The sequence below is a fragment of the Danio rerio genome, chromosome 17 (assembly GCF_052040795.2).
Source record: "Danio rerio strain M-AB ecotype USA chromosome 17, GRCz13ab, whole genome shotgun sequence".
Taxonomy (NCBI): Eukaryota; Metazoa; Chordata; class Actinopteri; order Cypriniformes; family Danionidae; genus Danio; species Danio rerio.
Window position 1 is genome coordinate 49196451 of NC_141037.1, and position 72089 is coordinate 49268539.

The 72089-nt window shown below is 35.8% G+C and overlaps 4 protein-coding genes across 11 annotated transcripts in view; 2 read left to right on the forward strand and 2 right to left on the reverse strand.

Annotated features, from left to right (window-relative positions):
* Positions 1-842: 842 nt before the first annotated feature.
* Positions 843-27809, reverse strand: exoc5 (exocyst complex component 5). The gene is given in 18 exon segments (NM_001113796.1): positions 843-1258; positions 5115-5330; positions 7256-7364; positions 7447-7533; positions 7625-7745; positions 9502-9610; positions 9691-9838; positions 9924-10133; positions 10272-10354; positions 12742-12882; positions 12995-13039; positions 13144-13253; positions 13348-13376; positions 15333-15397; positions 17562-17756; positions 20063-20210; positions 27280-27374; positions 27749-27809. Coding segments are annotated over 18 exon segments (2127 nt in total). The 5' UTR covers positions 27776-27809; the 3' UTR covers positions 843-1069.
* Positions 27810-28104: 295 nt separating this feature from the next.
* ap5m1 (adaptor related protein complex 5 subunit mu 1) lies at positions 28105-45873 on the forward strand. 3 transcript variants are annotated; one of them, XM_087289116.1, is made up of 9 exons: positions 28105-28391; positions 30815-31478; positions 33415-33642; positions 35732-35871; positions 37556-37641; positions 38097-38209; positions 38299-38395; positions 40790-40915; positions 45580-45873. In XM_087289116.1, exons 1-8 carry the CDS (start codon positions 28324-28326, stop codon positions 40870-40872), a joined length of 1479 nt encoding a protein of 492 aa, XP_087145242.1. In that variant the 5' UTR covers positions 28105-28323; the 3' UTR covers positions 40873-40915; positions 45580-45873. The 3 variants fall into 3 exon arrangements, with proteins under 3 accessions (XP_087145242.1, XP_087145243.1, NP_001018490.2); XM_087289117.1 differs by lacking the exon at positions 45580-45873 and adding an exon at positions 43353-45312; NM_001020654.2 differs by lacking the exon at positions 45580-45873 and having other exon boundaries at positions 40790-41086.
* A 4382-nt stretch (positions 45874-50255) lies between these two features.
* naa30 (N-alpha-acetyltransferase 30, NatC catalytic subunit) lies at positions 50256-63776 on the forward strand. 3 transcript variants are annotated; one of them, NM_001136249.2, is given in 4 exon segments: positions 50256-51222; positions 55803-55926; positions 56187-56242; positions 60867-63767. In NM_001136249.2, coding segments are annotated over 4 exon segments (1092 nt in total). In that variant the 5' UTR covers positions 50256-50448; the 3' UTR covers positions 61005-63767.
* A 5570-nt stretch (positions 63777-69346) lies between these two features.
* LOC147833179 (uncharacterized) overlaps positions 69347-72089 on the reverse strand; it is a 15834-nt gene continuing 13091 nt past the window's right edge. Inside the window, exons 3-5 of one of the 4 annotated variants that reach the window (XR_015513791.1) lie at positions 71561-71687; positions 70284-71462; positions 69347-70105 (exon numbers count right to left, since the gene is read on the reverse strand). Coding sequence is in view for 2 of the 4 variants with exons in the window: in XM_087291069.1 (XP_087147195.1) it covers positions 71266-71462; positions 71561-71687 (324 nt within the window). In the remaining 2 variants the exon portion in view is untranslated. Of the gene's footprint in view, positions 71466-71560; positions 71688-72089 lie in introns of all 4 variants that reach the window. The other 3 variants (XR_015513790.1, XM_087291069.1, XM_087291068.1) reach the window with 3 other exon arrangements.

Sequence of the window (72089 nt, forward strand, 5' to 3'; positions counted from 1 at the left end):
TTTAAGTTGAGTCAAATAAAAAAAAGCTCTGCAGCAAGTGGTCTTAAAATTTTGAGTTGAGTCAACTTTTTTTAAGAGTGTAGAACCTTTAAGCATGAAAATGGAAAAGTGGGTGTAGTTTCTTTTCTTCAGTTGAACACAAATGGAACAATGGTTTGACAAATGTTGGAAAGCAGTAGCCACAAACATTCATAGTGGGAAAAAATGTACCTTGGAAGTCAATGTCTACCAGTTTCCAACAATCTTCTAAATATCTTCTTTTGTGTTCAACTAAAGAAACAAACTCAATCTCGCACTGTCTAAAATGCAATAAATAAATAAATAAATGGAAAAAAAAAACACTTGAAGATACCAGGCTTTTCTGAGTGAAAGACATCTTTTAAAATTATACCAACTGGAACCAAAGCTTAGTACTATGACAACCCGAAACAAGTGTAGGGTGAGTGAATGATGAAAGAATTGTCATTTTTGAGTGAACTATCCCTTTGTATGAAATGAATAAAGGACAAAAGTTTCTTCTACAGCATGGCAACATTTGTTAAACACCTGCACTGTTCAGCTGCAAACAGTAACTGTCCTCTCTGTAAAGCCCTGTGTGCACAAGAGCCTGAGTAAGACGAGCTGGACAAACCCATTTTTATCCCAGAAGAGCCACACAGGATGAATTTGGCACCAACAAAATCAAAGTATATAAGTCTCTTGACCACCCAACCCCTTTCAAGTGGTCTACCTCAGTTCATCTAATATCATCCTCTCTATATTAGAAGACAAAAACATAGGGGAAATGTACAAAACACCTCTCAATCCTACGCTGTATCTTCTTTCCAGAAAAAAGGAGTAAATTGAGATAGAACACAATGCTTGTATTAAAATGTGCACGTTGAACAAAATGAGTAATTTAAAATGGAGCAATTTGAGAAGTGTTGCTCTTTTGTTCTTTAAACACAAAGTGTAATTTCCACACTGAATCATAGACAAAGACAGTTCAAACGCCACTCCAGATTGGCCTCTTGTGATTCTTGCAGCTCTGAATGGACGGCAGTGCGGCAGGCGGGGAATTGGGCGGTCATTAGCTGAAATGCCGGCCGAGTCGGGCTGAGCGATAGTCTACTCTGAGCTGAACGAAAGCGTGGAGGAGGTTCCGGTCCAGGTTGGTGAGCTGCTCTCCAGAGCACACCTGTTTGAGGTTGTCTGGTGCAACGACCAGAAGGTTACAGAGAGCGTGAAGTGTGTCGAAGAGTTGGAGTACCAGTGGAACCTGTGGAGGATTTTAATGCAGCTGTTAGTATAACAATTTAGTGCATTGATGTGGGAAAAAAACTGTTGAATTTATTTAAAGCAACACTATGCAAGTTTCTCTCACGGTTCCCCTTGTGGTTGTTCAATGCAATTGCCTGTTTTCAGTGTTGTAAAAATTGTTCCTGTGCATTTGTTGGCTATCCTGAGAGAACTGACATAAGCCGACTCAATCTCGTTTGGAAATCATCTCCACCAACCAGGTACTGTAAAACAGTCTGGCTGTGTCTGAAACTGCCTACTAATAGGGAGCTTTCACACTAGCACTTTTGGTCCACACTCAGGTTCGTTTAACATCAGAGTATACATTTAGCTAGTGTGAATGTGTCTTCTGAACTTGGGTGCGCACCCGTGATTCGTACCCAAGTCTGCCTGAAAGAGGTGGTCTGGGGTACCGTTTACGCAAACTCTGGTCCGGTTCACTTCTAGTATGAATGCAATCATACCAAGTAACGGAAGTGAACTGCCAACAGTACAACAAACTATCGTTTTCACAACGTTCATATTTGTGTGTGTGTGTGTCTCTGTATCACGTACTGTACCAGGGGAAGCACAGTGATAATGTCTGCTTGCCTCCTCCAAAAAAAGCTTCTGCAGACATTGCGTGATGTTCTGAACATTTATAATATTTTTGTGGCAGACGGATACAAGTCGCTTTCTAGATGTCCAAAACCAAACGATTCAGTAAAAGCAGAATGACCAGGATGTGCTTATGTTTTTCCATTTTGGCGCTTTGCTTTCAGGACCGTCACCTAGCAGCAGCCATAAACAAAACAGCAGCTCAATGACGCAAGCATACCGGGATATAGAAGGAAAAAAGAGTGTGAACACAAACCAACCGAGAAGGTGGCAAGGAGGGACAATCGAATGTGGGTATGGTCTAGACAATTAAACCAAGTGTAAAAGCACCCTTAGTGTAGGCACTACCTTTGACTTTGAATTTACCACAAAACCTTTAGAAAAGTATGTTCTATACCAGGTATGTCCAAATTTTAGCTCCAACTTGCCCCAAAAAACCCTCAAGAATGTTTCTAGAAAGCCTGGTAAGAGCTTGATTAGCCAGCACAGGTGTGTCTAATTGGGGTTGGAACTAAACTTTGCAGGACACTGGCCTTCCAGGACCAAGTTTGGGCACCCATGTTCTATAAAGTGTGAATAGAAATTTGGATGAACTACATCCACCATTTGTCATTATCACATGACCTATCCGCGTCATTTGCCTCACTTCATGAGATGGTGTAACATCGATTGAATTATCACTTTAGAATCTTCCTGGAAGTATTTGGTCATTCTTGTATACTTTTTTTAGGCATACTACTCGGCTTGTATAAGGTGCATGCCAAATCTCATACTCATGTCGTACTTTTATCCATTTTGTAGTATGAATAGTATGAGCAGTGCATTCACATTGAACAAGACAAAAATGGAATGCATCTATACTGCTTTTTACATAAATAGTAGGGAAGTATGCCATTTCGGACACAGCTTCTATGTTACACAAATGGCAGCCAGTTGCCTCTACGTTCAAGCCATCAAATGTAAGCCTGTGGGTGTTCAGCTCAGCCCAATCAGTCTCTCTATAAATGGCTGTGTGTACCGGGTCGCTCATCCAAAGTTGAATGCATGATTTCAGGTGTCAGGCAGATTTTTTTATTTAATTAATCTAGTCACTTTAGGGCCAAAAACTTGCACAGTGCTGCTTTAAAGGAGCTTTGTGAACAGAAAATGTTTCAGAAAATGTTCAGAAAACATTGTTATCATGATTGACACTGATGGTTGTTAAGTGAACTGCAGCCAGCAACGTCTGCTACCACAGGTATGCATATTACTTATGAGATACCATATTTACCACATTTAACGTACACTTTTCGAATTCACCAGCACCATGTTGAAAGATGAGGCAAAAAGTCCATCACAGAAATCAGTAATGTAATTATAATTATGTACGTTTCATCACAAGCAAGGGCAATAAAAAAAGATATTACATTTTTACATACAGACCCTTTAAAGACATTGATAACCATGAAAATAATTTAATTTACAATATAGCTGTTTACAATCGTCACACATTTCTGTGCTTGGAAGTTTAATTTAGCTCTGTTTGCTAATGAAGTAGTGAATAGGGGAGAACCATTTTAAACTTTAAATTCTTAGCCTATTTATATCTTCTTAAAAAAACTAATTTCCAGCTTGTTTCGATCACACTTAGCAGATATAAAAGACTGTAATTATTACAACTTACAGTAAATTAGTAATATTATTCAATTGTATTACGACAAAAAGAAAATACTATTTTAAATGCAATTTATTTTGAGGAGCCAGAAAATCAGCAAATTGGAATGATTTGTGAAGGACCATGTGTCACTGAAGACTGGAGTGATGATGATGATAAAAACTCTATTACAAGAATAAGCAACAATTTTAAATATACTAAACCAGAAAGCTCCTAAAAGTGAGAAATCTGGTGAGACATCTTTTTCAAGTAAAACCTTCCCAGAAATGACTTGGTTGTACCCTGATCTCACGAGGAAACTGAACTATTTTATGTTTTGTCAGTTTAGTGACTAATTTGTTCGAATTCAGTTGTACAAAAATGTAAGATTTTAAAAAGAAGGTGTGGCACCCAAACCCCACCTCTTAACCCAACCGTCATTGGGGATGTGAAAATCATACTAAATAGTACTAATAAGATTGTATGAATTCATAAGAATCAGCCACTACATCAAAATGTTATGAATTGTCGTGAGATTGTCTTACAGGTTCTGATTCAATCTCTTCTCTCAAGTTAAAACATATACAGTTGAAGTCAGAATTATAACCCCCCCTGAACTATTACTCCCCTGTTTATTTTTTTCCCCAATTTCTATTTAACAGAGATAAAAATAAAATAAAAATCCAACACATTTCTAAACATAATAGTTTTATATAATAACTCCTTTCTAATTGATTTACTTTAACTTTGCCATGATGACAGTAAATTATATTTTACTCAATATTTTTCAAGACACTTCTATACAGCTTAAAGTGACATTTAAAGGCTTAACTAGGTTAATTAGGTTAACTAGGGAGGTTAGGGTAATTAAGCAAGTTATTGTATAACAATGGTTTGTTCTGTAGACTATCGAAAACAAATTGAGCTTAAAGGGGCCAATTATTTTGACCTTAAATTGTTTTTTTAAAAATTAAAAACTGCTTTTATTGAAGCCGAAATAAAACAAACAAGACTTTCTCCAGAAGAAAAAATATTATCAGACATAATGTGAAAATTTCCTTGCTCTGTTAAACATCATTTGGCAAATATTTAAAAAATTGTAAATTATTTTTATTAAATTTTGGGTAATAATTCTGACTTCAACTTTACGTAGCTCTACAAAATATAGTCTTTACAGTATGGATCATTTTTGAATGTTTATTAGATCTTACTTTTAGTGAATAAATCTTCTTTATTGGCATTAATGGTCCAGAACACGCTCTACAATTCAAAGGACTCCACAAAATTTATTTAAAAAATTCTATATTCTATATGTTCTTAACACTAAAAAAATGATAATTTCAAAAAATGTTCTGAAATGTTCTGTGGGGCCACAAATGTGGTTCTTCTAAGAGTCTATTTAAAGAGTCAAAGTTTAGAAGGAACTTCTTTCAATTCAAATAATTAAAAATGTAATCATTCTTGTTTTAAAGATTAGCAAAAGTCTTATAAACCAACATAAGATTAAGTTAATAATGACTGAATTAATATTTTGGGGTAAACTCATTATTTAAAATCATAAAAGGGTCAAATTTACACAATGGCATGACCTTTGACCGGTCCTTACCCGGAAATCTTTGGCAGAGCGGCGGTATTCTGCCACATCACAGATGGCCAGCATGCCACCCATGGAGCTGTAGCTGAACTGCTGCAGGTGCTCATGGATGAGCCTGTGGAAGCGCACTCCCAGCTCCGTCAAAACAGTGTCTACATTCTTACCATCCATGGACCTCCGCACACGCTCCACCTGCTTCCCCACATAGGCGCACACCTTTGAGCATGCCTTGAAAAAGAGCACAGAAAAGATGGTGTATTAAACACAGGATAATCAGGCATGACCTTCATCCCTAGGTCTGAACAATTTTCTCAGCCCTGATTTCATATTTTTAAAATGGTTTTGTACAGAAATATTAATCAAACATTATAATTAGACATGTTGTTGACAATACACCAAAATGAGGTTATGTGACACCAGTTTAACCTTTTTTTAACATGTAGTTTTAGTTATTTTGACACACAGGATTTGCAATTTATAGTTATGCGTTTGAGTAAAATCTAATTTTTGCATTTATTTGCAATTCAAAAGAAATCGATGAAAAACATTTACACATGTTTGTATTTATTTTTAGACCAATTCTTTAACTGCACAAGTGTTAGGAAAGTACTATTTGATGGAACAGATCCTTTGGTGGAAAAAAAATAATAAAAACATGTAGTTTTTCAAGCTCTAAAATGGCCATTATGATTTATTTTAATTTTAAATTTGTGACCTGACCTTTACAGAATAAAATATTGGCATTTTAATACATGTCAGATTGTCTCTTCTTTTTATTTATTTTTTTTAAATAAATTCAATAAAGGTTTATTGACCTTCTTTTAAGTGTGCTCGTTTTTGCTATTGTTTTAGAACTTCTGATTTAGTTTCATTTGGGAGAGATGACTACGAATAATAAACGGCTGAAAACAGTCAAACTAATTACTCTACAAACAAGTGTTTGCATGACTATACCGACAGAATAATATGATAGGAAATTATCAGTTTGCAACATCAAGTAGTATAACGAGCAGTTTTCAACAAATAAAATGAATGGAAGTGATTGAGACCGGAAGTCTCAAGAAAAAAAAGATTCAAATGGCTGCACTCACTCATATGCAAAGAATAAGGTGAATAGCTTGTCCCTCAAATACTCTACCATGTTATATCAAAATGTCCACCCTGTTAAGTAAGAAAATTATATAATAATAATAATATTAATAATAATAATAATAATAAAAGTTATTTGCAATCATTCATAATACAATAGAAAATTTATAAGGAGTCTAACAGTATTCAGATACAGAAATAATTAGTTTTTACAGCAAAAATGTTATAATTCCCAAATGCTTTCAAACAAATGCTCACGCCTTCCCAGGTCTTAAAAACACACACAATTGATAGACTTTCACTTTTTATGGGTTAACTGAAATGACTCCACATTTTACGTTGTGCAATGTGACTATTGTGGATTCACACATTGAGATATTGATGCTAAAATGATCAACTGTACAGCCCTGGGACAGAATAATTGAATTTGGTTCAGAAACGCTTCAATTTAAGGACCCAAGTTTTATTTAACTTTGTGTTAATAAATACACACAAAGTGCATTCCTTCCTAAGGAAATTCAAAAATGTTGCTTGATTAAGTCAACAAACATTATGCAGATACTATATAAATAATCCAATTCCATATCGCTCAGCTCTGAACAATAATCTGAAAGGGTTAGTTCACCCAACTATGAAAAATGACTCTGTTTGAAACAAAGCACAGACGCTGACATGAACGTGCACAATAAACCGACACCAAAGAGAAAAAAAACATCTACTACAGTAATTATTTTTTTTGTTTTATGTGCACAAAAAAGTATTCTTGTAGCTTGATAATATTCTGATTGAAACACCAAAGTCATATGATCTGTCTTTAGGATGTTTTTGATATTTTTCTGGAGTCTGAATGAGTCCTGCCATCTATGGAAGATTAGAGAGCTCAGATTTCACCTAAAATATCTTCATTTGTGTTCTGAAGATAAATAAAGGTCTCAGGGGTTTGGAAAGACATGAAGGTAAGCAATAATAACATGATTTTTGGTTGAACCGTCCCTTTAAGTCTTAATTTCCCTGCCTGTTCTTCAGAGTAAATTACTATACAGAACAAGATTTTAAGATCTTACTGTAGTGTACTGTATCATGACATTGTTCTCATCTTCTGGCTTGAAGTCGGTTTTCTTCTGTTCAGTGGTCAGGATGTACTTCATTTGGCCAATCATGCAATTCAGTGTCCTGAAAGCAAAGAAACTTGAGTAAAATTCACTAAAATTTCATTCAGTGCCACCAATGAAGTCAAGGATTACTCTGAACCAACCGATCAATCCCAGTGTCCAGCTTGACTTCCATTTGTTCGATCACCTCTTTCTTCTTATGCAAGCACTCCGTCAACTTAGGAGAGGAGCTATAGGAGTCAAAGTTCAGACAAATGTCAAAAAGAAAGTCACAGGGAAAAAAATGATAGAAGCTAGTGAAACAAAGAGGGACAAACTGACCTAATAAGAGGCATAAGATGATCGTTAAACTGCTTATCGAAGAGGTGAAAGATTGTGTTGGCCTGCTGAACCACATCCAGAAAGTAGAGGTTGGCATTTTTGGCATCTGCAGATGGGATGGCTGTGCAAGTCAGAACACAAATCACACAGAATAATAAGTCCACTTTAAATATGTTCTTCTGATTTGTTGGTTAAGAAAAAAGAAAATAGGTCAGGTAAAGTAAACTGGTGAAGTACTATTGAAGTACTTTTAGCGAAAATTATTATGAGGCTGAAGAAGTTTGCAAATATGTATAAAATAAACAGGTTGTGGATACATTTGGAGGGTGACGTAGTGGCACAGTAGGTAGTGCTGTCGCCTCACAGCAAGAAGGTCGCTGGTTCGAGCTTCAGCTGGGTCAGTTGGCATTTCTGTGTGGAGTTTGCATGTTCTCCTCCGGGTGCTCCGGTTTCCCCCACAAGTCCAAAGACATGTGGTATAGATGAATTGGGTAAGCTGGGTTGTCTATAGTTTATGTGTGTGAGTGTTTCCCAGTAATGGGTTGCAGCTGGACAGGCATTCACTGTGTAAAACATATGCTGGATAAGTTGGTGGTTCATTCTGCTGTGGCGACCCCAGATTAATACAGAGACTAAGCCGAAAAGAAAATGAATGAATGAATACATTTGCAAGACACTCATGGATATGTTTGCATTTAGAAGAAGTAAAGTTCTTTTTAAAAATGCATTGCACACTGCCCGACGAAATGAATTCATATTTGGTGCAAGTCTTATTTGGTTGAACTTGTGGATACATCAAGTTTAAAATCAAGCTTGGTGGCATAAAAGGTTAATTAGGTTGGCGTATCCATTTCACTCCAATGGTTATAATTTGACATTTTTGATTGAAATTTTTATTAAAGCATCATTTTTACAATAACCCTTGGTTTTTAGCTTTGTTCATTATATTTGCGAGAATAGAATTACTTTAGTTTTTAGGATTTTAGACATTTTAATTGAGGTTGATATTAATGATCAAATGGATTACGATGCCAAATGTATTGTCTACTGTATACAGTATTTAATTAAGTTTCAGAGTTATGCCATGAAAATCACTAAAAGTCTTGACCCAAAAAAATAAAAATATATAAATAATAATAATAATAATAAAATACCAGATGTAATATGCGCAAAAAAACATTTTTTTTTCTACAGAAAGAAAACAAAAAATAAGGAAGTCAGACAACACAATACTTGTTAGTATGGAAGTATGGAGACATGACTGCATTGTAATTTAAAAGAAGCAGGACTGACTGCTATTTCAAGTACATGCGATTATGACCGTTTCCCTGGTCATTGTTTGTATGCATCACTTCAAACAAACTACACTTTCAAGCCACATCTTATCACAATCAAACCACTCCAGAGTTTGTTTTAAAGAGTATCGAGACCACCTCTTCTAGCAGGTCTCAGTACACTTGTTTGGTCTGCTTTTAGCGCACACTTGAATGCGATTGCTGCATTCCCGCCTGTATCCTTATCCTGAAATGTTCGTTAAAATGTATATTATGCTGAAATGTTTGGCTTAGTAAACAGGTACAGTCTGCTCACTGCATTTAATCTAAGTGGATATATGTTGATTAACATAAAATTAATAAAATGGAGCTGAAAAATAGCTTTAACAACCATAATCAACCATAACAATAGGTCTGAAATAACAAAAAAAAAAAACCACAATTATTAATAAATGTAAACTAAAATTTGACACAAAAATCCCATATTTCATGACTTAGACAAAAAATCCTGATTTTAAATCCCTGCAATAGATCTTTTAAAATTCCATGATAATCCAGAAAATCCATGGTTGTGTGAACCCTGCAATAAACATTATACTGTACCTGACAGCCCAATCTCAAGGGCGTAGTCTATATGGTCCACACACAGGTACTCCACCAAAATCAGGAAAATGGAGAAGGCATTCTTTGGCAGATCTGCTGGGTCTGACAACTGCAACAAAGACAGTCCAATGTTTAAGGCCCACAACTTCTAAATTCAGGTATCATAAGCAGTGATGAAAATTCCTATACCTTGTTGCATCTCTCAAAGGCATGCCTTGTTTCTTGCAAAAGGTTGACCACAACTTCTTGTGAGAGCAAAGTCTCTCCATGTGTGTCAATACTGGGTCCCAGAGGCAAGTTCGTGCGTTGTCTGATTCTCTCTTTTAGCTCCTGGATACTGTTGACATGAGAAGAGAAGATGGAAAATAAAGGTAAGAGAAATATAAGAAAAAAAGAAACCAAAGAAACCAACAATTCCTCACCTTCCAGTGCCTACAGGTCGTTTTTGGTGGTTCTTGGAATCATAATAGCGCTGAAGAATCATGCCGCTGCGGTTCTGCAGATATTGCCGCTCCATGTCTATATAGCTCTCCAGATAACAGGAGAAGATATTCTTTATCAGCTTAGATAGAAATGTGTGCTTGTCTGAGCCCAAGTTATAGTCTGTGAGTTTAGCAGCCAGTGCTGTCGTCCTAAAAAAAAAAAAAAACGGTTCAAAACGGGTTAAGCAAATAAATGACACATTAAAGCTTTCTAGGCAGAGGAAGCTGATGATAGCAGACTGAACAATTGCAGTAATTGTGAAATTAAAAAGAAATATACATTGATACCTTGTGTAGAGGTCATAGAGGTTCTTGAGGTATTGCTCCACATCAGAGTTGCGCGTCTCATCTAGTCTTTCTTTCACATGAGCCTGAAGTTATGAAATATGTTAATAGGGTTATTTAAATAACAGATAAATAACAGTTCAAGCATGGGTAATCTATTTCTTCATAATGGAATTTCAGCTGTCAGAAAGGCAGCCAGCCCTCAGCAGTAGTTGGTTTTTGCTCTGTGAGCGTTAACTAGAGCAGGGGTCACCAATCTTAGTCCTGGAGGGCCGGTGTCCCTGTAGGGTTTAGCTCCAACTTGCCTCAACTCACCTGCCTGGGTGTTTCAAGTATACCTAGTAGGACCTTGATTAGCTTGTTCAGGTGTGTTTGATTAGGGTTGGAGCGAAAAACTGCAGGACACCGGTCCTACAGGAACAAGTTTGGTGACCACTGAACTAGAGCATCTGAAAGCTGCGTCAATTAGTGGATTATTCATATATGCACGGTCCAGCTGATAAGACATTGCTTTTAAAGATTGCATCTGTGTCACTCAACAGAGAGCATGAATCAATGATCATTTTAGTCAATCACAGACATTTCTTTAGAGCGAGTGAACTCAACAGTCAACTCATCACTTGTTCTTTGACAGCTGACCGGTCCAGATATTTGCCATTCTAGACATTTGTTTTTTGCGTCAGTGAGCCTCTTTGATACGTCATTAGGTGGTTCACACATAGACAGCAGAGGGCTGACTATTCTCTGATTTTTCAAATCAAACCTAAAATTCTGTAGTTGAAACTAGCCGTAAGGTGGGATGTTGTTTCCTATTAAGATTTATAAATAATTTGCTTATGAAGAAAAAAAAAAAAAACGTATGTAAAAAAAGTATGATTTTCAGTGGGGTTTCTAATTGGCCAAAGTCAAAAGAGCCTGCCCTGACTCTTTAGAATGTTCTGATTCCTAGATATGGCTAATTTGCCTCTTATAAATCCAGCATGAAATGAAAATTCTCACCAGGAGTTTATTAAAGTTTCACTGCATATTAAATATCTGCATATTCAATCCATATTAAAGTCCATGGCCTACATTTTTTTCATTTGAAATAATCTGCTACACTCAGATCAGATATACGTCACAATATGGAAGAAAATGTTCTTGCTAATTCAGTTTCATGGTGGTTTTACTTTTTTTTTTTTTAAATTGGCCACCAGGCAAAACTAATTTGTTAAGTGATACCATCATTTCTGGTAACACTTTATAATAACTACACACTATGAATCATTTACTAAGCATTAGCATCTAGTGAATTCATAATTTGTTAAGCATTAACTCTACATTAATAAACGTCACTAAGCAGTTTATAACTGCAGCTACAAATGCTGTGTTCTTGACTTATAAGCATCTATATAAAGTGCTTAATAATTGTATTTTCATACTTAATTTAGTAATGAAATGGAAATCCTTAACTAAGTATTGCATTATTCACAAACCAGCTGTATTTACGAGTAGTTGAGGGTTTTTAGGATAATTCAAAATGAGTTAGTAAATGGTTAATAAACTATTGAAATCAACATTTATAAATCTTATTATTCAGGCATACACTAATAGTTAACTAATTTGTTAATAAATGCTTTATTAACTCAACCTCATGCAGTTTTGTGACCCAATCTGTGGTGAGGACTATTTGTGCTTTATAAATACCTTATAAATGACTATTAAAGGCTCAGAAGCAATTGAACAATAATCTTTGCAATCTTATCTAAAAAACTAAAAATTACTGTAAAGTTTAAACATTGCTAAATAAACAGGAGTGTCAAAATATGACATAAAACTGGATAAAACAACATCAATATAATAATTTAATAATAATATAAGATGCAATGTTTAAACTCTACAGTGTTTTTATTTTAATAAGGTTGCAAAGATTTATTTTTCATTTGAAGTACAGTTTCATTTGTGTATCTTTAAATGAATAGAAATGAATAATTTCATTTGTCCTGTTTAGAATTTAACTGAGCCTTTATTTGTCATTTATAAGGAATTTATAAAGCATAAATAGTCCTCACTTTAGATTAGGTCCCAAAACTAGATGAAGTTGAATTAATAAAGCATTTATTAACATACATAGCAACCATTAATATATGCCTGAATAATAAGACATATAAACGTTGATTTCAATAGTTTATTAATCATTTACTAACTCATTCTGAAAGATCCTAAAAAACCTCAACTACTCTTAAATACAAATGGTTTGTAAATAATGCAATGCTTAATTTAGTAATGAAAAATAAATCATTAACAAACTATGGAACTAAAATTATTAGTTATAAAGTTATAAAATGCTTACAAACGCTTATTATTGTAGCGTTAATGCATAACAGATAATGAATTCACTATTTGCTAATGCTTAATAAATGATTTATAGTTTGTTGTTATTATAAAGTGTTACCTCATTTCTTAATAGGTTAATTTATCTGACTGTACATACCTGTATCTTATTCTCAAAGATGCTTTGAATGAGTTTAGCCATGACCGTTTCTGGACTGCAGAAGACTTCTCCAACCTGCTTATTAACCCGTTGACACAGAATAGCAATGTCTTCAAACACATCATTCCGCATGTATGCTCCCTACAAACCAAAACACAATAGAGATGCAATAAATCAAATATCAGACCTAAAACGTAATTCTCTTGATAGATGAGAAGCAGCAAAACACAGCATAGTTGCAGTTAAAACACACCTCTTGACACTGCTTGATGTAGACATCAACACAGTGGGCATATCCCTGTGACAAATCAAATAAGAAATGTTCATTTTTGATTATACTAGCAACAAATTTCCAATGAAACTATAAGGATAATGAGGGCGCTCACTATATTCCCAACAAACCTTAAAATGTAGCAGGACTGCTGCTACTTCACGCATGCGTCCAATCTCTCCTCTTCTCTGAGCTGCTGTGAATTCCTGAATCAACTGACGCTCAAGGTCATGATATTTACCTTTCAAACAATCACAGGGATTATGTTAAACACTGCATATTTTGCAGATCGGTAAATAACAAATATCTTTCTTGTTTAGTCTATAACTGCTTACTTGCTATCTTGGCTTTGACATCAGAAAATCTGAGTATGGATGTAACAAGGAAAATAAACATTGGAAAGAGAGAAGAAAAGAAAATTTAGAACAAAGGTTCATGAGAGTCAAAATAATATTCATGAACACTGAGAGAACACAATAAACATGTTTGATCTTTTGCTTGGATCCCAGACGCAGTCACAATAAACAATGTGCACGGAGCATGTTTTATTTTGGCCAAAGCATTTTCACTCTTTGAAGTGTGTTCTGTTATATTTCCTTAAAAGGAAAATTAAGGAGACTTTTAACAACTCTTTAATTAGAACAGTTCAAAAACTGTATTTAATTGTAAAACAATTTCAGCTAATTACAAAAAAATGTATATACACACAAAAAAAATAATAATCAATAACACACAAAATAAATAATAATAAAACAATGATAAAAAAAAACTAATACCACCAAATTTACAGCAATATATCACAACCTCCTACTTCATTAGGTTGACATAAAATATTTTCAACACCCCATACAAGAAAGAAAGAATCAACATCATTTACCAATTCATAATATTTATACTCCATTACTAGCCTGCTTTTTACCAAAGTTCTGAACAAGTTCAAAGCATCAGTGTTGCTGTCAAACAGCATTTTATTTTTTCTTGTCAACCATACTGCCAGTTTTGCCTTACCTAATAGAAAATGTGTTAAAACAATTTTTTTCTTATTTAAAGCATTGTATTTTGGTCCAAAGATAAAAAGACTATTTGTAAAAATGAATCCAAATTTCTGACACAAGTCTCTCAACATGTCAAACAATCTAAAAAGCCTTGAACATCCAATAAATAGGTGAGCCATTGTTTCTGAAAGGCCACAAAATATACATTCATCTCCTTGTACCGGATTTAAATGATTCTTATAACGATTTGTTGCCAATACCCAATCAGATATCCGCCATTGTAAATCTCCGCTTCTTTTTTCAATTGGTACTTTATATAATGACCTCCAACATCCATTTGGAGTGGTGCTAATTTCGACAAAATATCTCAAAGATTTTAAATTAAAAAATTTAACACAAAGACAATAGAATGACTTTTTAGGTATTTCGTCAAAGAAACCAAGTTGCGGTGTTTTAAATGAAAGTAATCTAGCATCATCCTCCTGCCAATCTTCTAAATTTACTTTTACACTAATCCTGGGATATTGCAGTCTTAATTAATTCTGTTTGCAATGGTACTACAGGAAACAATTTTTGAAGAGAGAGAGGGAGAGAGAAAAAAATCAAGTAAAAAAATACTGATAGGAACTATTTTGACATTGGCAAGTGACAATGCTAACTGCACAGAATTTACAAGTGAAAAACTTTACATGTATGCAATAGCATTAATGTAGAGCAGTGTTTCTGAACCATGTTCCTAGAGGACCACCAGCTCTGCACATTTTCAATGTCTCCTAAACTAAACACCCCTAATTCACATCATTAGCCGAAACTGGAAAAGGTGTAATGGGTGTGACAGACAAAGGAGACATCCAAAACATGCAGTGATGGTGGTCCACCAGAAACGTGGTTGAGAAACACAGATGTTGAGCATGGCATGACATAAATTTTGTTGTACTTAGCCCAATTTTTATACTCTACATGCTCAGTTTACACACACTGATTTTTTTCCATCACTTTTTTCACAAGCTACTGAAGATACAGTAGCAACACTAGCCCAGACCATTGATTCACAGTTAAAACAGACTGAAATTATACTGAAATCTGCAACAATAAATACCCAACAATATTTTAGTGCTTTCATACGCACATACACTAACCATATAGTGTATACTTTGAAAAATAAATATTGCTTAAAGCTGCACAAATATGCTAATCAGCATGTGTATTAAAAACTGAGTTATACTTTGGCCATAAACATGTGTTGACAGTCACTGATGACTTCTTATGTGATAACTTTAACAACACACCAATCCTCCAATAAGGCCCATCTGCAGGTGACTTGCCTGTCAAATGGCAGCTCCTGAGCGATCAGGTGCAACTTCTGAATGATGTCTGCAGCTTCTTTTATCTGTGTAGGATGAGAACAGACTGTGGTGAGAGACAGAAAATGGTCACTACAGGACAGACATCTCAAAATATAAACAGGAGCCAGAGGCAGCACCCTTAAATCTGGCGATCAGCTTACGGTAAATCTGTCCCTCACCCTTCTCGTCCACTACAAGGATGATAAGAGTTCGGCTCAGCCTGGCACACCTGAACCTCATCAAACCTTAACTCCTGTCAGTCAGTCGCGGCCCAGCCAACACCTTACGCTCACTCTTGACTATTAAGAATTGACTATAGATAATCCCTCAGTAAATCACCTCCCATAATCTGTCCCCATAGGCAGGTAGGAGGTCTAGGCCAAAACAGAACCCCGACAAGATCCCCCCCAACCTCTCCCTTCAAGCCAGATGGACGAAGAGAAGAAAAAGGTGATGCGAAAGGCCCTGCCGTCCACATATCCTCTGTTCCCACTCTCCTTTTCCTGCCTGCCTCAGCTAACATCATTATTGTGCTCCCGTGAGGTGGATCCATCCCTTTTCCACTCTTCTCGCCGAGGTTTTCTAAGTATCTGTCCCCCAGCTAAGATTAGCTAAATCCCATGTAAGTGATGTAGCCGTCTCCCAGCAGTAGGGGGTTTTACCGGCGCTTGTCTCCTCGCTGCCTGGGCCCGGCCCTCCCTTTCACAGGGATTAACCCAGCCTTCGTTCCTTCCATTTCCCTTCCCTCCATTCCCCCCTCTCAGCTATTCACCGGCAGCTCCTCTCACTTCCCCTCTTTTCTCTTCTGGAGGCGTGCGCGTCTTGAGAAATATTGAAAAGTCTGGCGGGTATATTCCCACATGGCTCTCTGGAAGCATGTTGGTGGCCTTGTGCTAATAGCATCAGAAGATGTAAGACTTGCCACCCAGGGTTGGCCACATCATTACCGAGTAACTTGAGAGATTAACTTATAAAGTGGCATTTCCAATTAAGTTGGCGTACATCAACATCTAAGCAGGGCACATATATTAGCCTAAGGCATCCATTATATCACTGCTGCAAACTAAATTTCAGTAGCTTTGGCGGCAACTGTCGCACCCTTTACAACTTCACATTGGACAGCTGCCGGTAAAGTCCTGCTTTCACAAAATATCTGAACCCTGTGGATACATAGTCACAGTTACTCAACCGGATCTGGCCTATAATGTAATGTTTACTCGAGGTGCTTGATAACAAATAGTTGGTTACTGAACTAGTAAAGCTGCATTCACACTTCATAGGTGCCTATTGACTGGGGGCAAAACTGAAGTGGCTAGTGGGCTTTCTAATGGAACTGCTTGGGTAACGTTTGTGTGATAAACACTGTTTTCTTGATGCTAAAAATAAAAATTGTGGATGGGAAAGCACTAAATATGAATGGAATTACTACATAAAATGTTCAATTACAAATGTGAGCAAAAAACAGGTGCTCTGTAATTTCGCCTATTTATTTGCAGATCTAGTGATTGCTCCTACTGTATTAGCTGTTGCTCAAGAAAGTCGCTCTTCATTTGCATAAAATTAAGAGATTCTCAACGTTGTGTTGCCAACAGATGCTATAGCGTATGCAGCTGGAGATCGCCAGGAGTCACTAGCTGTCCACTGAAATGAATGGTAGCTGCTTTTTCACTGCATGTTGCTGGTAGTTTGAATGAGGCTTAAGGCAGATCATACCTAGTCAATTGTAAACTCTTTCTAAAAGTATTCAATAGTTGCAGTGTTGTTTTCAATTATATATTATTATAATGCATAAATTATGCTACAACAGGCCTCAAATGCACCATCACAAACATTCATGCTAAACAGCCACTAACAAGTCATTTTTTCACAATTTGCTGAATGTTAAATATGTATGCACATAGGTGTCAGCATCATCTGTCAGCAAATCTATCAGGTAAAGCATTAGCAATATGACACATTATCTTCAATCTCTTAATCAATACATCAGAGGTCTCTGTAAATATATATTCATGATATACAGAGTTTCATTTAAAGATTTTAACCTTAATCATGCAAATAGTTAGTACAGAATAGAATGTTTAACATTGTGTCCTTGCCCCCGTTTTTGAAATTAAACTGACTGCAACACTTTTTTTTTAACAAAAAAGGTTTTTTTGAATGTGTTTCTTGTTTGATATAGTAAAACTAGGCAGTCTGTCTGAATCTGACCTTTTCAGGATTGTTGAATACATCACTGCGCAGCTCTCCATCCAGGAACTCGTTAAAGTATGTCATAAGTCTCTGAGCCTCCACTGCCCTCTGTCTCGGGGTATTGACTCCTTCTAGCTGATCTCCCAGATGGCACACCTTAGTAGCCACATAGCTGATATGCTCATCCAACTCCTGGAAGTGCTGGAAGGCTACCTTTGAATCACAAGAAAGTGGAGGTTATACAGTGTACATGTACAGACACATTTACCTTTAGCCCTTTCACTTTCCCCTACACCTCAATACACACGTTCACTTGAAGGAGTGTCCAAATATCTCTTTTGCTTGGATGTATAGGGGTAGGGGTATGTGATATATAGCCCTGCAAATTGAGATTTCTCAGAACCGCATTACAAGCTACACCAGAAAAACATGCTGGAAAAGAGAGCAAGGAGACCAATAAATGTAAAAAGAAATTTTCAAAATGTCAAGTTATTTTTACTGCAAACAAGTATCTGACACACAACATATACAGTCATAATGGTGTTAATGTGCTACGGTCATGATCTTATGTAAAAAAAAAAAAAAACAACAAAATTAAAAAGGGATCGACTCTTTTAATAACTGTTGCAATTTTAAAATGCATTTAGCAGATGCTTTTATCCAAAGCGACTTACACCCATAAACACATACCAGGGGAGCAGTTGGGGGTTCGGTGCCTTGCTCAAAGGGAATCCCCTCAACCATGGTATTGAGGTGGAGTTTAACACCAACAATCCCTGCTGGTACCGGGACTTGAACCTGCGACTTTTGAATCGCAAGTCCAACTCTCTAACCATTAGACCATGGCTGCCCAGAAAAGTCTGGTGGCAGGAAATTAGCTTTTCTACAGCATGTACGGTACAACATTAATGTTGGTTTTTTTTTGTGGTTAGATCCATACGAGCACTGTGACAATACACACAATACAGTTTTGTGCTTCTTCCAACACGACCCAAGTAACAGGAAAGCCTGAAGTAACCCTGAGGCTCATACACTTTAGAGCTGAAAATGAACAGCTTACTTCCAAACACAATGCAAAAAACTTTTAAGAAAGTCATCTCTTAAACATTACTGTGCTTACACTTCTAAAATGACTACTGCAGACAATAGCTCATGTGATGTATGAGCTAGTGAAGACATACATGTGTGTGTAGTAATAGTAGTAGTAATAGTCGTGTCCCATTTTGTATGGCCCATTTCCACTCAGTGGTGTGGTACGGTACACTATTTCCACAGTCAAAAGGTACCTAAAAGCAAACCGTACCACTTTTTGGGTATTTTTTCAGAAGGGTACCTAGCACAACAAAAGGATCCAGTAGGAGGAACAAGACGTGCACTACCTCGTGGACAAGCAGAAGAATGAAAACAAAGGAAACAAAATTTTTAAATACACAGCTGAGATAATACACCGTAATAATAAAATACATATAATCATGAGCCATGGTTGACCCGAGCTCAAACAAACCTTGTCATCATCTTGATAAACAGCGACATAGCTAAAAGAGCAGAATCCACCCTTTGCCCTGTGGTCGTTTACAAGGCCGTCTAAAATGCGATCGGTTTTGCTTTCTCGATTATTAAAGTGCTTCTGACACCCAATCCTTTCAGGAACAGACAAACGTAAGAGTGATGTGCGAAAAAACAGGAGAAGCCAGAAAAAAATACAAAGAAGCAAATGCTTCTTTCAGCGAACTAAAACATAAACAAACTGCCATGTTTAACTATTATCATCGGCTTTTGGACTATTATGAACTGGAAATGACGAAATTAAATGTGCTGGTAAAGAATAAAGATACAGATGAGAGGTTTGCACTGACTGTGGGCTGTATGTTGTGTGTTGTTTTTGAACCCAAATGAGGACTAAACAATTGTGTGTAGCTTTTCTGTATTTGGTAATATACTGTATCAGAGATTATAAGTGGCTGTATGTGTTCAAATATGTTGCATTTATTTAAATTTTTTTTAATAATTGCAGACATTAAAGTAGGCTATTTTGCCTTATCATTGATATGCAGTTATAATCAAATCATATTCATATTAAGGTTAAGTAATGAACATTTCTACACAAGTATTTATCTGTATAAAGCATCTGTTTTGTGAGATGTGTTTCTTGTATGATATGTGAATGACCCGTACAGCTTTAGTTTGAAATCTCCTAGAGCGAGAATGACATTGAAACTTTCTGTCTTACACCATACCCACCAAATTGGTATTGGTACCCTTTTGGCAGTGGATATGCAAGCCTAATTAAGATGACTGGTCCCATACCATACTGTACCACTCAGTGGAAACGAACCATTAGGGGAATATTTTCATCCCAACCCTTTTACATTCTATTTTAAGGGCCAAGGGGAAGGCGTAGAGGTATAAATCTGAATTAGGCCTTAACGTCATTCATGATAACGTAACACATAGTTACTCAAACACCTATTGACAGGTTAAAAAATAAACAAATGCAAACAAATGTAAAGACGACTGACTTGGTTGCTCCTTTGAAGGTCTTGAACCTTGTGAGCAAACTCCTTGGCTTCACGGTGGCACTGCTGTTCTAACTTCTCCACTTTCCTCTGGATCCTTTCATCCAGCAGTTTTAGTTCCTCAATGTGGTTCACAAACTCTTCCAGCAACCTGGAACAAAAGATTTGACATTAAAGAGCTGCAGGCAGCAAAAGACAATTTCTGACTTAACAAGCATTTATATTACTTTAAACACTTTAAAGCAAATATGAACCTACAGTTCAATTTGTGGCATTACGTTTTTTCCCCTGAAGTCCATTTACAATGTCATATTTGCAGCAAAAACCTAATTATGTGTCACAACACTTCTATATTCTAAAACGTAAAAGTGTGCCAACAGACACAAAGTACATGAATGCAATATTACCACTATCATTTATTATTACATACATGTCCCATAAGCCTTACAAGTTGGCTTAAACATAACATTTAGGTTTGCTTTGTAACTAATGAACATGGGTGAAAAGGGATTTAGTAAATCTGGTTGGTCAGTGCAATTTTTTTTGGAACATTTTTTGTGGTTTAGACTCATGATGTAAAAGAAGAATGTTTTGGAAGGTTTAGTAAGATTTTGTTAAGAAATAATTATATTTAAACAAGACACATTAAATAAAGTCTTTGATAAACAAAATACTATTAAATACTATATGGATTTGGTCACACTATTAATAGGATGAGCAAAATGTAACATTATTAATTTGAGACAATACAAAAAACATTTAATTGATTTAAACAGTCAGATTTTCTTTAAGAAAATGTACACTTTTTTCAAAATTTTAAACAGTTTTAGTAACCAATTACAAAATGCATTTCTTCAGTTGTTACAATGATGATAGTAGATAATATTTTACTATACATGTTGCAAGACATTAGTATACTGCAGAGATGCCCCAAGTAGGGCCCGCAGAACAAAGTTGGCCCATGCTATCTTTTTTTTTTTATACTTTAATTTTATTTCTTTTAAGGAGATACAAAAAGTAGGTTAAAAAATAAAAATAAAATTAAGTAAATAATACAATAAAGCACCAGAACTTAAATGAACGGTTGACAGGTCACATATTTCCTTACAGGTCACATGAACAAATACATATATAAATCAGATTATACTGTGTAAAGGCATAAGTACAATCCATTTCTCCCAATATTGCAGGTATTTATCCATTTGTAGTTTTAAAGAAAAAGTAATCCGTTCCATATTTTGAACAATAGATATGGTATCCAACCATTCAGATTTTGTAGGGGGTTCCAATTGTAGCCACTTTCGAGTCACAGTTTTCTTACTGGTTGCTAGGAGTATTTTTAATAAGTACTTGTCTTTTGGCCCATGCTATCATTTGATTTGACCCACCGTCCCATCTGAGAAGAGAGGGAGAATGATGGAGAGGTGGTCGGGGCAAATATTTTGAACAGAGATCATCATTTTAAATTTAATGCAACCTTCTGTTTGTTCTGTAATCTGTTTTGTTTCTGATTTTTTTAATGTAAATACGGTCACTCGATGGAAGGTGGAAATTGCACAAGATATCGTCAAAAAACTCAAGGCAAAGGCATGTGCAGCTTAGTTTATTCAGTGTTATAATTGGGATTGTTGATGTTTTTACTGTAATAAATTCATTATAATTGATTTTTATGACACTGTATTAGTTAATACAATTTTAAAGCAATGTTTTCTAGTTATTTTTAAAAACTAGGAAATTACTCATGAAAACTTTGATGTAATACAGTTTGGTATATTTACCTTCGGACCACAGACCTCTGTCAAGTTCAGTTTTTGGCCTTTTATAAGAAAAAAGTTTGGGCACTCCTGGTATAGAGCTTTAAGTGCAATTTAAAGGCTTAACCACGTTAATTAATTTAATTTAACTAGGCAAGTTCAGGTAATTAGGAAGTCAATAGATTACAGCAGTTTGTTCTGTAGCCAAACAAACTTTGCCGACTTTGATCAGACTTTGAAGAAGGAAATATTATAGGAAATACTGTGAGAAATTGCATTGCTCTTTTAAACTTCACTTGGCAAATATTTTTTTAAAGAATTAAAACTTTATAGGAGTGCTAATCACATTGTCTTTAGCTGTATGTGGTGTCAAATGCATTTCCAAATAAGTATAAAATTATAATATTGTAATAGCTAATGAAACTTCAAGCAAACTGCAAGTAGAAAAACACATAATCATAAAAACTATGTATTTTCACAGTGTTCAGATACTTTTAGATGCCTCTATAAGCTGAAAATGGCTCAGATGGGCTATAGGGATAGCTATAGCCAAAATAAAAGGAGAACTGCTGACAAAGTAGATTTGAACCAGAACTCTGAAGTCATTTTTATACATGAGTGGAGGCTACGGCGAGCGTTCCAAAGAACACTCTTTGTGCCCACAGAACACTGAAAAAGGATCCATTTCACAGTTTGATTTGCGAGATGTAGGCTTACGTCCCAAATTAAGTTAGCTTGGCTAGCATGTAATCTGTGAGGAAACGTTCTATAAAACCTGACCAATCACATGAAAACGCCTGAAGCTGTTCCCAGCTCCTGAAACCAGCTCAACGGCAGGGATCAGAATATACTGGGCTGAGATTCATTTATCTTTCATGAATACTTCTCCAAATAGACTCTGAAAAAATCTGAGACTGATCTCAAACTGTGAAGTGAAAAAAAGCATCCAGGGAGAGCATCTTGTTTGTCGAGATCGCATAAGCACTTACCTCGGCAGCAAATCAGCTAATGGCCTGTTACTATAAATTGTGGTTCTTCATAAAAAAGCGGTGCTGTGCGCGTATATTTAGGAAACCTCACGCATACAACCAAAAGCTTCGTCAGCTGCATTTCAAAGAACTTGTAGGACAGCAAAGTAAAAAGCTCCAACTCAGCAAGTTTGGATTCTCTGGGTGGTAGCAAAACATTCTGAAGTGATGAGTATATAATCTCATATCACCGTAATTCCCTAAACGCTGCTGGCAGCTTAAGTTCTTTTTCCTCTCCATCTTTTCCCCTCAAATTTGTTCTCTTCCATCATTTGTAAGTCAATGGTTTGCCCAGCTCACAACAGCCTCTTCATGGTCGGTTATTTGAGAGCTGGGTGTAAAATTTGGGGCGATGTTTCTGCTCTGGCAGTCAAAAGCACTTTCGCTGTGTCTGTGTGTGTTGAAGTAAACTTCTTGTCTTTTTAATGTTTTTTTTTTTCTGAAATTGACTCGTCAAACTTAAAAAATATATTAAATATTTTGCAGATTACAAGATTGACAATTGTTCTAAAATGCATTGAGAGTCATCTTTCATATTTTTAATGTTTACTCGCCCTCAATTTTTCCAAAACTTTGAATTTAATTACCCTGTTAACAGAGTATATACATTAATCAGAACCCTATAGATTTTAAGACCTTACAACCACTTTAGGTTTCAACCAGAAACACTAGCGAGATTTTAACTTACAGTATATTAACTAAACTTTATTGTAAGAAACTAATACAAAACTAAAACATTATTCATATACTGAATAAAAATCTATTAAATCTAGTTAATTCAGCAGGGTGGCACCTATAGAGCTGCAGAAATAACAGTGTTCCCTTGGTTACTGCAGTAAACAAAGCAGCATGATGTCAAATCTGGCATGATTTTAATGATTTTATAAAATACACAGCATATTAATATTCGCAGTTTTAATTCAGGCAAACTATACCATTCAACCATTCATTGCATAATCAAAAATTATATCAAAATTAATACCTTGCAAAATAGCATTTAAGACTTTTTAAAAACTAAATCATATGGTAATAAATATATCATTGAAGAACTATATCATGCATGCCAGGGCAGTAAGGTCTCTCTCTATTTTTTTTTAAAGAAACACTAATCATGTTTGACCAGGACTACACTGTTAAACCCAAATAGTTAAGGTGACTCGAACTGTTTGAGGAAACCGATTGCAACAAATCATTTAAGTTTAAAAACTAATCCTAATGAGTTCTGTGAACTTAATCCATTTGAGTAAACAAAGCAATTTGAGCACAATAAATGAGGAAAACTCAAATCACCCAAATACTGGAAAACCCAATAAGTTAAGGCAACTCAAACCGTTTGAGGAAACCGATTGCAACAAACCATTTGAGTTAAACTAATCTATATAAGTGAACTTAATCCATTTAAGTTGAGGTAATGAAGTATTTAATGAACTCATTAACTTCAACACTGAGTTTAAAAACTTCTTTCAAATAAGTAAGATTAACTTTCAGTAAATTGTTGTAAACTGTTGGGTTTTAGTGTCATTATTTTTTTAAATTGAGATTTATACAACATCAAAAATGAAATAAATATGCTTTTCATTGATGAGATGAAACTATTTGGCCACTGATGGTTAAACAAAAATGAAATATTGGGAAACTGCCCTTAAAGTTCTAAGTAATGCATATTGCTAATCAAGTATCATTCATTCATTCATTCATTTTCTTGTCGGCTTAGTCCCTTTATTAATCCGGGGTCGCCACAGCGGAATGAACCGCCAACTTTTCCAGCAAGTTTTACGCAGCAGATGCCCTTCCAGCCGCAACCCATCTCTGGGAAACATCCACACACACACTCATACACTACGGACAATTTAGCCTACCCAATTCACCTGTACCACATGTCTTTGAACTGTGGGGGAAATCGGAGCACCCGGAGGAAACCCACGCGAAGGCAGGGAGAACATGCAAACTCCACACAGAAACACCAACTGAGCCGAAGTTCGAACCAGCGACCCAGTGACCTTCTTACTGTAAGGCGACAGCTCTACCTACTGCGCCACTGCATCGCCCTAATCAAGTATCAAGACTGATATATTTATAGTTCGAAATTAACAAAATGTCTAAAAAAAACATGATCTTTACCTGGTAATGATTATTGGCATAAAAGAAAGTCAAAAAGTTTTTTTATTTTTTTTATTTTAATATTTTTTAATTAAAGGGATAATTCAGCAAAAAAAGAGGGCAAGTAAATTATGACTGAATTTTCGTTTTTTTTATCCTTTTCTCCCCAAACTAACAATAGCAGACAAGGCAAAGCCACCTGAAGGCAGCTCTGCAAGGCAAAAGATAAAAAAAGTTTAGATGTGTGTGTACCACAGGTAAGTCTTCTTTAGATGTTGTTATTTCAATATCTTTATGTTCACAAATCTGTCCAAGCATTGTGGAAGTTTATAAACTTTAAGTGCTATTAGTTGTTAAATGTTCAAAAACACAAAGAACAGTCTTTCTGCAGTTTAAAGTTCACGCAAAAACGTAAATTCAGTTAATAATTACTCACCCTATTGTAGTTCCAATTAAGGTTACGCGATTCAGGCATAATATCAAACTGCAATTTTTGGCGAAAGATATTGCAATTGCGACTAGATTTACTATTAAATTTTGTAAAAATGAATCTCGAGTTCAGTATTACAGCACAACTTTAAATAAAGCAATACAACACGCTTTATGTATATGTTAATAGAGTCAGCAGCATAAAATGTTTTTGTTTTTTGGCACATAAATGTGCTCTTGGAGCTTTGTATAATTACAGTTGTACCACTAAAGTCACATGAAATGTTTTGACAATGGATTTTCTGGATTTTGAACATCTAAGGACAATTGCTGTATATGGGGGATAAGGGAACTCTCAGATTTAATCTAAAATATCTTATTTTGTGGTCTGAAAATAAAGGTGACTGAAAAGATACAGGGCTTAATAATTAATAGCAGAAGATTCCTTTTGGTGAACTATCCCTTTGACTATCCTAAATAGACATGGGGTGATAATCAATTTCAAGGTATACTACGGTTTGAAAAAGTCAAGGTATTAAAACCACCTAAATTTTCTGCTATACAGTTCCTAAAGTATGTGCATGATAGGCATAGGCCTGTATAAGGCTCTGCAGGTATGATAACCTTGGATAAAAACATCCCAGTTTCACGGTATTGCAATTGATGCTAATTATATAAACAATAAATATATTAAATTTTTTTTTAAATGTCTGGGTAAAAAACTAAAACTTTTTTCCAATGTGAACCCAATATAATTTATTTTGGGAAACATTTAAAATATTTTGGAGCAGTACACAAGTCAGGCTAAATAATTCAAATGAATTGTTGACTTCTGCTGTCTTTATTAGTTTCAAAAACATAGATTTATTTACAATTTAAAACAGCATCTTTGCATATCTTTTCTGCTGGAGATACTGCTGTCCTAAAAAACTAAAAATTTAGTTTTAAAAACCTCCAAATATTTAGTTTTAAATTGTACATAAATCTGTGTTTTTGGAACAAATGAAGAGAGCAGAATGATTGAATGATTCATTTGAATTATTTACTGACATACCAGCAGGCACATAACATCATAAGACGCTAATAATAGGTTTAATGTTGGTTGTGACGTCAGGTGACCAAAATTCAATATCTAGCCAGCATCTAAGTACAAGGTTAAATTGATGTCCAATGACAACGTCAAATGAAATTGATATTTGATTGATTTTAGGTTGTGTAGGAAAGCAGCCAAAATCCAACGTCGAGTCAACATTTTAACGTCATATTAACGTCAAATACTGACATTTATTCGTTAAGTATGGCAACCAAAATCCAACATCTACTAGATGTCATAGTGGTAATGTCCATACAACATCGAGTTGTATGTATCATTAGACATTGATATTTGGTTGATTTTGGGTTGGATGTTGGATATTGACGTCAACACGATTTTAAATTCCAAACAAAATGCAATGTCCCACGATGTTGGGTACAACATCAATCTGATATCATGTTGACATCCTGCTGGGATGTTTTGCTGTCCCAAAATATTTTAAAATGTTTCTCAAAATGAGATGTAATAAATTCAAAGGGGAAAAATTTTTTGTTTATTACACAGACATTTAAAAAGAATAGATTTTACAGTAGTAATCACAATACTGTGAAACTGTGTTATTTTTAACCAAGGTTATCATATCATCAGAAACTCATACCGCCCCATGCCTAACCCTTAACACGTATCAACTTTAAGAAAGAAATTGTACATAAGGAAATCTATGTTTGTTCTCAAAACTACTATCAAACAACTAGGTATAAGGCTTTATGTTATTAGGTTTTCAACTTCACAAGAAACAAATAGCAAGTCAGGAATGCTTTGACGTTTTACAGCTCGAGTACGTTTATGACAATCATAAAATATTCTGTAACTCACTTCTTAGGGTCAAATGCCTCAGCACCTCCTTTGGAACCTCCTCCAGGTGTTCTCCATGCCAGTCTCTCAATATACTCATCAGCATCAAATGGCTCCTGGTAAAACAAATATATGATAAAAATAAATATATATGCAATTATAAATCGCATGATAATGAAGAAGAATACGCAAAATGACAAGCACAAATAAATAATGACAATGACTGTTTATACGGCGGAAATGAGCATTGGGTTTATAATTTTGGTAAACACAGATGATGACAACACAAAACAGAACAGCTAACATTTGAAGACTAGTGTTTACTACTACATGCATCATTCATTATGTCACAACTAAACGTTGACGTTAAATATAACACGTTAATAAAAAACAGCACGTGACGCACATTTATAAGCCATAAACCGTTTTCTGCAAGCTGTAATGCAGACCGTGACAGTTTTCGGGACATCTTTGACTAAAATAGACCCACCTCGAATAATTGAGCTGTCGTAGCCATGTTTCAAGCAGCCAAAAACCAACAGTAAATCCGCAAACCCTCCTTAAAACCACGTAATTTCGAGTTTGCTCCTTATTGTTTATATCTATTCTGAAAACATTTGCTTCCTGCGTCCAGCTGCCATGACCGGGCCGGAAATAGAAAGACAGGATACAGGGTGAGGATGCGTAGGCTATGCTCTTGAGGGCAGGTCTGGGATCAGTTTTGATGCTCTGCTACAATGGAGCCGAACACTGTTCAGTTTGTTACCGCTGATCCCATGTCAGCTCCGTAGCCCGGAACGATTTTTTTCGACCACGCCCCAAGATGTCACGTGATCAATAACAAACAGGAAGCAGAAGCTGTCATATGGCAGTAACATGACAGGAGAGATCTTCTGTTTCTGTTTCTTTTCACAAACATGTTTTTAAGAGCTTACGTTATCGGTCAGTCAGTGTTGTTATAGTGAATATTTTTTTTCAAATATATCTTACTGATTAGGTTAATAATTGAATAGTATTTGACATGTTAGATTAGCCCCAATCCTGCACAGGGACAGACACAGCAGCATGAGTATTCGAGCACTATGGGTTGTCTCACACGAAAAGGGTGAATCTGGAAAAGTACGGTTTTCCAGGTAAGGACCTTGTATATAATTGACTATTAGCATAGCTGATAGCTTTTGCTAAAATGCTATAATATTGTACTATTTTTAGAATAGCAGAATTATCTATCTATCTTATCTGTTCGACCAAATAATTATATTTAAACCAACAATATGTTAAAATAATATTCATTCACTAACGTTACTCCCTTTATTGATTCCAATCCTTTATGACTTTTTTTTTTCTGGGGAACACAAAAGAAGATAAATTGGAGGAAAAACAAACACTATGAAAGTTAATAATTACTGGTTTCCACCATTTTAAAAAATCTTAATTTATGTTCAACAGAAAAAAAAAAATTGGGAACCAACGTTAGCACCAAAAGAAGGTAAAAAGTGTGCCACCTACAGGTGGTTTGTAAAGCCCACTCACCTGAAAGAAGCAGACTATAATTGCAAGACAAAACGGTTTTGGTCCCAAGTTTCCTTACTACTTTTTGAAGTGTATTATAAATTTATCAATATAACTGATCAAATGTTTTTATTTATGGATTGCAACTCTGGATTATTGGAAATGGACAAAAAAAAAAAAAAAAAAAATCTTGTTTTATTTGGAAAGTACCACATCCACAAAATAAAATGTATGCTTAATTGACCAAATTGTAAACTATTGTTCATTGTTCTAAACACTTTGTATGATTCCCTGACTTCTTCTATAAAGAGTATTACCAAAGCTATTAAGACAGCTAAACTGCTGGACAAATACTTAATGTACATAATTAATTTTTTGCTGTTAGTAATTGCAAGATGTTTTCAAGAAAGATGTAGAGTTGATAAGACTGTCTGGTGCATAAAGCGAAGAGAGAATGAATCACTTACAGGTAGTTTGTAAAGCACACTCACTTTTAAAAACTGTTTTGTATTATTGTAAAATAATATATCATATATAAAATGACACTGCATAGTCTTCACTGTTTGAATTTTTATGCTGTCTGTAGTGGCACACCTTTTGTGCACATCCTTATGTACCACCTTTTGCAGCTAGTCCAACAACCAGTATTTGAAAAATCGCGAGTAAGACCGAATCTTCTTTTAAAAAGGGTTTATTGAAGAAATGCAAAACAAAAATACAAAGTTACAATAGACTCTATAGCTAGGTCAAAAAACTGTGTTGCTTCCAACATCCATAACTGCAATCTGACCTAAATGTACAAACTAACGACATCATGACATATTACTGTCGGAAGCCAAAAATATCATAGTAAAAGTTTTTAAATTGTATTCATTATTAAACTATGCATTTGATATAATACAATCATTATGAATTCTTATTATATATATATATATATATATATATATATATATATATATATATATATATATATAAATTTTCACAATGTTTTAACATTTTCAACTAAATTATCATCACTAATGTATTACGCATAACTGACTTTTACACAGCCAATGTTTGTTAAAGCTGGTTGCATTTTGTACCCCTGGATTATTTAAACTTATGTCATGTGGAATATATACACAGTAACTGGCCATAAAACACAAGCAAATACATTTTTTGCAATAAATGGAAAAAACTTTAAACAATTAATCCACAAATTGTGTAGCTTAGTCAAGAACAATAGGGTACATGCGTTTTTTTTTGTGTGTTTTTTTTTCCCATACTGTTAACTTCCGGTGAACGGTTAATGTGACTGTTTTCCTTTTTATACAATTCCTTTTACAGCATCGATGTTATAATGTAATTAAAATATAATCAGTTAAATAGAATTTGGCATTCAAATTGAATTTGGCATTCATTTAGTTGCTCAAGCGTAAAACAAGGCCAAAAGCCTTTACTCGCACGCGCCCTTCAAAATTGGCAGGCTAGAGCAGAAGCTCCATTGAATAGACTAGGGTAAAATAAATGTTCATATTTTAAAGACATGACAGGGAAAAATATAATTTAATGCAGTGCTTCTTGTACAATCTGAGACCCACATCGCATATCACTCAGCCAGTGGAGATTGCTGATTTTTTAAGAAAACAGACCTTAAACGCACCAATTTTGTAATAGGATACAGTCCAATGGAAGTGCTTTACCCAGGTTACTGACAAATTAAAAGTCCTTTAGCATACTTCCACATATACCCAATTTCAACTTGACATCACACACCCTGCAATGTAAATTGTTTTTGTAAAGTTCTTGTATGTCCATAGAAATAAAGTTGACACAGAATGTGTGCAATGTGTCAGTGTCTTTGCTGAAACAATGCTTGCAACCAAGATTATAACTAGATGAATGGCTCTCTGAAGAGGTCATGTGACCACAGTTTAAAAGAAGGTTTATGCTGTTTCATTCATACCTAAGACACAACACAATTGATAAAAGTTATAAAAAGGAGTTGCAAAATACATGTGCAACACTCTACATCATCAAAATATTTTTTCTTTGCCTCCTTCAGGCGATTCCCCACAGTTGAGTTCCGTGCTAAATCCTTGGCTGGGTCTCATTATGTGGCCGTTCCAGAGGACCGAGTCATTCCTCAGCTTCTGTTGACAGAGTTGGGCTTAGTGGATGCTGATAAACCCTACGTAGATATACGGGATGACTGTGCCCATCAGCACCGTTCACCGGCTGTGGAACTCCTTATAGATGGACAGGGTGGGAAAACCCTCTGGCCTGTGCTCACGGTCACTCAGGGAACGCTAATCCTAGCCTGCCTTCCTCTTGTTGAAGCTCCCCCTGAGCCACGGCCACCTCTTCCCAGCCTGGCCTCGGTCTCTCAGGGCTTAGCTTTTTTGTCCGGCCTACAGGATTTCCTCTGTGGGTCTGGAGGTAAACCAGAGCCTGATGTGCTGGCCTCCCGCTTGGGGGCCCTTCCATCAGTACTCCTGCAGGTTTGCCCTTTGGGGCGGCCACTGGACATACCTCCTCCATCTGGATTGGTGCCTTCTGCTGTAGCTCCAAGCCCTGGGGGGGCTCAGAAACAACCAGCCTGGAAGGCAGGGGTCCACCGAGGAAGGGCGGTTGTGAGTGTTGCCCTTACCGAGAAGGTGAGGTCCATGCAGTACGGCAAGAGTAGTCGACAGGATATCTGGGATGTCTACGGCGTGGTCATGTGTAAGGTTAGTTCTCATCCTATTTACAGTCAAACTAACAACTATTCAGTCAGCAGATTTCATTTTATAGTGTGCAGATACAGAAAAACGATGTAAGCGAAGATAGCAAAGTAAGGTGACAAATTATACCCTCAAGAAAAATTTGCCTTTATTTAGCCAGGAGATCACATAGAGTTACCGTCTCTTCTTCCAGTGAGACCTGGTCAAAATGGCGGGCAGCACATAAAGTTTCACATAAAAATCACAGAAAACAATACCACAAAATTACAAGATCTCTATTCGTAAAAAGGTCAGATCATAAAAAACAATTACAAGTATGCTTTAAGACATTGTACAGAAGATGTTTAAAAGTACTCACAGTCAGAAGTGTGTCAAGATTAAGCTGATTTTGCAGGTCATTACAAGCCCTAGGGGCATAGAATGAAAAAGCATATTTGCACCCTTGGGACTTTCAAACGAATACAGGAACCAGATCTTGTGTGTTGGTTATTTATGTCAAATGTTAGCAAATCAGAAAGATACATAAGAGGTGGTTCTGTGATTAGCACATTTGCCTCACGGCAAGAAGGTTCAAGTTCAGACTGAGCCAGAATGCCTTTATGTGTGGAGTTTGCATTTTATCCCCATGTTTGCATGTATTTTTTTGCTTCACTTTCCTACAAGACATTTGGTATAGGTGAAAGTAAAATTGGCTGTAGTGAGTGAGTGTGTACGAGAGAGTGTTTCACTGGGAGCTGCACACTTTGAAAACACCTGAAAGCAGGGAGGAAGCTGAAGGAAAGTGAATAAGTGAGGTTTGCATGCACCTGGTTGCCTGCAAGACAACAGGCTGTCATACCAAGCTGTAGCCAATTATCAGGTATTAATAATGTTTAATTTTACAGTGTATATAAGTTTTGTCAAACTTTTTTGATATCATCAAAATTAATTTGTTCTCACAGTTTAACTGACTAAAACTGAATTGCCTGATTTAAAAAAAACACAAGCCAATTGTACTGTCCTTCCTTCCTCATTTGCCTCTTAGAAGTTTGACAGCAAGTTAAACTCCATCCATTATAAGTCCAGAGATGCAAGCTTTGTATAATTCAGCTTTTATTGCTCCTCAGATAAACTTTACAATGGACCAGAGTGGAACTAAAAAGAAAAAAAAAATTACAATTCTTAGTAATAGCTAAAACACATCAAATACATAAATTATAATAGGCCATAAGAATGTTGATAATTTGACACACATTTGTATTTTTGCTTTAGAGTTCTGTGTATTTTATGCATTTGTAACTAGAATTAAAATTCTTGAGGCACAAGCTATGTATACAAAACACATCTGGTCTACTTTACACATTACTGTCAAAAATATAAATATCATCCAAATTAAATGTAAACAAAACGTACCGCTATTGCTCTTCAAACTCTTTACAGCAATAAAAATGACGAGGATTACCCACATCTGCATCTGTGGTCAACTTCTCACTTCCTGAATGTTTCATCATTTGCAGTTTCTTAAAGTACCACAATAAATTCACTAAGGTACTTCTAAACAGGGCACAGAACACCAATAAATCACTTTTATGGACAGTAAAATTTTATTGACCATGAACAAGTTGAGCGGCATCAGGTAAGTATGTGCGTAAATGCATAGATAAGTATATGTATTCGTGAGCAGAATATCTACAGAGCAGCAAACCACTCTTGCACGGCACAATTCATTGAAAAGAATGGGTTTCATAGCGCAGTGTTTTCCATGTCCAGTTTGAAAGCCTGTTTACTCTGCCCAGTGACTACAGCTACAGTTTTTCTTTTGTCAAAAAAAAGTTACTATTTTTGGCTTATAATTTTTGGCAGAGAAAATTAGGCGCATCCCTTGTTCTTCTACTGCATATTTAGATGTGTGTTAGGTTTGATTATGAACTGGTATTAAATGAACGCTTTCATGTTTTTTTAGTGTGAGGTTGAAGGCGTTCTACCCAATGTGACTGTCACCCTCACACTCCCTCCTAACGGGTCACCACTGCAGGACATTCTTGTCCATCCCTGTGTGACGTCTCTGGATGCAAGCATTCTCACCGCCTGCAGTGTGGACGAGAATGACGGTTCTGCCTTTTCAGGACCGTACAAGTTCCCTTTCTCTCCACCTCTGGAGCTTTTCAGACTCTGCAGTTACACCTCACAGGTAACTCTTGTTCTGACATTAGTGTGTCCTATGCTGGATTTGCATCTCGAAAATGTTTAAGGTCCGTATTTCAAGATTTTTCTGAAATTTATATTTTTTGAGGGAAACTGATATTTATTACATGATATGAGGTTACAGAAGAGCTTCATGCAGTATGGAAACTTCAGGGCCTTCTAGGCCAGGAGTGACCAGTCCTGTTTCTGGAGGGCCAGTATATGCTGCAAATTTCACCTCCAACCAGCTTCAACTCACTGGCCTAGAATTTTCTAATGACACAACCTTCCATTTAGAAGCATTCATTCCTATAAGCATTCATTCCTAAAATAATGCCTTCGAATACCCCCCAGAGTGACTGATTTGAGGAGATTAGGGTATTGGATTGAACCCTTCTGAATAGAAAGCAATATGCATTACCACACACATTCTCTAAACAATGGATAATGGGTGCCCAAAGTGTTCATCTGGTTGTACCATTTAAGCCGGGCATACATTGTGAGATTTTTGTGTCTGATTATGAGCGGAATTTGAACTTGTGCGACTTTTCTATGATTCGGGCCAAAATTCAGCATTATTTTGCTATGTTCATCAAGTGTACAAGGGGAAAGGAGAGGTGATTAAACTCTCCCTATCTGCAAGATGATTTCCTGATATTTTGGTCGGCCATTGTGAGAAAAATCACACAGTTGAATCAGAGCTTGAATCAGTTGAGTTAAACTCTTTGTATCATTATTCTACAAGCGCAAAAACAGAAATAGACACACACAACTTTCGAGTTTACAGGGGTACTATGGTGCAATATTAATGAATATATTCCAGAGCGTACAGAAATAATTAAAAGTGTGTGTAATTTTCGTTACACATTTGAGAGATACAGGTTTATGCTACTTCCCATAACATGGCGTAAATACATCATATGCTCGTTTGTCAACCACCATTAAACAGGGTGATGCGTCGATTTCATATGCAGTGTGAACAGTCGAATCTCTGCTGACCAGTCAGACTATATAGTGTGAGCACATGAATTCTGACTTTGTGATCTTTCTGTGCAGTATGAGTTGGTACATTCTAAAATCGCATTAAAATCGCAAAGAAGTCGCACAGTGTACTTTAAGTCCCATCTAAGAAATCCCTTATTTCGAAAGACCCTTTAAATTGGCCAATTTTGAGCACTTGGTTTTAGAACAATAATTTTATATAGTGGCTATGATTGAAGGGTGATGATCCCATTGACAACACACCATGAGTCTTAAGTTCTTAAGGAGCAAGTTTGGACATTCTGTTCTCGGCCTTCTGAGCCTATTTTACAAACAGTATTTTAAAATGTTTAGTTGTTTTTACAGTAGTTTAGGTCATCTCTGAGGCCCTAGAGCAGGAATGACCAAACTTAGGTTGCACTTTAAGACATGCACTTGCACACCTCCCATCCCTTGTTTTCTCTGGGGAAAACCCACCGCCATTTTAAAGTATGTTCCACTTTCTCAATGAAGGAGGGAAGTTTACATTGACGTACCCTAGATCCCTGGATTTGACCTAGAAAGCAAGTTGGCTTCATATGTCCACTCCAGCAAAAGTCCCAGAAAGACACCACAACAGTCTAGTTCCCAGTGCTCAAGGGTTTGGGGCATTCCTTTGAAACCAATTCAGATGTTCCACCAGTAGTAGACACTTGCGTCATGTAATCAGTGATGTACATCCAAGTGAACGAGACAAATGGAAGTTAGTGAAGGGCATAAAATAATGGACTGGAATGCAGCCTTGGAGGTTCATTTTTCCTCAAAACTTTCATGTTTTTATGCTTGCATGGAAGTTTCATTTTGTAAAACCACGACTAGCTTGTTCAGGTTCTTACTCCAATAAACTCTGCAGGACACCAGCCTTCAAGGACTGAATTTGATGACTCCTGCCCTAGACAGTTTCCTCAATGGGTTCATGACTGAAATAGATTTGTTTTGTAAAGCCACTTTTAATTTTTTTAATTTTCTTTTATTCCATCTTGCTCAATAAAAATATTCATAACTTACTGACCCTAAACATTTTGATGATAATTTAAATATTTTCCTAATAATGTAGTATTTAAAACTTTTTTTAGGTGCCTGTGCCACCAATTCTTGGCTCCTACCAGTTAAAGGCAGAGGAGAATCATCTGAAGGTTAATGTTGTCCTGAAGCTTCATGAAAGTGTCAAAAACAGCTTTGAGTACTGTGAGGCACACATTCCATTCTTCAACCAGTAAGTACAAATTTGTAGTTTCAATCATTCTTATTGCATTTTACAGCGACCTCGCTCAGATATCCTAGAGTGCTTTTCCAAACAATGATGTAACTTGCTGATGAGCTACCAAACTATGATGTATTGTTTCCCAAATTCTGTCAGAGATCCATAGTTCTGTATGGATCCATAGTTATTATGTTAGTTAAAGCATAAAACTTCCATAATGATGCTCTTCAAGGGAGTGGAGTAACTTTTTCTAATACAATATGCAACAGGTTTTTGTATAGATTGCATATCCATACAGCGAAGATAAGCTTACTTTTAAAATCTAAATTACTGTACAACCATGTTTATAAGCTTATATCATATTTTAAACGGTTACATTTCCCAATCTTTTGAAATGTAACAGATTTTCGCTTGTAATGTAAATCATAAAAGTTACTTTTCTTCACAGGCCACAGCTGTGTTAAAACTTGCATAAATGTATTCGCAGTACATTAAGAAGGGACCATTGGAAGTAAAAATAAAATGTATTTAAAAATAATAACTTTTTATAATAAAATGTGACAATTTTAATAATTTTAAATCATTTAAAGTTAATAGTGAAGTGTTTGAAAGGAATAGCATAGGGTTGATAGCTCAGAATTGAACACAGCCAGGAACTCTGCTTTTAACCCACAAGATTGTGATCTTACGATGGATTTTGGAAACACAGATTGCAAAACTATAATTTATTGTAATCATAACAATTGTTTATTAGTTGATTAATGATGGTTTTGGGAAACGCACCCCTGTACTATTGTACTTCTAAAAAAAGTAGATGGCTGCTATTCACCCTATTCTTGATGTACAAGTGGGCTCAGTTATTGGAATCTTCTTGGCTTGAGACTTTCCGTTTCATTCACTTCCATTCATTTTTAGACATTCGTTTTGCTGCTTGATGTTGCAAACTGATATTTTCTTATTATATTATTCTACTTTTTATGTATAGTCGTGAACACGTTTGTTTGTGGAGCAAGTAGTTTGACCGTTTTCTGCCATTTGTTATTCAGTTTTCTATTGTAGAAATGACTAAGAAGTATGACTTAGAAGTTCTAAAACAATATTGCCAATAGTGTCCTATTTAATGATTTAAAATCTATTTAAAATTAGTATGATTACTTTGATTATATTAATTATTGTATGATTTTATTGTTTTATAAGACACTGAATAAGAATGGAACATTATTTTTACTTTTATATTTTGACATTTTACTCTCAAAAAATTCAATAAAACATTCAAACAGAAACTTGAATAAATTTTTTTTGTTCATAAAAATTAATAATTTTGATATTTTGCTGTCACAAAAGCTCAATAAAACATTAAAACCAAAACTTAAAATAAATATTTTCTTTATTAAAATTATGGTTTTAATATTTTACTCTCACAAAAGCTCGACAAAACATTAAAACAAAGTTGAATTCAATATTTTCTTTATGAAATTATAATTTTTGATATCTTACTTTTACAAAAGCTCAATAAAACTGTAAAACAGAAACTTGAAATGAATATTTTCTTTATGAAAGGATACTTTTGATATTTTACCTTGACAAACGTTCAATAAAACATTAAAACAGAAACTTGAATTTATTATTTATAAAAGTGAATTGGAAGTTCTAAAACAATGCTGTCAATAGTGTCCTCCTGCATGTTTCTCCATAGGAATCTAATGGGCAGTGTGGAGGTCAAAGTGAGCTCAGGGCAGCTTGAGGTGTCCAAAGAGAAGAACCTACTGGTTTGGGTTCTAGGTATAGTACATGCATTCCTAATATTCCATGATGTTTTTATTATATGATTATATTTCTATGATTATATTATATGATTATATTATTATATTTCTAATTGTATAATATACAGTTGAATTCAGGGTCCTCAATTTCTGTTTAATGCAAAGAAGATTTTTTTTAACACAATTTTAAACATAATAGTTTTATTAACTCATTTCTAATAACTGATTTATTTTATCTTTGCCATGATGACAGTAAATAGTATTTGACTTGATGTTTTTAAAGATACAAGTATTCAGCTTGAAGTGACATTTAAAGGTTAAAAGACTTTTCCCAGAGGAAAGAATATTATAGGAAATACTGTCAATTTGTGAAATTTCTTGCTCCGTTAAACATAATTTGGGAAATCATTGAAAAAAAGTAGGGCTAATAATTTTGACTTCAACTGAATGTGTTTTTTGTTTTTTTATCCCCAGGTCAGAAGTTTCCAAAGTCTCGTGAAGCAACTCTAGAGGGGTCTGTTCATTTTTCAGGCACTGTTACAGGACCGTCAGACCCTCTATGCACAGGACTCACTGCCTATGTAAAAGTGAGGGTGAATTGATTGATTCATTTTGTGATTATGATACTGTAACTCAGTTAATGTAGTTAACTTATTTTTTACTGTTATCTTTCTAGCTTTATTTCCGTGTGCCAGATTTGACTCTGTCTGGTTGTTGTGTGGACCAACACTCAGTGCAGGTTTACTCCTCTGCTAAACCACGGATTGTTACAAGTGAGTGTTTTTGTGACCTATGAATAAAGCTGAAATAAAATAACACACAAATATTAGATGAATATTAGATGCTGCATTGGCATATAACTGAAAAGATAATGAAGAAAACTAATTCTAAAGCTAAAAATGAAGCTAAATAGAAATGCTAAATAACCAAATGAATTAAAATGACAAAAGCACATTACAAAATTACAAAAAAAATATGGAAAAAAGTACATTAGATTGTGTCATTTTGTTTCATGAATGTTTTTGTGCAAAAAAAAAAAAAAAAGATTGACTGTCATGAAGTTGACTATTGTGATTTTTAAAAAATATAATATATAAGATCTTTTTTACAATATAATTTGACAACATAGTAAAGCCTATTTAATGATTTAGAATCTATTTAAATTAGTTTGATTACTTTGATTATATTAATTATTGTATGATTTCATTGTTTTTAAGACAATAAATGAGAATGGAACATTATTTTTACAATATAAATATATATATATATATATATATATATATATATATATATATATATATATATATATATATATATATATATATAAAGGATTTTACAGAACAGAACATTTAGTGACAGTAGCGATTCTAAAAACACAAACTGCAGAAAAAAGTAACCCAAGGTGTAAATAAAAACAAAGTACAAAAAAAACATACATCATTTTCAGTTTCAAAGGAGCTGGAAATACTGTGTCCTGTTCACATACAAAGTAACAGGTGAACAGTGTTTAAAAGTATCCAGTTTCAATTGAAGTTGAGTAGTCATATACTCCATTCTATATATAGATTCAAGTTTTCTATCCACTGCACTATTGTTGGAGGGTGTGGCTTCATCTAATTCATTGTTATAGTCTTTCTTGCACTTAGTAAAAGTATACGTAGTATATATCTCTGGTTTTTATTACATAAATCCTAGGGTATCCCTTCAAGCAAGAAAAACAGGGAAATAAAATGTAGATCTAACTGCGTAATTTTCATTATCTTGATCTTTACCCCTTGCCAAAATGCAAGTATTTTCAGATATTCCCAAAATATATGTGCGTGATTACCACATTCCCGCAACCCCTCCAGCATTTCTCTGACTGTGGACTGACTGATAGCATATTTTGAAACCATCAATGGTGTTCTAATAAAAACAAATTTTTGTTTTCCAGTCAAACTCATTCCAATCATGGCTATTGATCCCCTTATGACATTCTGAACATATGTTTTCCCAAATATCAGTTTTTTTCACTTTTATATTTTGACATTTTTACTCTCACAAAATTTGATAAAACATTCAAACAGAAACTTTTTCATTTAAAAAAATACGATTTTGATACTTTACTGTCACAAAAGCTCAAAAAAACATTAAAAGCAAAACTTAAAATTAATATTTTCTTTAATAAAATTATGGATTTGATAAAACCTGATAAAACATAAAGTTCAATTCAATATTTTCTGTATGAAATGATAATTTTGGATATTTTACTTTCACAAAAGCTCAATAAAACATTAAACCAGAAACTTAAAATGAATATTTTCTTTATAAAAGGATACTTTGGATATTTTACCTTGACAAACGTTTAATAAAACATTAAAACAGAAACTTGAATTTAATATTTTCTTCATAAAATTAACACTTTAAATTTTAATTTTCACAAAAGCTTGATTAAAACATTAAAACAGAAGCTTAAATTTAATATCTTCTTTATAGAATTGTAATAGGGTATACGCACTGTTACTGCTTTTTCCCACACCGATACACTTCCAATGAACTGTTATTGTGACTTTTTAAAAATTTTATATGGTTCCTTTTACAGCATCAATGTTGTAATGTATTTAAAATACAATCCGTTAAATAGACTTCAGTATTCAATTAGTTGTTCAAGTGGAAACCGAGATGAAATCCCATTTACACACACGTGCCTGTCAGGATCAGCAGGTGAGCGCAGAAACACCATTGAAATTACTTTAGTAAAATAAATGTTCAAATTTTGAAGACATGGCACAGGAAAATTTAATTTAATGGAGTGTTTCTTGGACATTCTGAGACCCACACTATATCATTTCAAACAGGCAGAGAAGATTGTTGATTTTTGAAGAAAACAGACCGTAAACGCACTGATTTTGTAACTGCATACAGTTCACAGGAAAGTGCTTGACCCGGGGTTACTGCAAAATTAAAAGTCCTTCTGCACATGCATATACCCAATTTTGATATTTTACTCTCCTGAAATTTTGATGAAACATTAAAACATTTTTATATTTTACTTTCACGTATTTTATGAAACATTAAAACTTAATATTTTTTTTTTATAAAAGGATAATTTTTATATTTTACTCTCACAAAAGGTTGATAAAACACTAAAACAGAAAGTTGCATTTTCTTTATTTATTTCCCTCTAGCACGAGAGCTGGTCTCCTCAGAATATTACATTTGGAACTCCACAGGCGATGCTCCTGTCTCTTCTGGATACACTGTTCTGTGATGTGATAATAATGATGCACATCGACCCTAATAAATCACTGCAGGTATTAAAGAAATATCACAAATAAAAAAATATATATTAATGATATTTTTAACAGAGTTGTGGTCTGTAATAAATTTTCTGTTATACAGTGTTAGCTTTCATTTTTGGTCCGACTTTCATATGTAAACTTTTTAAAATCTGTCAAAATAAAATATTAAATGTTTAGTCAGTGGATCATGGTATTTGTTATGTGTGCATATGACTTGTTTGTTTGGCTGAAAATGTAATGAATGCCTGGTATATAATGAAAACCCAATACACATTTAATATTGTATGATAAAATTTTATCAGGACTTAAAAGTAAAACTCAAGTAAAAAAAAAAACATTGTTATTGTCCTTAAATATTAGTGTGTAATTAGAATTTATAAAATAGTATTATTCTTATTAAAAAATATTTCTAATAGTACTTATTTAAATATAAAAATAAATCTAAATAGAAAAACAAAATGACAAAAGCTTAGGAAAAAAAAATTGAAAAAGGATTTTGAGCAGAAAAGTTTGTTTGTAATAATTTTTTACTAAACTAAAATGCCTTTCATTGAAAAACCATTGATCAATCAGACTATTCAGGCATATTTACAACATATGTATAGTTTTTTAAATCTGAAAAAATTAAATAATAAATGTTTACAGTGTTTGATTTTGTGGATATAACTTGTATTATAGGCTAAAAATTTGCCTGATATATAATGAAATCCTGATAAAAATATATTATAATATAATCAGATCCTAAAATTAACACTCATTCAAGTGAATTCAAGTAAAAAAAAAAACATTTTTATTATCAATAAATATTCCCTTTGTAATTAGATTTAATGATAAAAATATTAGATTTAATAATAATACATTTATAAGTAAATAAACAATAAATATAATAATAATAAAAATAACAATAATTAATAATAATAATAATAACAATGGCATAATTTGTTTATTTATATTTTTTTAATGGCTATTTTATTTTGACGCTCATGTAAAGTAATATATTTATCCATCCACTAAATATAATATAATATAATATAACATAACATAACATAACATAACATAATATAATATAATATAACATAATATAATATCATATAATTGTGGGATCACATCACAGCAAGAAGGTTGCTGGTTCGAGTGCCGTCTAAGCCAGTTGGAATTTGCATGTTCTCCCTGTGTTTGTGTGGGTTTCCTCTGGGTGCTCCAGTTTGCCCAAAAGTCCAAAGAACTAAATTGGCCTTAGTGTGTGTTTGTGTGTGTGTGAATTACAGTGTGTATGGGTGTTTCCCAGTTGGTTGCGGCTGGAAGGATCGCAGCATCGATCACAGCATCGGCTGTGTAAAACATATGCTGGAATAGTTGGCGGTTCTTTCTGCCGTGGCGACCTTTGAAATAGAGACTAAGCGAAAGGAAAGTGAATTCATGAATAATATAATTGTCAGTAATATTCAAATCTGCGGCATTGCTTCCCAAATACTCCTTCATCCGTTCCAATAAGAAATAATGAAGACTTAAGATTCAGTTAACAGTTCTTTCATTCAGCCTCAGCCCGAGTCCTGAGTGTTTACTGCTGTTCAGTCTTTGCTTTTCTCCATTAGCCGTTCAGCTGCTTCATACAGAGACTCCTTGAGTTCACTCACAAGAGGACTTTGGCCCAGTGTTTGTTTGATGAGGCTGAAAAGAGTGTATTTTGATGGCAGAGCAGGAGAGAAGGCAATTGTGAGACAGAAATACCAAACTGGTATCCAAAGAGGTTCTTAATTAGTTTCCAAAGTGACCCACAGACGTCCCACTTAAGCCTCCCTCCTGCCCAACAAAATAGTTCATGGAGACTTCCAAATACTATTCATCCAGCCTGCAAAAAAAAGCACACATTCATTCATTCATTTTCTTGTTGGCTTAGTCCCTTTATTAATCCGGGGTCGCCACAGCGGAATGAACCGCCAACTTATCCAGCAAGTTTTTACACAGCGGATGCCCTTCTAGCTGCAACCCATCTCTGGGAAACATCCACACACACATTCACATACAAACTACGGACAATTTAGCCTACCCAATTCACCTGTACCACATGTCTTTGGACTGTGGGGAAAACCGGAGCACTCGCGAAGGCAGGGAGAACATGCAAACTCCACACAGAAACGCCAACTGAGACGAGGTTTGAACCAGTGACCCAGCAACCTTCTTGCTGTGAGGCGACAGCACTACCTACTGCGCCACTGCCTCGCCTAGCACACGTTCAGTCTTTCTATTTTTATATGAAATCAGTTAAGGATCCTACAGTTGAAGTCAAAATTATTTGTCATGTGATTTTTTTTTATTTATATTTCCCAAATGATGAAAGCAAGGAATTTTTCACAGCATTTCCTTTATCCTCCTGAGAGCCCGTCCATTGACTTGTGTCCTCTGTAGTGGATATTGTGTTTCATGAATTTTCTTTGAAATTTTTTAGAGCTACTCTATCAAGTCCTGCTGTTGAACTGTTCAGAAGACACCCTGGGCTTTCTAGTGATATGTCATTTGATTGGCTAGCATTCTAGGAACCACTTCTTACACAGCATCCAAAATGGCAGACATACAAAAAAGCACATTTTATGGGAAGGAGAGAGGCATGCAAAATTTAGCTTTTTAAATGTTATTTGACAATTATTGTTACATATATATTTGTTTAATAAAGTGTCAGGAACAATAAATTTAGCTTTCAAAGCTGTAAACTTGTTTGTGTTTCAAAATATCATCCTTTTTTAAATATCCACTATAGTGGACACCAGGACCATCTTAATGTAATTAATGACTGCAAGTTGTAGTGGCCAGAACTGAAGCAGAGAGGATTCTTTAGAAGATAGTTAAGGGAGACTCTGACTTAGAGTCTGACAATCAGACAATTGAAGAATTAGAGACAATTAGAGAATGACAATCAGTTTTGAATTGCTTTTATGTTAAATTTGTTTTGGATTAACTTCTTTTTTTTTTTTTTTTTTTGAGTTAATATCACAGTATCATGGTATTGAGATTACACAATTGAACACAATATATTTTATTTTAAGAAACATTTAAAATATTTTGGACCAGTAGCTTTTGATGTGGTGGTTCCTTTTCTGCTGGAGATACGGTTGCCCTGAAAAACTAAATAAAATAATTATGAAGAACATGTAAAAAAAAAAAAAAAAGTACATATACGAAAACGTTGGTGGTTTTAAAATCTTTTCCAAACCAGTAAACCTTGAAGCTGGTTATCATACCATACACACACAGAAAATACTGGTCATTTTATGACTGGACAATATCTATTTTTTTCGACTGATTTTAAACAATTTTTTATCAAATACCAGTTGCCAGTACTTTACCGTTAAAACCAAGGTACAAACCGTAAAAGTAATTTCTAATTTTTACGGTAAACTACCGTATTTATTAATTTATAGAGGTAATATGTCTGTATTTTGAATGACCAACATCTACACATCTTTTGTTACACAGACACGTTAGCACACCCACATGCAGGTGATGAGGAAGTAACATAATTAGCCGATGCTCATCACAATCAACTTTTCCAACAAGCAGAAAAGAGAATCAGCATATAGAAGGTGCTCAGTGTCATTCACACAGCTACTAAAAACCAGTATGGTAACACGCATAAAATTAAAGTCATGAAATAAACATTGTTTATCAACATTAGATGTAACATAAATCTATAATGTACATAACCAATGGGGAAACAACAAAAAAATCCATAATAATGTCAACAAAATGCGTAAAAAGTGATGTGCCATGCAGGGAATTCTGGGAAAGTCAATTTACGGTTATTCGCCGTATATATTAAGGAAACATACCGTTAACCAGATTACAGATTTGTACTGTAGCATTTTTACAGTTTTTTACCGTTGAAATCACGGCCATTTTTTACAGTGTAGGTAAAAGGGTGGTTAAAAAGGCTAAACATGCGGTTTTGAGCAGCAGTAGCCGTTTTTATCTATGTACAGCTGCTGGGTTGCATTTTGCTGTCAATTAACGGCTGTGAACTCCTATGGAGAAGATGATGATAGTTCTGCTGGAGCCGCATAAGAGCCCTTTATACTGAAGTAAAGCATTGTCTGAGAGATTAATCGTCTGCCATGTTTGCTGATTGCCTTGCGGTGTCTCTGTAAGAACAAGGCAAGTCTGCATTCTCACAGGGATTTCCTCTTTAGGGCTCTGAGCGTGGTCAATCTTATAAGTGAAGCAAGTCTCCAATAAGGTCCTCTTCATTCCCTTTATGCTTGTCTGAGGATTCTCCATGTGTTATAGTCAGTCTGGCTCCTCCAGTCATTTAGCAGATACCATGTCAGATGCTTTCTAATTGGTCTTTTTTCTAAAGGAATGAATCTAAGCATGTGTTCCTATTAGAGGTTATAATTAGGAATCAAGTCTTTGTGAAAAAAAAAAAATAGTTTTAGGTTGTTTTATTTAAGCGGCATGGTGGCTGAGTGGTTAGTACTGTTGCTCACTGCAAAAAAGTTGCTGATTCAAGTCCTGGCTGGGCCAGTTGGCATTTCTGTGTGGAGTTTGCATGTTCTCCCTGTGTTCGATTAGGTTTCCTCCGGGTGCTCCGGTTTCACCCACAGTCCAAAGACATGAGCTATAGGTGAATTAAATGTACTAAATTGGCCTTTTGTGAATGAATGTGTGTGTGTGTTTCCTAGTACTGGGCTGCAGCTGGGTTCCACTGCGTGAAACATATGCTGGATAAGTGGGCAGTTCATTCCACTGTGGTGACGCCTGATTAATAAAGGGACTAAGCCGAAGGAAAATTAATGAAAGAATGTTTTATTTGATTATCTTGTCCTTTTGGATATTATGTGCACTGCAAAGAAATCTGTTGAATAACTGTTGCCTTTAGTTTGTAATTCATGGGTGTATTGAAATGCATTATGGGTCCTTGATCTCTGCTCTGACCAATTTTGATGTAAGACATTTTAATAAAATCACTCTTTACATTTTGTATTGGTTTGAATTAATATGGGCTTGAGCATCTGGATTTATCTCTATATATTTTATTTCTCTCTATCTCTCTCAAAATCATGTTTATGATGAAAAAATACATGAATAAATTACAAATATTAATAAAAAAAAACTATAATAGCATCACAACTAATATCCTGCTAAAACATAGGGCTCTATTTAACAATCTAGGTGCAAAGTGTTACAAATACACTCTAAAAAATAACTCAGAAGGTGTTACCACTACATAGTTCAATACATTATTGTAACTTAAAAATCTTGAAATGCTGATTAGATTAAAAGGTTTAAGTTGCCAGAATAATTTTATTAGGTTTTCAAAACAGGAAAATATTGATAATTACATAAATTTAAAAATGCAGCTAATTTAAAGGTAAATATATTTGTCAGTTGCTTTAAAGCAGTACTTAACTTGTAGCAACCCAAAGAAATTGGGTTGATAACTCACACTAATGGAGTTGTTTTGTATTTTTAAGTCCACTAATGTTTTTTTGTTATTCTTTACACTAATAATATGGGACAGTACATGTTTTTGTTTTGTAAATCAATGAAAACCTGTGGTTTAACACAAATAAAAAACTCCTGAAAAACAAAAATGTTGTTAAATGTTTTTCTTACAAGCATGAACAGTAACTTTGAAAACAAACAAATAGAATGTAACATTTTCGGCTACTTACTTATTTGGGGTTCTAAACTGGAAAATGTGCATGTAATTAAGTACATAAAATTGGATTTTAGAATAAAAAACTAATTGAAACAACATTTTTTTGAGTACTCAACTTATAGATTTGAGTCTCTGATTGAAGAAGAAAATATTAGGCTAACATATTAAAGTTTGTTGACTGAACTTCGTTTTGTTAGATGTTTTCGTAACTTCAATATATTAATGCAAACTGTTGCGTTATTTTTTTTGTTTTGTCTAAACAATATTTTTAAAAGTGAAGGGCGCAAAAGCATTACGGGCGTTGTCCAAATCCACCTTTTGCTATTTTAAGGATGGAAAAATATGCTCTGTGCTGTGGCACATGGTCTAACAGGGTTGAAGTTATTCTACTAATGAGTGTATTTTAAGAACAAACCAATCAGAGTCTCATCTCCAATTCCTATTAAGAGTCAATTTTTGCGCCATGGTGTGTTTGTTATTTACTTGGCGGACTTTGTAAGTGTGAAACTGACCACTTCACTAGTGAAAAAACTGTTAAACAGAGCCTCTACGGATAAAGAAGGAACCTCCTTCATTCGGCCTCTTTACTTTCTCTTTCACTTTTTCTCTTTTGTGGATAAGGAAATGGTGCTGTACACGCAGCTGAAGACGTCCATTAGACTACATCATTATTTTTGTTTATTAAGTGCTAAGATTTGTTTCTAAGCTATTTCTAAATGCAGTTCTAATTTCCAGCAATTGAATAAATGAACAAATGAGTTATATCCAAACACACGTCCTATTCCCATGGTCCAAAACACAGGTGGACAAATCTAAGCTTGTTTTTAATGAATGAAATATAAATATGCATATATTAAATACTACTACTAATGATAATAACATTAAATGCAAATTGTCATGAATAAACTGAAAAAGCTCTCTAATATAAAGGCATGGAGGCTGTGGTTTTTATATTTATGTTGAAAGTAATCATTCATTCATTCATTCATTTTCTTGTCTGCTTAGTCCCTTTATTAATCCGGGGTCGCCACAGCGGAATGAACCGCCATAGAAAGTAATCATTTTTGTAATATTTTAATCCTTTAATTCTTTTTCATTTGTAAAGATATTTGTGTATTGCTGTACATCCTGTGTGTATTCAGCAAAGTGTACGCGTTAAAGGCGCACAACTTATGTGCTCTGCGCTGGACTTTAGACCTGCTTTCAGCTGGCCTATTGCACAATCTAATTTAGTTTCTCAAAATAGCAATGCACCAACAATGCATGTTAACATCTCTTAGACCCATAAAGGTCTATAAAGTGGCACAAATGGATTTGCTATTTAAACAACTTGGAGCAAATTAGGAAAATTACTGTTAAGCTAGTCTGGAATAGGAACACATCGTGGCAAACACATCTTGCACCTTATTGAGCCGAGTGTATGATAGGGCCTATAGTGTTTTGATTTACATAAGCATTAAAATTCAGCAAGAACAGTGTTTAATACAAATGCTTAAGAACTGAATATACTAATTTGAAATTTGAAAATACTTTCAATTTCATGAAATATTTTCAAAATTTTCACACTAAAGTCAAATATTGCTCCTTCAATTGAATTGGCACACTGAATGGGCTATACTAACAGGCTATTTTAGCACGCTAGCCATAATTATTAGGGAGTATTATTGCATTAAGTCAACACTATTTGCAAGGCAACGGAAGTAACAAGTCACTTTCAGGCCCAGGGCCAGCCTGGTGAAAGGGGTGTTTCTTTTTTTATTACAAAAAAATGAATCTTTTTTGGGTTATTCGCCTCATTTTTTATTTAATTATAAGATTTAAATACTGCATTTTTGTGACAGTTTACACACTCCTTTTAGCTGGATTAGCTTGTTGGGTGGTCATCATAACCATGTTTTGATCTACCAAAAACATTTCCTAAAGACTTAGATTAAATAAACATGAAATTTAAAAAAATATACATTTATCATATTACATTATTATAAAAGCAATCTGTTAAAGTTTTAAATAAAAACTTTAGCATATAATCATTTAACAGGCAAATCATAAACTAGCCCATTTAACTGTCCCCATTCAGAATTTAGCCATCTGAATAATAAAAATTAAAACATAATAATAATAGTAGCCTAATAATAATATAGAGCTTCGCAATTTTTCTAGCCTCTCTTGAAAAAAAAAAGTACAATTGAATATTCATGGATAACAACATTAGGCCTAGCCAAATTAATATTTAAATTATTTTAATATGGGACGCTTTTGGTGCCTCACACCTTTTTACTGGTCAGTTTTTTTTTTTTTTTCAGTAGGTCCCAGATTTAAAACAAAAGTTACTTGCTAAATGCTATTTAAAAATAATACAGCAGAGAAAGATGACTTCACTTACGTCAAATCGTGTTCTCTTGCACAGCTGCATTTTGGAATGATAGTTAGCACTTTGTATTAATCAAAACTGATTAGCTGAAGTCACACTGAAACAACAGCCAAGGATTCCACTTGGTTTTAAAGCCATTTTCGATGGGTTATTTTCACTATTATTTATGATGGCATAGCAGTCAAAATAGTACAAATGAGGACATCTATGAGACAAATTTTGGACAGTTGCCAGTGAGAGGTGGGTCTTTCGAACAACCCGAAGCCTTTGGCTACGGGCCTGCATTTGGTTTTGATACTCCACATGGATGTACTTCATGGTACATCCATGAACACCCACGGTGGGACCCCGGGGAAACGTCTCACATAATTGGATGTCTGGGTCCATCTAGTGGCTCTTCTTGGAAAACGTATTTAGCATTGTCATCTAAAACGATAAAAGCAAATGAGAACTGTCTGTAGCCAAGTGACTTTGCGAAGGTCATGGTTTGAAATCATGGTTTAAATGGTTTTTAAGTTAATTAAATTCCACGTTTCTTTAAAAAGTATTACTTGTTTGGATGTAATTAAAATGTAGCCTACATATATTTGTGCAGTCAGCTGTTGTTTCTAAACCAGTTACAAGGACAGATCTTGTGACGTCAAAATAGCATTGGCCAGAAAATTTTAAAGAAAACTTTATTATGATTAACAACAGAAAGGCTGTCATATAACAACATTTACTAAGACAGCTTAATTAAGCATAATTAGCCTACATATGACCTTCTAATAAATTAAACCAATACTCAATGAACAAAACAAACATACAAAAACGTTTAACTAACAAACAGTTGCAAACTGTATGACTTATATCCATCTCCTTGTCTAAAATATCTATTCCTCTTAAAAAAATCATGTATCCGGATGGATAAAAATACAATTTGCAACTTTAATAAAACTAACAGAATATTTACAGCATGCATTTTGTCTTTGCTTTAACAAATGTAAATCTAACATCCCATTTAAACTTTCAGTTAAGCAGCAGGTGCAATACGTATCCATGTTCATCTCAATCGAATATACGTGATACATGAATTATGATACATTCAGTGATATTTGATATTTCACGTGACATTTAATGAAAATTGTTGTTAAGAATTTATTCATGAGAACGACGTATTAATATACTAAATAAAAAATGCATCGTGCGCCGTGAAACCCTAACGTAACCCACTAAACCCCAAAGTCATCCAGGAAGTACAGTGTGATACATCAACAACTCAATTTCCCGGCAACCTTTACGCCGAAGCGCCGACATAGTGTCGTAAATCATCCACCCTGCTTTACGGCAGATAATAGGCCAGTGTGGAGTGAATTGAGTAATGGCAGGAACAGACACGAGATAGTCCACGAACTTTGAGTGATTCCTAAATTTATCAGGTACCAGCAGCCGGACGGACGCCTGTCTTCGTCGCCGTTGGCTGAGAGAGGCTGATTCCCACCCCGTTTTTCTGTCAACATAGCAACTGTATGCAGTGGAATGGCTGAAGTGCCGCCTGGGCCTAACGCACTGCCTTCATCCCCGAGCGAGATCACACCGCTGCCCGTGGACGGGTGCACCTTACTGGGTAAAGATGACGGACGGGACATCATCGGCCCCGGCCCGGGACACCAGCACGCCAGCGAGCATAAAACGATAGCCAAATCCAACCAGAACAACGTGCATCCCAACGCAACAGCCGCCCAGTTTCACACAGCCCAGCTGAACGGGGTCCAGTGCAACCACACTCACCTCCAGAATCACGTCCAGCAACACCGGCCGTCAGACAATCAAAACGCCGCTTCCGATCACCACGGCGAACCGGAGGGCGATCACACGGAAAACAACAACTGCACGCGAAATAAAAGATGTAGTGATCTAATATCCCAGAGTCAACCGCCGCCGAACAACGGACTAAACTGCACGGACGGCATGGCGATCACGGAGAGCAGCTCTTGCCGACCAGAGAACGATGTAAGTAGTAGGACTGGTGCGGCGGATGCGGCGACGCTGGTGCTGGACGGGGCTGGATCAGAATCAGGCCCGGGCCCGCAGGCCGCTGGAGTTGAGCAGGCAGCGGCTGACAGCGCTCCGGTTGCGGAGATGTCGAGACTGGCGCTGGAGGAGCACGACGAGTCTATCCGATACGTGAGATACGAGTCCGAGCTCCAGATGCCCGATATCATCCGACTCATAACGAAAGACTTATCTGAGCCCTACTCCATATACACCTATAGGTACTTTATTCACAACTGGCCTCAGCTCTGCTTTCTGGTATGTATCATGACATTCGCTTATTCTTGATGGGACTGAAGAGCTCAGTACTGCTGTACGTTAGCTTTCAAAACCATCTCTGATACAACAACGTGTGAGTTGTGTGTGATGTTGTCATGGTTAACGTTAACAAAAGATTATTTCCTGTTGTTATTACTCTGGTAATTACTATTAATGTTTATATTATTGTAAGTCAAGAAATTAACATGAAACAGAATGTGTTAAAAACACGACATGATCATGTTAGCATCTTAGCCTGACTGGAATGAGCATGACATTACGCTACATTTCACCATGGTTTTTGTCAAAAACAAAACATGACCATTTAGAAATGTAGTCGCAAAACTTACCATTTCATTGTAGGTGATATGTTTGTTTATTTGTTTTTATATGCCCCGTTTGTTAAAGGGATAGTTTACAACAAAATGACAATAATGTTACTGTAATCATTGAAATTATCTATTAAATTCATCTATCTATTAACCGCAAAAGATATTCTGGAGAATGATTGAGGTAAAGTTAGATTTAAATTCGCACATTCATTCATTTAACGGCCCCTATATTGTTTAACTGTGCTACTTTTAATATATTGGTCTGAATTAGCATGCAAGAACATGAAAACAACATTAGCACCATTTAGTTATCTGTGAGCAATGTTGTACTTTAATAGTCATTGGCTATTAATATGATTTCCCTCTTAAAAATTGGCAAATAATACTTTTTTGAAATCACATTATCAAGGTAAATGTCTGAATGTCCGAATATAAAACCAACTTTACCTCTATTGAAGAATGTTGAAAGTTTGTAACCATTGACTTAGTAGTCAATTGATACATGTGTCCACCATTCTTCTCCAATATAACTTATTTTATGTTCAAAAGAACAACAAAAAAAAAACTTTAACTGTTTTGTAACAAGTAAAAGGTTAGAAAATGGTAACAGAATTGTCATTCCTGGGTAAACTCTCCCTTTAAAGTGATATCAAAGTTTAGTTTATGTACATGTTTTACCACATTAGACCCCTTCTCTGATATTTACCTTGTTTTCCTCCTTGATAGATACATTGTCTTTATAAGATATTGTTTTTATGCAAAAAAAAATAATATTTAGAAGGAAAAAGATAATATCAAGTGTTATGTGCATATCACCGTGGTATGACGTTGCACCTGTTAAACAATGCTACTAAGATCATCTGAACATGTATAAATGTATATGATTTATACAAAAAAAAAACATGGATCCAAAGGTTTATCATATAGTGAAGTTTTGATTAATTTCATCTTGTGAAGTCATTTGAATTACTCTTTTAGCAGGGATTTTTCATGTGAAAAATATGCTATCAAAAAGTATTCTGCTGCTGAATGTTAAGTGACAAAATTTAACCTCCATTGACATATCCATTATAGAAGTTTGGTTGTTACTCATTTGATGTATAAAATGCTATTGATTGATTAGTAATTTCCTAACTTTTATAATTTATAAGTGGATGTTAAAGTGTAGAACATGGTATTTCTCAAAAACACAACATGACTATATGTCATCCTTAAAGACCTATTCCTTTCCAGTAGCATCTTTAAAAACTAGTAGTTTTTTTTATTATTATTTTTTTAATGTAACTTGGTCTCTAATCTATGTTGACATGCATCATAATTCTGCACTGACTGGAGTCACTCCAATGATTGTACATGCTCAGTGAGTAGTGGTGCGAGTGCAGGGTGTTGAACTCTTAAGCATTACAGTAACAAGCTAAACTTAAAGGGTTGTACTGTAAATTGTTGACTTCATTTTCTTTCTCCTCAGTTTTTTTTTAAACTTGCTTGCAAATTCCCTGGCTTCTGTGTGAAATATAGTTAATATTCATTTTAGTGGTCTTTAAGGAAATTCACTTTTTTTTTAATAACCTCATTTAACAAGTCCCCTAGAGTTAAACAGTTGAGTTTTATAATTTTTTTTAAATCCATGCAGTCGATCTCTGGGTCTCGAGGGGAAACTTTTAGCTTAGCTTAGCATAGATTATTAAATCAGGTTAGAACATTAGCGTCCTGCTCAAAAATGGCTAGAGTTTCGATAATTGTCCTATTTAAAGCTTGACTCTTCTATAATAACATTGTGTACTAAGATGACTGAAAATAAAAAGTTGCTATTTTTTAGGCCGATATGGCCAGGAACTGTAATGTTATGGTGCAGCGCTTAAAATTTATTTTGAATTGTCTCTCACAAATGTGATATTGATAGAAATATGCTGATTTTTAGCTGCTGTGTGAAATATTGTGGCTGCCTGCACCAGCCATGATATAGCAACAAAGTTCCTTCATTATTACATCTGAATTAAAGTATAGCCAAATTATTAGCCAAATTGGTCTATAAAATAGCAATTTTTCATTTTAGTTAACATTTCATGTTAGTCCTACACAATGTAGCTACAAAAGAGTCAAGCTTTAAATAGGAAAATTATCAAAACTTCTTTTCATTTTTGAGTTAGCTGCAGTCTCATCTGATTCAATGATCTATGCTAAGCTAACTAAGCTAAAAGTGTTCTCGCCAAACCCCAGATCTGTTGAATATATTTTAAAATGGTGTTGAAATGTTGAGTACTTGTTAAAAGAAAAAAAGGGTTTCTTTATTATTTACCTTTGTTTGGTAGTGTGTTGCTTGTGTTCTTGTAATTGTTGTTTTGCACACTAGGGTCAGTTCATTACCATGATTGCTTCATACTGGAATCAGATATTGACCAAATTTAAAAAAATAAGCCAAATAATTTGAAAAAGCCATACAAAAATATAGCTTTTGAGATGTAAATTGAGCACTAAAACTTGTACTATGAAGATAGTATAGATCTAGCAATGAACATAGCAATGTCATAGTATTGGAGTACCAATAATAGGGTAGAATAATAACTCAATATCATGTAATTTAGTCTCACTGTACCATCAAAATGCTATAGTGCATTTTTGTAAGGGTCTTTTTACATTGAACTGGGGTCATAACTTTATAACAAAAACATTTATTTGTTCTATAGAAGCCATAGGATCAAACCACGTTAATGTGGTGTAGTCCAGTGGTTCCCAACCTTTTGCCTGAGACCTCCTTTTTCCCTGGAAAATATTGTAAGGCCCCCCTCCACATTTAATGATATCATCACTTATATAAGCTTGTAGTAATGATGACAAAAATCTTTTCAAACAAACAGTATGTTTATTACTATATATAGACATGTTTATGCACAAATAATAGCCAGCAATAATAGCGTAAGCCTTTGGCCTTTAAATTTGCCCTATTTCAAATTCAATAACCAAAAAAAAAATCAGTATTCACACTAGTGTATAAAGGAAAAAAAATTTTATAGGCAAGTTTAATATTTGCGTGTTATTTTTTATGCTCTATCGATTAGTGTGGGGATTGCTGTGAGGCGGATCAGTGAGACTGTGTTTTTTGCGGTGGACGAATTACAAAATTGTTCATTTTTGGTGAGCTAGGGCAGTGGTCCTCAACTTTCAACGCTTGACAATTTTACCACGGGGAGGAGGGGGGATGTTTCTGTGTTTCGTAGGTTGTAGGTTGCTAGGCGATCATCAACCGTTTTCTCAGAGGATGTCAAGCTGACAAAACATTGCTGACATTCTGATACAAGTTTTATTTATGGAGAAAATTACAAAGCACTGCAGTGTTTGTGTGTTCTGTGTTTGTCTGGGATAATTAGTCTTACCGAAATGTGAATATTCCATACTAGCTAAAGCTGATCGGTCAATTCTTGTCACGTGACGTGGGATTCATTGGCGTGAACGCATAACGCCGCTGGTGCACACAAGCCGCGCACCTCCGAAATACGCGATATGAGAACGACCCCTAAAATGCTGCCGTCATTTGCGATCTCCATCAGTTGATCTTACCGCAGAGCCATGGTGGATTCACCTGATTTGTTGACAAATGGGTTGCGAATCCATTCCTTGCCAATTCACAGGTTCTTCACTGGGCCTTTTCCCCTTAGCAAAGAAACTTTCCGTAGACATCTGTTTCTTACTTATTTTGCTGCTTGGGGGTAAATTTGGGTGATAAAGTGACCGAGATGTAAGTGAGAGAATACTGTAATTTTTCAAAATAAAATGCTTTTTTTTTTTTAAATAAAAGATCGTTCAGACTCAGAAAATAAATAAAACCGAAATAATTAATGATTTGTTGTGCGGCCCTGTACCAATTGATCCAGGGACCAGTGATTGAGGACTAGGGCATAAAATGAACTAAGACAACATGATCGTTATTCTAATTGTCTACTGCTAAGTAATTTTTTAAACATGACCACAGACCTCGCTGAGGCAACCTTGTGGGCCGGGACCCCCTGTTGGGAACTGCTGGTGTAGTCCATACGAAGCTATATTAAAAAACACAGTTTAGCTATGGTTTCCAAAACTGTGGTACATTCAAAGTCATTAAAGCATATTAATAGCTTTATGAACACAAGGCGGTGTTACTCTCACAAATTTAACCTAATAATAAAGATATTTGTCATTGTTTTGGTCCTGTTTCACTGCACAGAAGAGTAATTGCAGTCTGGATGACTCTTTCTTTCTGATGTGTCACAGGCAATGGTTGAGAAGGACTGTGTTGGTGCCATCGTGTGTAAACTAGACATGCATAAGAAGATGTTTCGTCGCGGGTACATTGCCATGCTTGCAGTGGACTCCAAATTCCGCAGGAAAGGCATCGGTAAGTACTGTGGTAGTGCGGTAACGCTCACCTCAGAATGGCAACAGAAACAGATCTTTTTATAGGACACGCATCTGCTTCAGTGTCGGCTCACATTTAGTGTCTTTGAATCTTGTGAACTGCTATGAATTCAGTGTGTCAAAGAAGCCACATATTTCCTCGTGCTCTCCATTCATATTTTATTTTACTTGTTGAACGGGTTTATAATTATTACAAAAGTGTTTCGAATGTGTAAAAGCTGTATTTTTTTTCATTGTTAGGCACCAACCTTGTGAAAAAGGCCATTTATGCTATGGTGGAGGGGGACTGTGATGAGGTGAGAGATTAATATTTTTAAAATGTCATGCTCTGGGTGTGTTTGGAATGAAATACTACTACATACTTAACATTAAACATTAGAGGCAGACGCATGGATTCTCCCGGGTGAGATTGAAGATAGTTTTGTCTAAATATTATTAGTAATCAAATTATTATTAATATATAACTGTAAAATTGTTTTGAGTAATTAAATGTAATAAATTTAAATGTAATTTTTAAAAATGTTATGATGATTTGAACTCAACTATAAATACCTAAGGAAACAATTATTTTATTTTATTTCTTTTTTTGGGAAAAATAAAGTAATCTTCAAAATATGAGGGATTTTTTTTTCGTCGTGACTTAACCACAACACTAGTAGATTAGTGTTTTACAAAATAACCCCAAATCCCTTTGTAGAAAAGACAGTGATGGAAATTCAAAAGCAGTAAAAATTGTAGCAAGAAGAAAGATTTCCATTTATATAAAAATATACAGTAGGAAGTATAAAGGCCCTTGCTTTGAATGACTTCACTGTGGTCACAGGACATCCCAAGTTTCTTTGCTTAAATCATCATCCACACTCTTCCAAAGCTTTGTGTGACTAGTGTTTTTTTTTTTTTGTAGCCATAACATTGTCACTAATGATTTTCCAGATATTTTCAATCAGGTTTAGCTCAGGTCTTTGGGTTGGCCATTTCATTATTTAAATATTTTAGCTTCAGATATCTTTTTAGCCATTTTGCTGTCTTATGGGGCTAATTGTCCTCCATGAAAATTGTTTATTGGGTGAAGAAAACTGCAAGCTGCAAAAAGAGCTTCTGATTTACATTTACAGTTCTGATTAACTCCCCGTCATCACTAAAGTTAACTTTTGAGTAGTACTCTGTCCAAATAACATGCTCCTCAGCGAATGTTAATCTAGTCTATAGATTTATTTCTGCTAATGAATATTTGGTCACTACAGGGTAAACTTTCAGTTCAATTTTTTTTAAATGTCGAGAACGGATCCTTTACCCTGTTCAGAGCTGAACAGTTAAGCAGTTCCCGCTGCAGTGTTGTTGGTATAGTTATTTCCCTCTTTTATACTGTAAATATAAAAACACCATAAATGTATGTAACTTATATAAAATATTGTTAAGAATTGCCATTTTGCCCCTGTTAGAATAACTTACATTATTGTCTAACTTTAAACTTTTCACAAATTATAAATTAATTTTCATTTATAAAAACATTTCCTGAAAAAATAAATGGATAAGTAAATAAAAAAAAGAATAAATGATGCAATCCAGCTGTACCCCGAAGTAGTTGAAATAATTTTCCTGTTATTTTAAAAGTTTTTTTTCGATTGTACCACCTATCAATTGAAGCATATAAACATACTAAATATTGTTTTTGTCACATACAATCATAATAAAAAATTATTCTTTGTGTTTTTTAATTATTTAATTATTTCTTTCTTTTTATTACCCCAATATCATATTCCTCGTTCATAAGCCTCGTTCAGATTGCGTTACCCTGCTCCACTGCGCCACTGCGTTGCCCTGATTTTTTATTCCCACTGTCCACCATAATTTCTGTTACATGGGGAGCATCGACCAATAGATGTACAGAATCTCTTCCCCTTTACACAGCTTTTAAAATGGCAAAAAGAAAGAGAGAGGACTGTGCTGCTCTGAAATGGAAGATTAGTGGAGTTAATGCAACAGTATGCTTGTTAGGGGTGTCAAAATTAATCGTTTCTTTGGTGCACCGCGATGCAGACGCGGACAATTCGGTATCGGTTTAGTAATAATCATAACCAGTTATTACTGACGTCATTTACCTTATATGCGCTCTGTCGCGAGGGAGGCGATCGCTAGTATTTACAACGCTCTAACTACTTAAAACTTATAAACTGTGCACAATTACACTGTGTGTGTTTGCTGGATCAGTCTTTCACTGACATATACAACAAAAGAGATCACTGAGATTGAGAGAATGAAAGTACTCCATTTTTCTCTCTCTCTCTCTCTCTCTCTCTCTCTCTTTCTTTCTCTCGCTCTCGCTCATATACACACACACACACAGTGGCCCATTTGACCTGCTGGCGTGGCTTTTCTTCTCCTCTCGGCTGTTTTACAGCGTTACTTTTGGATAAAGAAACGAGCGCATGTCTGCTGAGTTTTCTCCAACGTGTCTATCATACATCAGCTGTGAGATCGCCGCTGTCGCCTGCCGCTTATCAGTGTCACTCATCTGTGAAGAGCGCAGCGCGCAAGAGCCAATCGCAACCGTTTTTGTTGAGGGTGTGACCAATCAAAGAGGTGTAAGAGAACTAGACAAGAATCAGAAATTGAGCTGGATATTTATATTTGTTTATATTATTTGCTAAATGCTCGTTTTGTTTAAAGTTACAGTTTATATATCTGACTGTTTGTATTAAATGACAAAATTGTATTACAAATAATATATAAATATAAATATATCCATACATTTTAATACAAGATCTGCTGCTGTGAAGAAAATATAAAACTGTGTATGAAAAGCACCGTCAATGCACCGTGATGCACTGAAATATCGAATTGAACCGAATTGATGGCATGATAATCGTAACTGAACCAAGAGACTAGTGTAGGTTCACACCTCTAATGCTTGTATGAGTATCATAATTGATCTACCATGGCAGAATAAAAAAAAATTATGTTGGTGATCGATAGTCAAGGTATTTCTGCTGCGTTCAAATATTTCCTAAACAATGTTTAACAGAGCATAATATTTTTACTAAATACATTTTAAACAAAAAATGGGGGTGAAATTATTCAGGAGGGCTTATAATTCTGACTTGCTGTTTGCTACGGTGGCCGGGAAGTGCAAAACAACATTACAAAGTGTGAAACACTTTTACAAAACCCGAGATAAATTTACATTTTGAAAAACATTTTTACCTATCATCAGACACAATTACAAAAAAAAAAACAATTTTACCAAAGGTAAAACAAATGTACATTTTTGAAAAAAATTAACAAGACGCAAAACACTTTTACAGTCCTGAAACACATTTACAATTACAGACTCCTTATGGAAAGGGAATGTACCAAACACCAGAAGTGACGTGGAATGTACCACACCGGGAGTGACGCGGGGGAAAATTGTTATTGTTGGTGAGAGTGGTAAATTTGTGCTGTGGTTTACATGGCGTAAACAAAGTTTATGTTGACCGAACATGGACAGCGGTCGAGGGTTGTTTTGCCAGTTTTTTAGGCAAACACATGAGCAGCTTAACACAGTTTTGCTTTTTGTGTGGTCGGTGTTTGGAGTTTATAAAGGACACGAGCAGACGGAAACACCAGACATACTGCAGCAATGTGTTTAATATTTTAACGAGGGCCTCTCGTACTCTGTAATCGTGGACATGATGTCAATTCTACACGGCGTAAACATCATCTTGAGGACTCTTAACAGTAAACTGAATAAAGCCGGTGTTACGGTTTAACTAGTGTCTGTGTTAACTGATGCCCCTTTCCAGATGTAAACTATTAACGTTTACTGATTGGCAGATTCGTCACTGTTTCATAGCAACTAAACATGCACATACCGAATAAAGATTCTTATTACTTGGTGTCAGTGTAAACATTATTGATTTTAATATCTGTGCAGCAGAACAGTATAAACCAAAATTAATGTAAAGAAATAATTTTAATTGACATGTCATCAACGGGATTCGAACCCAAGTCAAAAGGTTCTGCACAAGTATCAACCGTCCCATCTAACTGAGCTACTCGGGTCTACACATTAGGATAGGTTTTGATATCTTTATCAGTCAACATGTGCCGTGCTTTGATGGTTTCCATGTGCTTGCGTTTACATGTTTCTACATACTGTCACACTGATATTTTCTCAGAATAACTCTAATATGTTTTAATCGCAGTTGGTCAAACCATGATTTTTATAGTTGTAGACTTGTGGAAACCTGTGTCTACAAAGTCACACACGAGCTGATGTTTTCCGGTGTGTGGGGTACATTCCGGGTCACTCCCGGTGCAGTGTGTGGTACATTCCACATCACTTCCAGTGTGTGGTACATTCCCTTTCCGTAAGGAGTCTGTAATTGTAAATGTGTTTCAGGACTGTAAGTGTTTTGCGTCTTGTTAATTTTTTTCAAAAATGTAAATTTGTTTTAATCTTTGGTAAAATAGTTTTTCCTATGTAATTGTGTCTGATGATAGGTAAAAATGTTTTTCAAAATTTAAATTGGTCTCGAGCTTTGTAAAAGTGTTTCACACTTTGTAATGTTGTTTTGCACTTCCCAGCCACTGTAATTTGCAGCTTTTTGATGATAGAATGCGCATCATAGATATCACATGATGATTGATTGTTAAGCAACATCCACACGCAAATGTGGTGTCCACGACACATCAAGAGTTTATTTGAACAAAATCTCACACACACACTGTTTTAACTGACAATAAAAATTGTGTAATTTGAGAGGCGCTTTAAGCCATGACCTGCATTGTCCGGTGTTAGCTTCATTTAAAAACAAAGCAAGCGATATGTGATAATTTGCCATTCCAAATATGTTGTATACCCCCCCCTCTTAGATTGTATTACAAAAACTAGACTATGCATGCACAATGACCATATTTCTTTGTTTTCATCCTCAGGTTGTGCTAGAAACGGAAATCACCAACAAATCAGCCCTGAAACTCTACGAGAACCTGGGCTTTGTCAGGGACAAGCGGCTGTTTAGATATTATTTAAACGGAGTGGACGCACTTCGACTCAAACTCTGGCTTCGCTAAATCAAACTTCGGGGTCCCTCAACTCTTTCTTCATCCCTCTGGCCTCCTCCACCTCCCCCCAGCCCTCCGGCCTCAGATCACCCGACTTCCCATCCATAGAAAGATACTCGACCTATGCTGAGCCACAAAGGGGAAGCTCTGAGGGAAAAATTCAACCAATCATAATAAAGTGTTTTAAGAACTTTTTTGTGTGAAAGAAAGAAAGGTCATTGCAAAAAAGAAAATAATATACAAAGTCGGCTACTAATAGGACTTTGACACCCAAAAGGAAAATGTGCTGACGTCTCTGCTCAGGTGTCAATAGCCGGACTTTAAGAACTCTGTGTATTTGTGTCGGGGAGTGGAGACGGGTGGAACGAATGTGTCAACGGCATCGGCGATACGAATCAAGCCGAAAGCTAACAATGCGCCACACCTCTGTTGTTTATTTTTATTTTTTACTTCAAATGCAATCACAACCCGAAGGATGGAAATGTCTTTAAACCAACTCGAAACTACTCAAATCATTTTTTTGTTTTTCTAAAAGAGGGTGCACGGGAGCATCGCAGGTTGCGATTGTGTTGGAGCCTGCTGCTTTGCGTTGTTTTTTTTTTGTGCGTACGGGGGTCTGTGGTTTATTTTACGTGTTTCTTTTATGTTTTTTTTTTTTGTTTTTTTTTGGAAAACACTGAGCAGAGCTTTTGTCGGCTTAGAAGTTTGAGCTATGACAAACTAACATACAGAAACACTTTAACATGGATGCTGCAAAAATGGGGCAGATGGGCATCTCTGCTCTTTTAAGCTGGTTATATTAGTTCACATTTTACCATATTGGTTTATGTGGCTTGTGATTCTGACACGAATATCATCTCACTGAACAAGATGACTTCTCTGTGAGTGTTTTGTACAATTAGATTGAGAATTATTTACTAAATGGGTCTAAAAGGAGAGTATTCTAATTTTTTTATGACTGTCTTCTTCATAGAGTCCCCCCCCCCCCCCCCCCCCTTCCATATTTGGATATTCAAAAAAGACGCACTTCTCATTTTTGCACTGATTAGAAAGGGAGTTTGTACTCTGTATAATTCCCATATCCGCCACTGCCTTTGTGGACCAGTAGGGTGCAGAATACAGATTTCACCAGCCCAGTCGTTCCATTGGACTCATGCAAATAGTTGCTTTAAAGTCACGAAACGGATCGGTTATATGCAAGACGACATTGTTTAGAGGTGTTTTAAAATTTAACGATGAAATTTCCGAAGGTTAGTGCTTTTATCGGTTTGTGTTTAACAGTAGTGTGCTGTGACGGCCTGTACCATCATCACCCATGTTGTATGTGTTTCTATCATTGCCAATAGACCCCATTTTGCTTTGCTGCTGGCTCATGAGCTGTTGTCGGAAAAAAAAGTGTTTTGTTTTTTAAGTTTGAAGTGGGAAACAAGTTTTTTTGATTTGCTAATTGTACATATGGAGGTTTGATTTGTTGTTTTGGATTGTCAGTGGAAAAGTTCCCTATAGAGCTGCTGCTGCTCAATTGTTGAGAAGACGAATAAGTTGCTTTATAAATTTGCGCTGAAATACACTGATATTGCTGATTGATTTATGGGACGAGGAATTTTTGCCTTTTTTTTCAATTTGAAGCCCAAATTGTAGTCCATCTCCAGGAAATGTAATGGTCCCATCAGTCCCCTTTGATGCATCAAACCGTGTGCTGTCTCTCAGTTAGGCTCAGGTGTTTCGTTACTTTTCAATTCTTATTTCAATTGTCAGGGGCTCTTTTCAAGGATCTGGTGATTATTAATTGGCAACTTGTCTTTGTAAGAATTGGATTCTTTTTGATTTGCAAGTTAGGCAATTTTCAAAAGAAAATCCGAGAGCCCTTGAGTGGTTTTCTTCCCAATGGACCATCAAAGTCAGCTTTTAGATTGCAAATGTAAATTTATTTGGAGACATTGGATAGCTTACATTAACATCCATTTATTCACCCTTATGCTGTTCCAAACCTGCGCATTTCTCTGGAACACAGAAGATATTTATGTTTTGTTTCTATGTGAGTTTAAAACAGCATTGACTTTAAATTGACCATTGTATGGACAACATTTTTTCTTTGTGCGCTAGTTATGCTAAACAAACAAAAATAAAGAACAAATGTTTGGAATGATATAAGGGTACAAAAGTTCTCTAGCATTAAAATAAAATTCAGATCTTGTAAGAACTTGGATGTATTGGATTTCCAGCTCTCAGTGCCATTCTATGCTGCACATATTTTCATATCGAATATTGTTTAAAATTGTGGTTGGCACGATGATGTTTTTTGCACTGCCTATATCTGACTTTTGTGGTTTATTACTGTAAGCTCTCCATTAAACATTATGGCCTTAAACAGCTTTAGACGGAACAGCTGGCAGGTTCTAGCTGGTAGGATCACATGTTCAGATGATGTGGACACTAATCTGACCAGCTTCTGTTTTGGGGAATCATTCAGTGATGGGACTAATTTTGACTCTGCACTTGTGGCTAATTCTCACCCCTCTGAATGGTGGTGTTTATGTTGTAGTTAGTGTTGCTCTTGTACTTTCAGCTGATGATTCGGACGAGCGAGAATTGCACCTCAAAACATGGACACATTTTGTCGGGGAAAGAGCGACCGTTTGCATGTTGATGAAAAATCTCCAACCTTCTTTCTCCCACTTTCAACCCTGACAAAATGTCTTGCAAAAAGTTTCTTTGTTTTCAAGTGAACAACAGACCTGGTTTAAAAATTATAAATAAATTATTTGATTTTTAATCAAATGTCGTAGCTTGTTTTTTCCTTCCTTCTGAAAGGAGCACTATAAATTTCAGATTAATGATGTGGTTGCTTCATATTTCTCGGACAGTGTTGCCAACTTAGCAACTTTTCAGACCCTCCCTAGCGACAAATTTTCAAAAAGCGAGTAGCGACAAATCTAGCATTTTTTGTGTGTTCCTTTAGATTTTTATAGACTGTCATATGTCCAGACTGTACCATCCGTCCCTGCTCTTCTCAACAAGCTGCGGGTAATGCCGCCGGCCCCTCCCCCGCCTCAGCGCACTGACAGGCGGCCCAGTCCTAGCAGCAGCAGCCTTTCCTACCTGCAGCCTGACGGCAGATCACCCTCTGTGTACCAACGGCAAATTTTTTAGCACCGGCAGTGTGAAGTTATTTCCCTTGTACAGTCAAACAGATCTGATTTAATCTGAAAAATCTGATTAATCTGAAATTTCGTTTATCCTTTTTTTTTGTTCACAATCACAAATATTTTAGTTTCAGTTTCGGGATTGTCTATTACGTCTGAGAGATTATGCTGCAAATTCACTACACATGTATTATGATATACTGTATTCAAACAGCAATACATTTAGTTAAATTGTCATGCTTACATAAAGCGTAGTGCAAATATAAATACTCAACACATTCTCACGGCAATTCGTAACTTTTTTTCATTTATTGGCTAATTCGTATGAATTCATACGATCTAATTCGTACAATTTAGTACGATTTGCTTATCCCCCAATGACGGGTGGGGTCAGGTGCCACGCCTCCTTTTTAAAATCGTACCATTTCGTACGACTGAACTCGTACGAATTAGCCACTAAACTGGCAAAACGTAAAATACTTACGTTTTCTCGTGAGATCAGGCTGAAATACCCCTTTATTAACCTTAGGCTGTTAAACAAACAGAAACGGTAGAACGTGATGATGTCAGTAATATACTGGCTAAGCTTAGCGCCTTTTCATTGAAAATTGTTGGCAACAGTGTTCTTGGATGTCATTATTCAGTCCATTTCCAGCTTCTGGATTAAGGGTTAGTTTACAGAAATATTTAATTGAGTAATTAATTGAACTAATTAAATGAATTGCTTATCCTCATGTCATTCCACACCTCTCGAGACCCCTTCATTCAAAGTGCAGGAAGATAGCAGGGCAAAAAATGGACCATATGCCTTTAGTGCAGAGGTTCTCAATCCTATTTCTGGAGGTCTACCTTCTTGCAGACTTTAGCTGTTAAGATTAAGTTAAGTTATACTTCTGCGTCGAGTGATTGGCGTGATCCTTGAGTGTAGTAGTCCATTTATACTTCTGCACGCTGTTTGTGTTGCTCTGCAATAACACTTCCAAAACACTAGCTAGCAGTGAGGTTTTAATGTTCCTCTGTGTCAAGTTTCTTCGTAGGTATTTTGTTTGTTCTGAATGAAGTGCTTCTACAAGTAGCTCAAACTCGCTCATTCAGAGGCGGGAACTGGCGGACGTGCAACTTTAATCCTAATGTAAACACAAAACAAAAGTTTCCATCTGGAGCTCCTTCATGTGACTCGACACTTGTAAACAATCGCTCCATCGAGTTCTCTCAGCATCGCCAACGCTCGTCACCACTACCAAGCCGACCAATCAGAGAGCTTGCTCTTTGCATTGTTGCAACGTGTAGTAAATTTTTTTAAGCAGTGCGTGTCAGCCACGGCAAGGGCTATGTGACTATGCACAGTAGTGATGCGCAGATGGTGGTTATATCTGCGGGCGCTGCGGATAATCCGCAGGTCGGGTGGGTCAGGTAATAAAAAAATACATTATGATTAATTGCGGGTTGGTTGTGGGTGGATTTAGCGGGACATGGCAGTGGACCAGCAAAAAAAAGCAGAGTGGGCTTTGCAGAATGGGAAGATGAGGTGCCCGAATTAATGAATGAAGTGCAAGAGTAGCCTACTGTTCAAAGTTTCAGTTAGAGGAGTCATGAGAGGAAAATCTGCTATCGTTCTGGGAGAAACAAGATTGTTTATTTCCACAACTGCAGCGCCTTGCGAGGAGAATCTTGTTCATTCCTAAAAGTGGTGCGAGCAAACACCCATTCAGTGTAGCAGCCCGCGTTTTGGAGGCAAGGTAGACTTGCCAGAATCCAGGCACAAGAGATGCTATTCTGTTTTTGCAGTGCGAAGAAAAAGGCCAAGTAAACATAACAGCTGCCGTTTAGGCTGAAGTAGCACCCCTTTTTGTTATCTGTAAAAGCTATAATGTCTTAGTTTTACTTTTTGTATCTATTTAAAAATGAAGAAAATGTTGTCCAAAGACAAAATAAATGTTAATTTAAAAACGTTTACGATTAACATATTATTTTACTATCAGAGATGTGCAGATTATAGCTCACTGAATGTGCTGTTAATATCCACGGTGACCAGAGCCAGCGCATCCATATAGGCGACCCAGGAGGCTGCCTAGGATGACAGAATAGAGAGGGCGCCGACACCCCCCCACTTCCCCGGTCCTCACTTTCGTCCATCACAATCCCCCCACCAACCCGTTCCTCGCTCTCATACGCGCAATCACACTCGCGTTTCTCGTTTTCGCGTTCGGTATGAGGGCAGCATGATCATCTTTTGCCTAGAGCTCCAGTTCAGTTTACTCCGGCCCTGACGGTGACCTATTATGCCTAAAACAAAGAATTAAATTATTAAAGTGATAATCGGATGCTGATACATAGATAAAACTATATGTGCAGGCGGGTGGTGGGTAGATGATTAGTATAAAGCCGCGGATTTGGGTGTCATTGCAGCTGATCTTTGCTGATCCGTATGCACAGGCTGAGCCAGACCATATGCTTGTGCTCTATGCAGAAGTATAAATCAGCCTTTAACCCTATACTGTGCCCTATACTGACACTGAGGTGAAGAAACTGTTGAATAAAGTAAGTTTTATTTTATGTGCTCACGTGACACATTCTTGTAGCTTGATAATTTTTCGATTTAATCACTGAAAGCATATGGTCTGGTGTAGTTTTTTTGGGGTATTTTTCTGGACAAGTTGGAATCTCGCTGTCTATGGAGGATGAAGGAGCTCTCGAATTTCATGTAAAATATTTTAATTTGCCTTCTGAAGGCCTCAGGAGTTCGGAATGACTAGAGGATGAATAATCAATAACAACATTATGATTTTTGGGTTAGGGTGAACTGAGGCTATATCTGCATTTTTCTTTTTCCAAAGCAAATATACTTGATTTAGCTCATGTCAGATAAAAAAGAGACCAAAATGTGATAGGTTGGGGGTACATGTACATGATATCCAGGCTGTCATAAATCAAATAATCAAAGATTTAAGTGTGCAGTATTAGTGTCACCAAGTGGACTTGTAATCTGTGTGCATGTGCAAACATTCTTGTTTATTTTTGAAGGGGCAACAATCCAAATTTGAATAATGGAAGCCCGGGAATTACCTGGAACTTGTTTGCAACATCATTTTTCTGTTTGATTCTTCCAGTAGTGCAGCAATTACAAGCTTGACTTTTAAACCTTGCTTACGTCAGTTAAATAAAAGGTCATTGCAGCAAAAAGGGACCATGACTTCAACATCAGCTGTATTCCAGTGCAGCGCCTTTTATGCTAATTTACAGAAATAGAGGCACTTGATTATTCATTGTTCATGTTAATTTAAGTGTGCTGATTTAAATCTGTTAAAATTCATTATTTGTTGTCAAGAGGAGGCAGCTGTACACAAAACGACAACAATGTTTAGTTTATCATGACAACTGAAGAAGACAGACTTGCATGACAAGATTGTGTTTTTTATTCAGACTACAAACAATATGTTGTAGAGGGAAATTCCAAACATAACACAACGACTTACTTTTTTGATTATTTATTTGTTTTGCATTATACCAAGGGATGTGTATCTTTTTTTATTGTAAGTCATTTTTATTTTTATTGTTTCAATACTTGGAACAAATGCCTGCAAGATTGTCATCACTTGATCATCACTTGGATGATGCAACAGCAGCCACAGGACAACGGCGCCAGTGCGCTCACCATACACCAGCTATTGGTGGAGTGGAGAGACAGGGATGGAGCCAATTCGGTGGATGGAGATGATTAGGAGGCCATGGTGGATATGGGCCGATGGAGGGAATTTGGCCAGGACACCGTGGTTACACCCTTAATCTTTGACTAGAAGTGCCTTGGGATTTTTAATGACTACAGAGAGTCAGGACCTCGGTTTAATGTCTCTTCTGAAAGATGGCGCTCACTGACAGTGTAGTGTCCCCTTCAATTTTACTAGGGCATTAGAACTGACCAGGCTCAGCCCTGCTTAGCTTCAGTGAGTAACTGGTCTTGGGCTGCAGGGTGATATGGCTGTGGCGAATATTGGGGAAATGAATGGGAGGAATTAGATTGGTTGTGATCTGCTGACAGATTCCTTGGTTTCTCTGCTTGGTATAGTCTCTCAGCAAGTCAGCTGCTAGTTTGGGCAGCAGCTAAAGTCTGAGACACTGGATGCTCCCAATTGAAAATCATCTATATATGTCACATCTCCTTGAACTTTGGAAGTTTAAACAGGCTAAAATTTTAATAACCATAACTCTACATAGGGCAAAATATGTGGAAAATAATTAAATAGAAGGTGATTGTAACTGACTGCAAAGTTTCTTTTTGCAGTCCAAGTCCAAGCCAGATGGATTGCATGACAGATATGCTTTAGACCATGGTTTTAAGACAGTGGGCCTCCCTTTTGACACAACTTATCCATTGGCGCCCCCCTCCTCCCAAACACGCGCACACACACACACACACACACACACATATATACAGTATATATAAAGACAGACAGATGTCAAGACTGTTAACTCACTTTTATCATCATTTGCATGAAAGTGCAATTATTTACAGAGTAATAAGTATTTTAATATAACGTTTTTAAAACTAGGATGATGGTTCAATATGAATAGACAGATCCAAGAACTGTCCATCCCAGTCAAAACAGTCGAAGTTTAGCGGGTCTCATGCTGTCATTAGCCAAAATATCTTGACAAACCACACATAAAGGTCGTGGTTCATCAGCTGGTCCTGTTCACGTAAATCCTAAACTCAAATACTGATCATCATATCGTCGTCTTTTAGGTTTAAGCTCTGAACTTGAAGGCTTTGAATCGGGGGGTCTCAGAAACCGATCCATTGTATTAGCAGGCATATACCAGTATTGGCGGGCTTGCCAAACAGAAGCGAATTCACAGCTATGGCCTTCTGGGTAAAAAAGGTTTTCTTATTTTTGACGTATTATTTTATTTTTTTAGCTTTGTTTAATTAAAACATGTAAATATAATAAAAATACATATAATAATTAAACTTAATAATTATATTTTTATTATATAATATTTTTTCTCGCGCCTCCCCTGACATGCTCTGGCGCCCCCCAGGGGAGGCACGCCTCACACTTTGAAAACCCCTGCTTTAGACCACAATCACAAACATGAGAACAAAAATCCTATATTTATCCATTTTGCTCCTTTGGTATGTGGTGTGTTGCAAAGTGGCACAAACCAACAGCTATTCAATCAGATTCTGACTATGAACATGGCAAATCCATTTGAAGAAATTTATTTGATCGTGTTTAGAGATGCTGTATGAAAACTTATCCTGTTACCCCAAATTGACATACTGGTCCTCCATCTCTACTGTCCAAATACTTCAGTGCAGCGCCTTGACTGTGTTTGTTATGCCTCCATGTTCTATTACCTCACTTTCTGCCTGGATATTGTTTTTTTCATGTGATAATCTCCAGATTGTATTTGACCTTGTTGTTCCTCCCACTCATCTTGATTTCTGATCAGAAATATTCAGCGTGTTGAATATTTACAATTTGCAATCAAAGTGCCTCCAATGTTCTTCTGAGCAGATTCAGTCCTTCCTAGACAGGAAAATATTATAAGCCATTCTTTAATCTTTAATCGAGGTAATTGGGACATTACCTAGGCTTTGATGCAAAGGAAGAAATCAGTGTAAAATCAGGTAGATTATCTTGTGGTGTGTATTTAGCTTTAAAGTTTGTGTAAACCCCTGAAGGAATGAACTCATTGAGAAACATTTAAGCAGTTGAGTCTGAATTGGTTTTAGCTAAACTGTAGAGCTGTGGCCCTCAAGATCATTGCTCTACACTAGGATTTCTCAATCTTGCTCCTCATGAGTCCCTGCTCTTTTTTTTTTTTTTTTTTTTTTTTTGACACTATTTTGTTTTAGATAACCAGCTCTTTAGAAGACAGCTTCATGAAGAAACTGTGTTCAGATTGACAAGTACCCTGCATAGTGTTCACTGTTTACTACCCATACACATAGGAAATCAGCTTAACATGAAGTTTACTTCATTAATCCTTTAACATTTGTAGCATTTTCAACCATCGCAGAAATGTGAAGGGTTCTTTAACTGTAACCATGAGATTTCCATAGAAGTTATGTCTTGCGCAATGATAATAATTCATAACATTTGTATCGTGCTTTTCTGGACACTCAAGGCACTTTTACATATTGGGGGGAAATCTTCCTGGATGATTAGATGGGAGTCATTTTGCACACCAGTGAATCGGTGGAGAGGAGATGGAGTGATGGAGGACATGATGGACCGAGGCCCAAGGGCAAATTTGGCCAGAATACCGGGGTTAAACCCCTACTCTTTTAAGGACCTCGGTTTAACATCTTATCGAAAAGAAGACACTGAACGGTATAGAGTCCTCATCAATACTGGGTTACACTAAGTTGAGCACTCCTTGCTGGCCTCACTAACACCACTTCCAGCAGAAACCTTTCTCATGTGGTCTCCCATCCAGCTACTGACCAGGCACAGCCCTGCTTAGCTTTAGCGGGCGACAATATGAGAGTTGCTGAGAGCTAGCTATCAGACAAACTAACCTACCATTTGAATTGAACACACTTTCAAACTGGAATCATGGCAGAATATCCGTGAAGTCCACTTCAAATGGATCTTACGGTCAACTGGAACAAACCCCTGAAGCGGTAAGAGAAACACAAAATATGCATAGCAGTAGATCCTGAGGACTAGGATTGAGAATCTCTGCTCTACACAAAGATTAACTTTGATGCATCTGGTGTTGTTTACAACAACAGGTGAGCATTTGCTGCATGTGCCTCCAAATTAATTCACAGAAATGGTTAATGTAGATGTGAAACATATGGGGAAAGTTTAGTTACAGCTCTACACAAAGAAACATACGTTTTTCAGAATCACTTGAAAATACTCTGGTGTGCTGAAACTTCTACTAGGAACAGGGTTGAAGCCCTCTGACCCAGAGTAATGTCCATGCTCATATATTTAACTGCTATTGTACATTTTCAGATTCATTTTTCCTCTCGAGGCCCTTCAAGTCTTTCGGCTAAGATATCGTCATGCTTGTGTCATGCAGCCTTTGTACTTTTCCTCTCAAACCCAAGTCCAGATTTGTTCTGCTCTTTTGACAAATCAGGGAGTCCTTATAGCACGTTTCCATTTTCAGCCTCTGGCAGTTACATTTTCTGTTAGTGGTTTGTCATGCATTTTGCCTTCTATGTTTGTGCCAGCAAGCTGAGGACTTGGCTGTATCAGCTCCCTTGGATCCAGAATCTGTCCCTCAAAATCATCCCAAAAGATGTTTTGTGCCCTTGGTCTAGTCACAAGCCTGACCTTCTGTCCTTTGCTCTCATCTTCTTCTACTGGTAAATAAGAACAATTCTTAAATGAGTTTAAGTGAACAAGAATCATATGGGCAGTGCATTAACTGGTAAAGCGAATGATCCGAGGAACTTACCATAAGGGGTGTACACCTTCTTCTGTGTCCTTTGTCTTTCCTGAAACCACCTGTGCTGAGCTTGCTGCTTCTTGGTTGCTTGGTGACTGTGCATCGTCTGTGCCAGCAGGAGACCTTTCACATGTTCCTGTGAAGGTAAAGAATGCTTCCATGCAAAAATCTTGTCATGACACAAATTTATGAATACCTCAACCAATTTGGTTAACAGATTGATTGACTGAGGTATGTGTAACCCCCCTAAAATAATGAATGGGAGTAGATAAAACAGATAAGATAGATAAAATAGATAAGACAAATAAAAACAGATAAAATAATAAATAAATATACACCTCATCATCATTATTAAAGTGTTAAAGTGTTGATGTTAAAATAAGTATTAAAATAAAATGTATAAAAAATGTTAAAACATGTATATGTGAGTTATAATTCTCTAATTGGGTGTCAGGCTGTCAGCAGTCTTAAGTCAGCAAATGAGAGCGCTGGATGCTCATCTCCGCCCCCTTGTGGTTGCGGATATTACTAAAGCATC

Bases quoted from the DNA above. Each gene is read 5' to 3' on its own strand.
- ap5m1 (XM_087289116.1), top strand. From the start codon at position 28,324: ATGAGTATTCGAGCACTATGGGTTGTCTCACACGAAAAGGGTGAATCT. The intron at 31,479-33,414 runs GTTAGTTCTCAT...ATGTTTTTTTAG, and splicing joins ACGGCGTGGTCATGTGTAAG to TGTGAGGTTGAAGGCGTTCT. The intron at 35,872-37,555 runs GTAAGTACAAAT...GTTTCTCCATAG, and splicing joins CACATTCCATTCTTCAACCA to GAATCTAATGGGCAGTGTGG.